Source organism: Mustela putorius, unplaced genomic scaffold (assembly GCF_011764305.1).
Source record: "Mustela putorius furo isolate JIRA1106 unplaced genomic scaffold, ASM1176430v1.1 tig00003858_pilon_pilon_pilon, whole genome shotgun sequence".
Lineage (NCBI taxonomy): Eukaryota > Metazoa > Chordata > Mammalia > Carnivora > Mustelidae > Mustela > Mustela putorius.
Genome location: NW_025422010.1, coordinates 8,041,849 through 8,113,471, shown reverse-complemented (window position 1 = coordinate 8,113,471; position 71,623 = coordinate 8,041,849). Strand labels below are relative to the sequence as shown.

At 45.7% G+C, this 71,623-nt stretch overlaps 1 protein-coding gene and 1 long non-coding RNA gene across 2 annotated transcripts; one reads left to right on the top strand and one right to left on the bottom strand.

The window, feature by feature from the left end:
* Positions 1-33,173: 33,173 nt before the first annotated feature.
* APCDD1 (APC down-regulated 1) lies at positions 33,174-65,799 on the top strand. Its single transcript, XM_004742700.3, has 5 exons — positions 33,174-33,333; positions 46,364-46,547; positions 49,484-50,015; positions 61,907-62,228; positions 63,702-65,799. The coding sequence occupies exons 1-5, from the start codon at positions 33,276-33,278 to the stop codon at positions 64,151-64,153; spliced, it is 1,548 nt and encodes a 515-aa protein (XP_004742757.1). The 5' UTR covers positions 33,174-33,275; the 3' UTR covers positions 64,154-65,799.
* Positions 52,014-71,391, bottom strand: LOC123387615. Its single transcript, XR_006602045.1, has 3 exons — positions 71,291-71,391; positions 68,385-68,428; positions 52,014-52,842 (listed from the first exon to the last, which is right to left on the bottom strand). It is a non-coding gene; the product is annotated as an uncharacterized LOC123387615 (long non-coding RNA).
* Positions 71,392-71,623: the final 232 nt, after the last annotated feature.

The following is a 71,623-nucleotide window of genomic DNA, read 5'->3' as shown; positions in this document are numbered from 1 at the left end:
CCTTTTTTTTTTTTTTTTTTTTTAAGATTTATTTATTTATTTGAGAGCAAGAGAACAAGAGAATGAGCAAATAGGGGGAAGGGCAGGGGGAGAAAGAGAGGGCATCCTCATGCAGACTCCATTCTGAGCATGGAGCCAGACCCTGAGATCATGACCCTGAGATCACGACCTGAGCTGAAGCCAAGAGTCAGACACTTAACCAATTGTGCCACCCAGGGACCCCTCCTTGCTTTTCACACCTCAGCTAATACGTTAAGCCATCAAAGAGGCCCTTCCGGATTGTCTGCACTAACATTGGACCAGCCACTCAGTCCCTAAAAGCCTGTTTCATTCTTCGCTTTGTACTTACTGTTGCTGTTTTCTTTCTTATTGTCTATCTCTCCCACTGGAATGCAAGCTCCATGAGGACAGGCCGCTTGTGTCCTTAGAATCTAGAACAGTCCTGGGGGTTACTGATATACTCAATCCCTCCTTTTTAAAGAAGGAAGGAATGTACAGAATGCTGTGAGAATCCCACCCACCCCCCAAATTTGAGTGCCCATAAGATTCTCAACATGGGCATACTTATTTATTCACAAACTTGTAGGAATGTGATGCTCTTCTGGTCACACATGGGAATAAATTTAGTTGCAAAATATAAATGACCATTTGAACCCAGCAAGGGAAAAATATGTTCCAGGAACACAATCGTAAGAACAATGTTCTTGCCTTCAATGTTTGCTTAACACCACTGTTGTATTCCTTTGGGTCTCCTGCTGGATACCCAGTTCTTCTAACATTTAAAAACAAAACATGCTTCTGGGACAAAAATATATTCCATTCCCTCTGTCACTCATCTTTGGAGATCCAAAAGGTACCTTGGTCATATATATATTGATAACTAAAGGAAAAGTAATTTTGAGGTCTTAACTTATCATTGAACATAGAACCAGAACTCCAAGGAAACTTGGGATTGTCCGTTTAGCTCAGGGGCTTTTTAATCCCTTTTTTCTTACCCAAGACCCACAGTATGAATCACATTTTATATCGGAATCTGGTACTCAGACACAAACATTGTTGAAATGAGCAATTCATGGAACAGGCTGTGCCCTAACTACATAGAATGGTCCCTATACATCTAGTCTAGTCAATTCGATTCGATTTGATTTAATTTGATTTGATTCTATCCCATCTCATCACACCCCATCCTATCCCATTCTTCAAACGGCCAGACGAACTCACTAAATTGATTTCCTAGCCCATTAAGTTTATAACCTAAAGTTTGAATACACTGCTTCTGAGCCTAACACCCTATACCCCCACCTTTTTTTTTTTTTTTTTTTTTTTTTTTTTTGCACGGAAGAAAACACAGCCCAGAAGGTTGTGAATTGTTCAGGGCCCAATAGCTAGTCAGAACTGGATACAACTCAGCATCTGGTTTATGGTTCCTATTTGAACAAGGGCTTCAAGTCACCAGTGTGAACTTCTGATCACCTGGGAAGAAATTTCATTGGTTAGAGCATTGTCTTTTGGAACCTTCGATATTTAAACAGTGTTCAGCAGGTAGCGGGTCATAGACAAGGTCCAGTTGCTGACCCCACATCACCTTAAGATGGACTTTCTGCTCCAGTGTGATCAGTCTATCTGCTGACCCAGTAGACTCCCTGCCCCGAGTTAATGACCCTCCCAAAAGGAAGACCCTCAGCCTAGCAACATACGTATGTACTTACAGAGTATTGCCTACCAGAGGGCTAATGCTATTGCAAAATAATTGATTTTCTCTCATGTTTCTCAAAGAGAAATGCCCTGCTAATCTAAGATCTCCTAGGAGAGGAAAAGCATTTCATGAGATAATTCCAAAGGATTCCAAGCTCAAAGTTAAATGGCTAAATACACATTAGAATTAATACATTCATTAGTTCTTTTAAAATCAAATAGATTTTATTTATTTATTTGACAGAGAAAGAGAGTGTGTGCACAAGCAGGGGGAGTGGCAGGCAGAGGGAGAGGGAGAAACGAGCAGGGAGAATGATGCGGGGCTCAATCCCAGGACCCCGGAATCATGACCTGAGCTGAGGCAGATGCTTAACCGACTGAGCCACCCAGGCACCCATATTCATTAGTTCTTAGTATGAGGTAGGCCCTATAACTCAAAAGAAAATTTTTTAGACATTCCGAGAATGGATTTAAGGGAGAGGAAGAAGAAATACCAGCCTTTACATATACACTCTTTGTTGCTGGTTTGAGAAAGAGGACCCAGGCCCTCAGAGGGACAGAGGTTACCCTTGATTTATCAGTAAGTATGCCCCGAGGATAAAGAAACTGCCCCTACATCTGGGACAATTTTGCACACAGTCTATAAAGAGTAAATTTAAAAGTGCAAGCAGCTAGCAGTTGAAAAACTCCCAAAGGAAGAGTCAACCAGGACAGACAGGAAGCATGAAAATCCTACTTAAATGAATGGAATGACTTTTGCCCAGACGGTGTGCTCAGTTTACCTGGTCATTCCGAGGTGTCTTGTGCCTTTATTTTTGGCTACTGGGCTCTTCCAGGGTCCCAGACAATGAGCCATCATGCTCAGGGTCACAAAGCTGGCTTGCCCTGATTCAGGAAACGTGGGGTAGACTCTCCATTTGTTCAGCCTATAAGTTACGTCCTTCACTGCCTGAGCCTTCCTCCCACACAGCAGAACCTGGGGCGCGGCACCTGAGTTGGGTTGGGTGGGGTCTGGATGCCAAGACTGGGTGTGGCAGTTCAGGTAGAACTTGCCCCTGGGCTCTGATGCTTAGAGACAAGGGAACCGGCAAGAGAAAACACCTCTTGTAGAAACCAAAATCAAGAGCAAGGGAGGATCCTACTAAAGAAGCCAGGCACAAGGGGCATCAGGTTTGGGGCAATAAGACAGAAGTATAGCAATAGATTAAACTTGGAAGAATTCCTCATGTTATTACCAGGCCAGCTCTTTGAAGGCTAGGGTAGGATAAGATAGCGTGGAAGAATGTTTTATGGAGTAGGAGTATGGCTTGTCATGGGAAGTAGCATTTCAGTTAAATGTGTGGGTTATGATGGCAAATACAGCTCTTCCTCGGCATCTTGGTTAAAGAAGTGGATTTTGGGGGCCTGGGTCACTTAGTTGGTTAAGCAATAGCCTTTGGCTCAGGTCATGATCCTGGAGTCCCAGGATCGAACTCACATCCGGCTCCCTGCTCCATGGGAAGTCTGTTTCTCCCTCTGACCTCTCCCCTCTCATGCTCTCTCTCTCTCATTTTCTTTCTTTCTCAAATAAATAAATAAAATCTTAAAAAAAAAAAAAAAAAGGTGGACTTTGCTTCCCTACTATTGCATGCTTAGAAAGTTGCTAGGCGACACAGTTCCATGTCCACAATAGCATGTCCCCAAGAGGTGACCCGAGTTTGGCCAACACAACACTCCACACAGCCCCAGGGACCCTTGCTTGGTGTCAGCTATATAGCCTCCTGTGCCTCAAAGGACACTTTTCTAGGTTGGCCTGGACTGAACAAAACGTGCTCAACCCCCTAAACCTTGCCTTGTGCCTACCACTCCACCCCAACTCCACATGGCTACTTTTTCTCAAAATAGGAGCTATGACATTAACCAGGAATGGTGACTTGACAATAAAGAACAGGAGAGATGGTGCCTGGAATCCTCAAAGCTAGTGCACTAATGGACAATAAACCAGCAAATAAATATGTCTCTCTCTCCATTATTCTCAATCTTTGTCGATATAAATCAATATACCTCTCATTGATCCATGAAAATTCATTACAAAATTGTAATACGTATTTAAGTTAAGTTGTACAGTTAGGGACTTCATATAAAATATTGGCCCAGAGCCCTTCAAACCCCAAAGCCTGCCTTAGTGAAGAGAATGGACACCTGATCTTGGCCTTAACCTTATATTTAACCTTCTTCCTTGCTGGTCTCCACAGTACTTACATGGTGGTCAACAGAGGGCAGTCCCCAATAAATATGTTCTGGAAAAAAGACAGAGTTGGTAACCCTGGCAACGCCCCTAATGTTTCATTTTTTACCTTCTTAAAAGCAGTATGTAATAAGGGAATTACCCTAAACAGTGAAATAACAAAAGTACTTCCAGAAGGTGAAGGTGAAGGTCAGATTTTAGAAACACTCCAAACCGAAGTTTAGTTTCAGAGAAAAGGAATGTTCTCAGCATAGAGCCCAGCATAGAGCCACTCAGAGACGACCCTATGAGGCAGAGGACGTGGGAGCCGGATGTGGGCAGTGGGACATGGCACATTCTCTGTGACCTCTGCTGGGTGGCTACAGATTAGCAAACACGCAGAAAACCACAGGGACAGCCACTTTGGCTAAGGAGGGACACGCTCTCAAATGGTAAACCCACAAATGAACATACAAGTTCAGAATTCATAAATGTTCCAGAAAAGACAGCACAGCTTAAAAGTGGTATGCATTTCATTATGAAGCAAATTTACTGATTTGTTTCAGTTTTATGTCCCGGGAAGGACAGATCTTGGCAGCGTTTCCATGTTCAGATCACTCCCTGCTGCTGCTGCTTTTGATTTTTTCCTTCCTTGGTTGTGACTTCTACCAGGACTCTTGACACTGAGCTGTAATGTTCTCGAATGTGCGGCAATGCCAAGCGGAGGCACTTAATCAAACAATTGCAGTTAAAATCACTGATCTTTTGTTTTTGAAATTTGGGTTGAGAATGAGGTTTTGGGGCAAAGAACTCTTTATAAGCAGAAGCCTAACCAACACCAGCTTAAATTGCTGAAATGGCTGTTTTCCTTAAAAATCTACATTTATAAACACGTGCGGTAACAAAGACACGACTAGAGCTACTGTCACATTCCTCCTTAAAGCCCAACTGTATTTCTGATGATCCTGTCTCCCTTTGTCTCCTCCTATCTCAAAGCCTGGGAAACACTAACTTCTTAGAATTAAAGGATTGAATATCTCTGATTAGACACAATTTCCTCCCAACTTAGGGAAATGGTGATGCAGACTTGCCTTGGCCAGATTGGGAAATGACAGCAAAAGTATCCCCAGTGTGTGCCAGCCCCAACACACACACCTGCCACAGAGCCCTGCTCCTTGAAGCCACAAATATCTGGTGTGCCTGGCCCCTGAGGGTTTTCCTTTGCGGTGACCAAGGAGGTGAGCACATGCCTTTTGTTGGATGAATTAATACATGCATGAAATTGCAGTGGCAACTCTCTGGGCTCTGGGGGACAGACCTTATGAACTGTTGCATGACCGAGTAGGTACACTCAGAACAGAGGTGGAATGGGTGAGGGAGCCCCATGAATAAGGAAGAGCAAACTACGGCAGCCTTGACTTCCAGAGATTCTTGGGATTGTTTTCCCCCAAAGAGTGTAACCCACTGGTGTAGCAGAGTCACAGTGACAACTAGGCAAGAGGCAGGCCCAGCAACACAAGTATCCCAAATAAGTGAGAAGAAGGGAGCCATTCTGGGGCCCAATATCATTTCGGTTCATCCTGGGAGCTATGGTTTTGCACAAGCCCAAGAGTCATGGAATCTTAGAGGTTAAGATCATCTACTCCGACATTCAGTCAGTCCAGGAATTTTCTCCAAAGTAAGCCCAGCAAGATGTACAAGACCTTTACAAGGATGAATGACTTTCCAGCTGAAGAGGTATCCAGGGCATAACCATAATGAGCCTTTCCAAAACTAGTAGCTTCTAGAGCACTTGAGTGGCTCAGTCAGTTAGGCATCTGTCTGTGGTTTAAGGCCATGATCCCGGGGTCCTGGGATCAAGCCCCACATCCTGCTCCCTATTCAGTGGGCAGTCTGCTTCTCCTCCTCCCCCTAACCCTCTCCCTTGCTCAGGGTCTCCCTCTGTCTCTCCCAAATGAATAAATTATTATTATTTTTTTTTAAGACTAGTAGCTTTCACTCCTTGAGAGGAGCACACAGGTATCACACATCAGGCTAAACATCTCACTTGCATATTTTCAATCTCCATAACAACCTGATTAGATAGGAACTGCCAGTGTCCCTATTTTGTAGATAAAGAAACTAGGGATTAGACACACTCATTAATTTGCCCTTGGTCACACCACTGATAACTGGCACAGTCAGGATTCAAAAACAGGTCTGGCTGATATCAGAGCTAAACAGGTAACATACACTAGTCCTTTCTCTGTGGCTTCTTATGTCATATAACAAAGTGCCAACTTCCTCTTGAGGTCAAGAAGCCTCTCCTTTGAAGAAATGGAGAGGAAGGATATATATTTCTTTCCCAAAGATGCTTCAAGATGCCAAGAAACTTGCCAGAATGGGCTACTCAGAACTGTCTGCCGTTCTACCTGGATGGTATCCCGTGGAACTCTTCCTTCCTTTGTTTAAGAAATACTCATGCATAACTCTTGAATAACTTGCTGTTGGGTTTTGCCATCAACCTTTCTCCCTTCTTTTGAAAGTTGGGGCTGTTTTCACATCTCTAAACTTCTGGCACTTCTCATATGTTTTTGTAGGACATTGTCAGTAATGTTACCAATATGATGTCAAAATCTTATCTTCAATGCTTCTATTTATTTTATGAAGAGTGTTACTAGAATCATGAGGGAAAACAAGCTCCAAAGATGGCTATCCTTCCCTGTCAGACATTGAAGACATTTCTAGTAGATTTTAACGAACTTCCCATCGTGCCAATAAATAAGGGCAGGTAAATTGCACTCATGAGCAAACCGGTTCTTTTCAGTTATGTATTTTAAAACCTATTTTACTGAAAATTTTATTCAGGAAATGTGTTGTAAACCAACTTCATTTCTGTCAGCTTGGTTTTACCAGGACTTAAGTGGGACATTCACATTTAAGAGGGGACCATGGTCATGGAACCCACAATTTCTGTCCCAAGGCAATCCCCTCATCTGGACCAATTGGCTGCCTTCTTATCTACAGCCTAGAGCAGAATGGGTGATATTTTGGAGATTACTATTCATCCTCAGGAATCCGAACTTCTTCCCTATTTGCAGTACAGATAGAATGTTGGCGAATATCAGATTTAATCAATGGGGCCACCAAAATGAACTCAGGTGACGAAAGCCTCCTCTGGTGAATAGGGGGAGCGCCAGGGAATTTTAGGGCAGTGAAACTATTCTGTGTGATACTGTAATGCTGGATACATCTGTCAAAACCCACAGAATATACAACACAAAGACAGAACCCTAATGTAAACCAGGGACTTTAGTTACTAATAAGGGATCAATATTTGGCTCATCACTTATAACAAATGTACCCCATACCAGTGCAAGATGCTAATAATAGGAGACTGGCGCACAGAGGGAAGGGGTATGTGGGATCTCTGTACTTTCCCTTAATTTTCTGTAAACGTAAAAATGATTTTTTAAAAAGTGTTTTAATTAAGGAAAAAAAGCTCCTCTTAGCATACAAGTCTGCTGCAACAGAATAATAAGAGAAGAGAGAAAGGAGACAGAGAAAGAGGTGTGGCAAGGAAGGGAAGGAAAGAAGCATTGTATGACAAAGGACCCAATTAGGAACAACACAACACTTAAGAAATGGAAGAAATTTGGGATGCCTGGGTGGCTCAGTTGGTTAAGCGGCTGCCTTCGGCTCGGGTCATGATCCCAACGTTCTGGGATCCAGTCCCACCTCGAGGCTCCTTGCTCAGAGAAGCAGGGAGGCTGCTTCTCCCTCTGCCTCTGCCTGCCACTCTGTCTGCCTGCGTGCACGCTCTCTCTCTCGCTCTCTCTCTCTGACAAGTAAAAAAAATAAAATCTTTATAAAAAAGAAAGAAGAAGATAAAAAGAAATGGAAGAAATTTAAACACAACTTAAAGGAGAAAAAGAAATGCCTCAAGTGCTTTACACCACGGGAATTTGGAAAACACATGTTGACAAATGACTGTAGAATGGCAATGATCTAGCCTCAATAAAAAAATAAATAATGCTGAATCCGGCAGGGCAGTAGAGAGGCTCACCAAATCTACCATGCCACAAAATAAATTGTCAGGGACGTGAGTACGGCGCAGAATTCCACTTATCCAAGTCAGGGATGAACACTGAACAGAAGAGCAGAATGGCACGTGTGAACGGTGAGCCCAGGAGGGGCTGGTTGTAAAACCAAGATCCCACCTAAAAGTGAGGGTTTGGGGTTCCCTGCTGACCTAAAAGCCATCAGACAAAACTTATCCATCTGTGGTCTGGGGCCACCCCTCACCCTTGACCACGTGAGGTGCCTTTGTACAAATTAGAAGAAGGCATGAGCAGTAGGAGACCAAGTTGTTCAGTAAAAGAGGGCCCTTCCGGCTAGACTAGGCAGAAGAAGGCAAGAGGCTCCTGGCTGGTTAGTGGGTAGAGTACATGACTCTTGATCTTGGGATTTGTGGGTTCAAGCCCCATGTTGAAGATAGAGATTGCTTAAAATTAAAACTAACAAACAAAAACAGCAACAAAAAAGGCCAGCCCCCTGGGCAGAACAATGCTGGGACCATGGCTTTGCAGAGTGCAGGCTGGATTGCAACTCCTAGAATGCCCCATTGAAGATAGCCTGGTGCAGGGCACCACCTGCACAACCATGCCTGACTTCTTTACTTGGGTAAACTCATCCTGCAAGTGTAGTCTTAGCCTCTGCATCCTCACTGGGATTCCTGGTTGCTAAGCAACAGCACCAATGTCTAGAGTTTTGGGTTCTGGAAATACCACTCCACCTGTGGAGGCAAAACTCTTCCTTTTTGTTGAATATGGAAATGCATCAATCATGGGGCTTGGGGAAATAAGTATAGAGAGAAAGTAATTCAAGCTTAAATTTTTGTGCAAAGTTTGTATTTCTGAATAGAACAGCTAGATTTGTGGATTCAGCTTGAAGCCGAAATTGTATTTTAACATTTGCAATTTTCATCAGTCAAATATTCATTTTAAGCCAAATAACTCATAAATAATCTTTTCTGTACATAAAGTCACTGATTTACCATTAAAAAGAACTCCGGAGAATAGGCAAAGTAGAATTTAGAAAAAATGCAGATTGAGGTTCATAGAATTGCAGAACTGAAGAAATAAATTGAGCATGGAAAAACCAAGAACTAGATTTGAAATAGCAAGAAACAAAATAGTTAAAGTCAGAAGTCAATTACTAACATAAAATAACAGATTCAAATAATCAAGGTAAATGGAGACAAAATAAACCATTCACAATAGAAATAATGCAATAGATAGAAGTTATACCCTTAAAGGAAAAAAGTCAGCAAATGAAAACTAAAAGTATTCAAAAATATGTCAAGAAATGCATTTTCCTGAAATGTAGAAACAAGGAAACCTCCTAACCATGGGCACATGTTTTCTGGAAAACTGATACAAAAATTGTGACCATTGAAACTTATCCTGGTTGTTACTAACCTTCCAAATAAAAATCAAAAATTTTTCAGTCATCCAAATAGAGAAGTTTCTAGAGACAATCTGAAGTGTCAGACTTGTCCACAACAACATTCATAGCCAAAATACATTGGAGCAAAGTTATAAGGGAAAGAAAATATAATCCAGGAATGTTACAACCAACCAAGATGTCATTCAAGTACACAAAGTCCCAAACATGAAAGAACTCAAGAAATACAGCACCCTAGAGTCCTTTTTTGAAGAACTATGTATTGATGTAACCAAGGGCTAAATGGACAAACCAAGGACTAATATTTAATGCCAGAAAATAGTGAAGCAATGTTTATAAGATGCTAAAGGAAAGTGATCCAGGAATATGATATCTAGCCAAGTTTTCCTTTCAAGCATTTAAGGATGAAATCCAGCCAATTAAGTGAGAAATCAAAATGAAGAAACAAGGAATGGAATACCCAGCGTTAAAAGAACTGATGGTGAGCAAGGAACCATTTACAAAGAAAACTATGGTTACAAAATGAACTATCAATGTTACAAAACTTAAACTCACATAGGACCTAAGAGAGGAGGCAGGAAGAAGAATAAAAGTACACAAATATCCACTTTTCACAAGAGTGAATCTACCCTGTCTAAAAGTGAAATGGACTTTTTTTTTTTTTAAGATTTTATTTATAGGCAGAGAAGCAGGCAGAGAGAGAAGAAGGGAAGCAGGCTCCCTGCTGAGCAGAGAGCCCCATGTGGGGCTCAACCCCAGGACACTGAGATCATGACCTGAGCCGAAGGCAGAGGCTTTAACCCACTGAGCCACCCAGACACCCCTGAAACGGACTTTAAAACTTTAAAACTGATGCCTCTTGTCCTTTTTCATCAATCATAGAAGAATCTCTTCAGGAAAGACTCTTTCACAGAGGGGGAAAAATGATCCGAATTCCTGAAATCCCTTGATTTTACATGTTTCTGCTTAATTTAAGAAAGATGATTTTTAACTCTTTTTTAAAAAATAGAATGGACAGCGTGATGTCATGTTCATAAAATGATGTTGTGAGTCTATGTTTTTATTTGTATATGTTCCTGGAAAGATCGTTGGAAATTTGTTCCATAATGTTAATAATACTTAATTCCTGGTGATGAGGTTTAGGATATTTTTTTCCTTTCTTTATATTTTTTTCTGCATTGCTTAGATTTTTATATTAATTATGAACCATTTTTAAAGAGGTATACAACAGTCAATCGTAGAGAAAATAAATTGGCCTCAGGGGGTGAAAAATTAGTGGATCTGGAGGGAGAGGGTTATGTACATCAATAATCAATTTAAAAGAAGCTCCCACCAGCAGAGAATTAACCTTAAAGAGAAGCAGAGAAGACATTGCCTATGTTGTATGATTTGAAGGACACAGAAAGACACCAGCCCCCTGAAAATGATCAACCCTTTGAATTATCAACTATGGTTACAATCACATGAATTCATTTATCAAATCTCCTACCAATCTGCTGAGCGGTGAAAGACAAAGACCCAAAGGGTGAGAGATGGATGCTGGAATCCTGGACAGAGCAAGTAAAAGCAATACCCAAGGGCAGCAGCAGGTGCCTCGGGGAAGGAGGATGGAAGACAGCAGAGCTGGTGGGCAGAAAGCAAACCCGCCAAGGAACAGGTGTCTATAAAGCAGAGACTCTGAAGACTGGGTGTATCTGCAAAGGAGGTCAGTTTGAGAACCAAAGTCAAATGAGGAACTAAGGGACAGATGGGATGCAAGAATATATTTGAGATGGGGACACTATGAGTAATTTCCTTTGGGCAAGGTTGTTTGCCAGAACCTTCTTTGAGAGAGGCCCCTGGCTCACATTCCAGGCTCAAGTTGCCGATGAGGGGCCCCCAGGAGTATAATCAGAAGACTCAAATATTAGGCATGGTCTGAATTGGGCTGACTTGGGCAGGGTCCCACGTCAGTGTGGGACTGGCACGAGATGCTGGAGTCTCCACTGAGAGGGGAGCAGGGAGTTGGCAAGGCTGCTGGGGGCAGTTGCCTTGCTACTGTTTGTAGAGAAGGGCGATTTGTAATCAAGCCCCAAAGATCAATCTCACAGTCTCCAGACATTCCCCTTTCTGCAGCTAGCCTTGCCCCTGTTGAAACCATAGGACACACCCCTTAAAATAAACCAAGGCATAGATGCCTAAGAGCTACTAGAAAAAGCCTGTTTAGGTAGCAAGTGCTGGTCTCCTTTTGATCGGGGGAGGGGATAGATCCGAGCTGGTCACTGTACACACAGCCGTTCCCAAGACCCTCACCTTTTTCTGGATTGTAAACTGGTTCACCCTAGCCAAAGGCAAAAAGCCCGCTTGGCCCCTGTTTGCACAGCAGTGGTAGAGAAATGGCCCTGAGCTCCTATTAAGCTAGCTGACTCACACTGAAACTCGGGATTTATTTCCAATTAGCAGTGATGTTAAGTAGAAGGTGCTCCTCAGACAGGCTTGAAACACTCCCGCTGTGTCAACATGGTTCACAAAGCTTGTGTTTGGAAGCATTATCATCCAGCAGGCCAAAATGGAGGAGGGATTAATTCGGAGCAATAGAAATTCATTTAAAAACCAATATTAGTCACTTTAGTGTACACCCAAAAGCTGACAAAGCCAGAGTGGGCACGCCTCCTCACCGATGTGAAACTTGGAACAAAGATTAGAACAAACCAGCACGCACAGGGTCAGAGTGGGAGTAAAAAAAAAAAAAGCCACAAATGAACTATAAAGTAAATGGTGTTCCCAAAGGGGCAAGATGCCTCCTTTACAGGAAGTGGCGGAGTAGAGAATGTTCTGGGCACAGGTGCTGAAAGAGCTTCTCACTTCCTCCCCCGTCCTCGGGCTCCATGAAGAATGAAGGCTCTAGCCACCGTACAGCTGGGAGGATGTCAAATTCACGGGGTAAACACTCGTAGTGAGCAAAGAGGCAAGGCAGTGCGATAGCAAATGCGTGCTGTTGGGAAGTACTCGGTTCTAGCTCCCCGCCCCCGCCCCCACAGGACATGTTGGCCTGGGCCACTGGGTCAAACATTCACAGTCTCCTATCTCCGCCTCTGAAAGGATGCTGTGTTTATCAGCAACTTCCACTCAGCTACCCTCCAGTCCTCGATGCCTGGAACCCAGGGCAGCGGGTCCAGCAATCGGTTGGCTAGACTATTTCCTATCTTTCCCCCTTACCCATCACAACTCAAACGCCTTGCGTCAGGTCACACGCCCTCTTGCTGGGTCCTTGAGTTCATTCACCCCAGCGTCTTCTTCCCTGCTCGCCTTCCATGGCTCCCTCTTTTAATCGAGACCATCCACCAGACTTTTGAAGTGATCTTCCTAAAACATAAACCTTACTAAGATTCTCTACTGAGGGTCCTTTCATGGCTAACATGGCTTCCCTGTTGGAGGTAAAGCCCTGTGACTTGGCTCCGGGGAAGGTTGGGGTGTGACTCATGCCCACCTGCCTGGCTTCATCCCCTGTTGTTCCTCAGTGAACAATCATCCAGGTTTGTCCTGGTTTTAGTCTTGTATCCTGGGAACCTCCCAGTCATTGAACAACCAGAAGGACTGGTATCCCCACCTTGGCCCTTCTCTACAGCCCTAAGGGCTATTTATAGCTTCCCAGAGGCTCCCTAACGAGGCCCTCACACTCACACTTTCTAAACCTAGAATGATCCTGTCTTTCTCCTTTGACAAAACTCAGCCGAGCACCTCATCATCTGGGACAGCGGTTCCCAGGCAGGGGGTCCCCGGTAGCAGGTTTAGCATACCCCTGTGAACATGTCAGAAGAGCATATAGCCTTGGGCCCTCCCCCAGCTTCACTGAATCAGGAACTCTGGGTCGGAGCCTTCTAATCTGTGTTATAACAAGCCCTTCAGGGGAATCTGATTGCTCCTTGAAGTAGGAGAACCATGACTCCAGAAATCTTCCCCAAGTAAGTGTCCCTCCCCGCACAGCAGCCTTGCCAACTGCCCGCTCTCTGCTAACAGGAGGCCGGTTCAAATTTGTATCGTTGTGCTTATACACCAAACTGCAATTATGTGAGGACATAGCGATCTCCCCAGTCTGGCTACAAAGTTCTTTGAAGGTAGTCTTGCCACTTTCTATTGCAGGTAATATCAGTCTGTTTATATATTTGGGGAAGTTTTATTAACTCTTTTATGAAGGGAACAGACTTACTAAATTATATTTAGTTCCCTAAGTCAAACCATGTTGTCCAAAAGTGTGTAATCCTAGGAGAAAGAATGTCCGAGAACGACGAAGAAGCAGGTGTTCGCGTGCTGCCTGGAAGAATCGGTAGATTTTGCCCTAATTCTCATTAAAAGCCACGATTCTTGTAATGATAGACATTCTTTTCCTGCTCAAAGGATTATCACTACTTTTCAAAATATCTTATTCCTTGAGCTCTAAGTCTCCACACTACATTTTTAAGCATTAAAAAAAAAAAAAAAAAAAAAACCCGAGGGACTAAAAATTGATTTTGAAAATTTCACAGCCTCTGAGTTTGCACCGTCTTTGTGCTATGAAGAACCCACACTTTTGGTCTCAATTAAAAACATTGCCACATGTCTGCTATTAATAATGACAGCAATTTACTTCTGTTGAAATTAAAAGCCTTCAATTCTCTTTGAAAAACCTAAATGCAATTCACATGGTTTACAGACATGTTTCAAAGCTTTCTTCCCCTCTATAGTTTTTTGTGTGTGTGTGTGTGGGGAGGGGTGTTGTTTTTTAAAATAGACTTAAATCTTCAAAGTTTATGATTACCATTTGGTGTCTGAAGGTACAGATCTGAGCACACACATAAGCATATGTGTGTGCACGTTCACATTGATATTGATATTTGTATGTTGCGGCCAAACAAATAGTCCGCCTTCTGAGGCAACTTGTTATTGGTTCATGCGAATGTAATTTAACTGATATTTTTTTCTTAGCATTTTTACTTGACATTTAAGAATCAGTGAAACTATGAAGAGAAGAAAGAAAGAAAAGAAGAAAGAAGAAAACCTTTCAATGAAAAAACATAATTGTTTTCAGTAAACCACATGTGCCATTTCAGATGTATGTTTTATATGGTATTGTCTTGAAAGAGTATACATTAGGGGAAATTTTTTTTAAAGTAAATCATTAGACAAAACCTTAAACAACTAATTAACATTCATCAAATACACAAGAAGAAGAGATGCAATTTGGACCACATCAAATGTCCAAGTCTTAATGGTCCAGTTTCAGACACTGAACATTGGAAAAACAGATTCTGATTCAAAAGGATCATTCCCTCCCCCCAAACAAGTGCATATGTTCCAGAGTTGCTGGTGTGGGTTAAGGAGAGCCATCTGGAAGCAATTGGGAAAAGACTTCCCCAATACTCACTAGGAAGCAAATCCTATGCCAGGGTCCTGAATTTCTAAAGGACTAGGAAAATGTAGAGTCAAAATTAAGTGGAAAGTTTTTAAGGCAATAATGCAAAAAATTCATTTAAACATTTTCTTAAAGCCATTCATTAATAACAATGCTTGAGATTTTGTTTGAAATTTGTTCAGTTGGACCCATGTCCATTGATATTTGTTGAAAGGGCTTGTCTGCCCCATTTTGCTGAATAGACACAAAATAAACTCATATGCAATCATGTAATCACATACAATACAGTTCATACAGAAAATGTTCTATATTTGTGATAGCCCAAATGGGCATTTTGGTTTTTTTGTTGTCCCCCATCCCCACCCCAGTTAGTTTTATTTATTTATTTGTTTTTCTTTCAAGATTTTATTTAAATTCAAGTTAGTAAACATATAGTAAAGTATGAGTTTCTGGTTAAAAGAGCATTTCCCTTATGTGCTTATTTGCTCCCTGCCGAAACAATGATTGGTTCATTATAGATGCTTGATTGGCTGGATGTTTTAGTAATTGTTCAATCACTATGGTAAATTCCTACCAGACATTATCTTGCACTAGATTGTCTTTTTTTTTTTTTAAGATTTTATTTATTTATTTGACAGAGAGAGATCACAAGTAGGCATAGAGGCAGGCAGAGAGAGAGAGGAGGAAGCAGGCTCCCTGCTGAGCAGAGAGCCCGATGCGGGGCTCGATCCCAGGACCCTGAGATCATGACCTGAGCCGAAGGCAGCGGCTTAACCCACTGAGCCACCCAGGTGCCCCTAGATTGTCTTTTAAACTTAACTTTGTGTGTAGGAGCTGAACAGACCGGATATTTCAGGGTTATTCAGTTTGGCTATATTTGGAGACATGATATGAAAAGAGTATATAGATACATAGACATCGGTGGTGATGAAGGAGAAACTAGTTGGAAGCGACCATGTTTGGTTGGATCAAAAGTAACCAGGTAAATAGACCCAAAACCCAAACGCTGCTGTCACTAGCTCCATAGGATTCTGTAATTAAAATCAAGTAAAATGCTAATTATGAAGAGCTAAGTTAACATAACTAGACTTCGCTGAATCTGTAGAACATATAAATCTTTTGGATGAAGTTAATGTGGTATAAACATTCCCCAAACCTCTGCTTAAGAGTATATTATTTATGTTCTAAAAATCCTTTAAAAAAAAAAGTTCTGATATTTATTAAACCATTATCTAAAATGTCTCAAAATTAGAAGCTGAAAATAAGTATTTTAAGATAAATAGAAATTAAACAGCCTAAAATTCTTCTGACTATATTCAAAAGGTCAATTTCGTCTGTCCTATTATAATTTTTAATCTACTGCAACCAACTGTTTTTAACCTTCACTTATTCAGGCAATGTTTAAAAAAATTTAATAATCAACATATTTATAAATAGCTCAGCAAAATCATACACATTTTCTCAAGTTAATACTTTAAACTTTGTCCTTAACTTTTTGAGACACAAAATTGGCAAAGTTCAATAAACCCCTTGAGGTTTTAAATTTAGCTTTACATGGTACACGCCTCTAATAAATGAGAAGACCATCTTCCATTTTCCTTTCCTATAGGATGGGGTCCAATTTTTTCCAGTTTTATAAAACATCTAAAGCTGAGATCTCTTAAGATCTGGTTTTATAGCCCTATCAGTTTAAAAAAAAAAAGGCAGTACTTTACAACATCCTTGATAAAACATACATAAAGATGATTTTTAAAAGGATGAAATAAAGTTAAACTAAACGGTATCTTAAAAATTATTAATGGTGTTAAACAATATCTTTTTGTCTTATGCTTTTTTTTTTAGACTGTACTTTTTAAAAAAAAAAACTTTGAAAATCTTGCTTTAATACTTTGTGATAAGGAGAGTTAAATGGTTATCTTCATTCTTGGCTGTAAGATCTCTGGCAGCTGAAGCAGGCAATACTCACTTACATCCCTCCAGATGGAAGGAACTTTGTATTAGTTGGGTGCCCTAAATCATGACATTCATTTTTCAATCCTATCTACCAATTTGATCAAGGTTTCCATTGAAATTGGCTTAAAAATTTTCCATTTTCTTATGTCAATCAAAACTTCTAACTGTTCTGTTTCATTGCAAACTAGTCAGAAACTTTGACACTTTAGTATCTGGGCATTTCATTAGAAAGTTTTCTTTCCAAGTGTTTTAGGGGAAGAAATATGAGGGTGTTTATACTCTGCATGTGTTTATACTGTACAGTGATTACAACAACTGCAAGGATATATTTGCAATATTTGAGGGTAGAATAGTCTCTTTTGAAAACCAGTTTCTTCCTCATTTATTATTTTTAAAGTCACCTTTGCTTGGAGGGTAATAAGTTACTCCTGATTACTTATTTTTGAGCCTCACTTTTTCAAAAGATTACTTCCCTCATCTGCCCCTTCCCCACCTGTCCCCCCAAAACACCTTACTAGGTAGCTTTCCATTGACGGACTTATGGTTAAAGAAAAGGTCAGAGTTCCTTGGGTTCCTGGTTCAGTCGGTTAAGCATCTGCCTATGGTTCAGGTCATGATCCCAGGGTCCGTGGATTGAGTCCCGCATCAGGCTCAAGACTCCTAGGATGTGCACAGCCATGCCTCCACAGGCTGTAACCAGCACCTGTGAGGGTCCTGCCAGGGCCAGGTGTTTGATCCTTGAGACTACCTCCGGCCCCACCCTCCCCCGACATTGCACAGACCAAATGAGGGTGACAGGTCAGTCTCTGTGTGAAAAGTTAAGAAACCTTCATTCTTTTTTCTTATCTTTGACACCAGAATAAAAGTGCTGCTATCTTCTTCCATCCTCTCTTGAGCCAGGAAGTGCACAAGCCCACTTTAGAAGTCACTGTCTTGTGGCTTTCCCAAACATGTCTGTGTATCCATCCTCCTGTCTCCAATATAAGGTCTGGGATAAGGCAAAAGTATAACCACATGCTATGATGTTAAATCAGCACCTGACAGTTATATTCAGAGAAAGCTGATGCTGGCAACTCTTTCCTCTCCATGTCATGGACCCGGGAATAGGGAAAGCATTGGTGAGCTTTCAAGGATTTTCCTGCCTTAAGTAGGAGTAGAAGTTCCATGAGCTCCCAGTAGGGGCTCCAGGAGCTTCTTCAACCCTCATCATACACAGGGTTGGACAAGCCATGCTGGAGCCAGGCGACAAGGCATAAGCTACTCTGAGCTGACTTCCCGGCAACCCGGGGGCTCTCCCTGAGCTTGGGAGGAGAGACAGTGATACGTTGGGGATTTTGAGCCTGTGCCTTTGGCTGACTTCCCTTCTGAAAACCCAGTGATGTCCTCTTTCATACTCATATTTCCATATATTGCTTTCTATTCCCGCTGTGTGTTCTGTCATTTAACCCCCTGGATGTCTTCTGCATGGAGACCCACCAGTTCCCACTTTCTAAGCTTCAGGGAAGACAGAGACTGTTACAGATGGGTGGGCCAAAGCACCCAGAGCCCAGCCACCAACCAGTTCTCAAATATCCCTTCTTGAGCCACAGCTGGCAGGTGCTGAAATGAACTTGGTCCCCACTCTGGAATCAGGCAGCCCCTAGGGGGCAGTAGTGCAGTCAGCCAGAATGAGGGCACCCCTCGTTCCCCAAAGAGTAACTTCAAGGGATTCCAAGGGTGCCAATCCAACTCACCCACCCCAGGTTTGTAGCTGGAGTTCATGGTGACAAGAAGGGTCCCCTAGGAATCCATGCTGGTATGGGTGTAGCCAGCAGGTAAAGTCAGTCATCACCTTTGAGGGGAAGGGACAGTAGTTCTAATGGTCATTCCCAGGGTTCAGTGTCAGTGGGGCCCACTGGGCAATCTTCACGGTCTGGCCCAGGAACAGCCATGGCTGTGTCTTTACCAGACCAGCTATGTGCTTTCAGTTTAAACCAACTGAAGTTGGTCTCTGTTGCTTTATAGGCAAGAATCCTAGCTTGTACAATTGATTCAAACAGATTTCAGGGAGAACGTGAAGAGTTGCCACAGGCTCTCATACTGGCTGCTGGCACCATCTAGCACCATTAAGAACTCATCTGCCCAGCTTATCTCAAAGGCAGCTCAGCTCTTCCCACTAAACACTCTTTTATTGGCATCTGCTAGGCGCCAGGCACGGTGCACAGAGCTTTTGGTGTCATCTCAGCTAATCCTCACACGATGCCATGAGATCCGCACAGCTGTCATTACCATTTTACGAAAAAAAAAAAAAAAGGGTTTCGAGAGATTGACTAATGCACCAAAGCCCCATCGCTATAGTAAAGATTCAAAACTGGCCCCATCATACACCCAAGTCCACGTACTGACCTCCAGTCCTGTCTTCTCTTTCCCCCAGATGCATAGTTATCTACCACCGCGCAGACCAACAACACGTTCCTGACCCTGACCGGACCTCACAATTTGATCCGGCATGAACTAATTTTAAAACCGGGAGCAGTCTGCAACCTAGACATCAAACCTTTGGTGCCAAAATGTAAGTTTGAGAGACAGCTGTGAACTTGGCCAGTTCGCGTCACTGTAGCCATGGCCATGACTTTCAGGGTCACTGAAAAAGAAATCGCCGAAAACCATGGTTGATGCCATAGCCTTAAGTAGCAGAAGAGAAACCTGTCTCCCACCGTGCAGCTGTCTGTGGGTCTCTGCTGGGACAGATTACTCCCTTGAATCAAGTGGTTGAGTGACCTTATCTGACTGAACGCTTACCAGGAGACATTATCAGAATTTTTCCTAAACATCTCATCAGCAGCCTTCCTGCTTTATATCTAAGCCAGTGCCCACCACATAGGTGCTACCTAATTGAACATCTCTTTTGTCATCTGTCTTGAGGCTGAGCAATGTGAGCGCTGATGCTGGGACAATAGAAAATCAGCGCACTGAATACTCTCATTCATTGCAGATCCTAGCCCCCGTCACGCCTTCCCTGCGCACCAGTCTTTGCCCAGCAGATGGTTTAGTTTACTTTTACAAAGCTGTGTTGTCTAATCTAGTGACACCATCTACACTTCATAAAAGGAGTTGGTTCTCTTCGCTATGGTTTTAATATTTTCCCTCTTCGTAGGAATGTTAGTGCTCAAATGCTCACAGGACATTGTTAACTGGCTGACATGTGAACTTCGCCCAGTCCTGTTGTGTTTTTCTCTGGTTTATTCATATTACCATGTGTGTTCCGTGAATATGAAGCAGGCACCCCCCCCCTCACACCCACACAAAGCTTGATTGTTTAACAGCTGCCTGAAGATGGCTTCATTGTATAGTAAGATACAATGTTTTTTAATATGATTACTATTTTTCTTTGTGTGTGTGATTTCAAGCTAGCTTTTAGCCATGCTGTATATTTTATGGATTATAAGAAAAACTGAGCCCCCAAAAGCAAATGAGTTAAAACTAAACTATTCCATTCTTCCTTTGTAATAACTTCCGTTTCCACTGGAAATTACCTGAATATGTTAAAGATTCTACATCTTTGAATTACTAGAAGAAGTTTTTCTACTTTGAAAAAAGAAAATAAGCCAAAGAGAAATTTTAAATAAACAGGGACAGCCCACCTCTCAGTGGGACAAGAACAACAAAAAAATATACACCACTTTCTTTGCATTTCCTATCTCATAAAGAATCACAAGGCTTACTGCAATCCAGAGAAATGTTTTTCATTTTACTGTTTATTTTCTGCCTTCTTATTTCTATTTATTTTAGCTTCAAAGAACTTTGCATCCGAAAGAAATCGATATTGTAAAAAGTTATTTTGGAACTCTGATATGAAAATGTCTCTGCTTTCATCCTCAAAAGGGGAAACCTCTTTCCAAATGAAAGAAGTGATAGTAAGTTGTTTGCTAGAGTGTGTCCTGTTTATTTATTTATTTAAGCCAGCTACTCTGATTTTCATAATGAGTTAAAAAATAAGTTTGTTATAGCTGAAATTTATCACACCAAGTCCCACATGTAAAAATAGACTTAAATTTTCCCTTAGTTAATACTGAAATAGCAGATTGACTTTTTCAGCTCTCAGGCCAGGCAAACCTCAACCCCAGGCCACCATGACTATTTTCAGGGTCTTTGACCCATCTTTAGATTCATCTAGAGCCTGCAAAGTCCATCCTGACACAAAGGGCTTCTTCCAGCCTCCATCCACATTTCCCCATTTCAGAAGGTGCTCTTAGACAGCAGGGGAGACCATCAGCGTGTTCAATGATGGGACCATCGACCACCTCTTGAAATGCACCAACTGCCCATCTATTACAGAGAACTCATCTATTACTAAGAACTCATCGGGATGCCACTGGCCAGTAGCAGGAATCTCTATCCCTGCTGACTGATGATGGAGAATTCGCCACCGGGAAAGCTAAGATACAGCAATCTGAGCACAACAGGGAATGAAAACCAGGCAGAGCTTCCGGTTACGCCATGTACGTCAAGTCTTTCTCCAGTGATACTTTAGAGAAGATACTGACTAGCCAAGCGATAGTAAAAGGAGAAGAGATGAGAGAACCTCTCTACATGTGAGAAGCAAATGATGCTATAAATCTAACTAAATATGGGGGCACCTGGATGACTCAGTTAAGTGTCTGCCTTCAGCTCATGTCATGATCCCAGCATCCTGAGATCGAGCCCCTCATCAGGTTCCCTACTCTTCAGGGAGCCTGCTTCTCCGTCTCCCATTCCCCCTGCTTGTGTTCCCTCTCTCTCTCTCTCTCTCTCTCTCTTTATCTCTATCTCTCAAATAAATAAATAAAATCTAAACAACAACAACAACAACAAATCTAACTAAATACGTACACGACTATTTGTAGTCATGTCTCATATTCCTCTTGGCTTTCACATGGGAAAAGGAAGGGTTTTGCAACCCAATTAATGGTTCAGGTTGAAGTTATATTACATAAAGTGGAAAACAGAATAGAACGAGATAACATTTACAAGTTAGAACAGAACGAGCAGACAACACTCCAGTGGTGTCACCAAATTCTCCACCCCCAGCTAGAGAGAAAACATAAAACAACCAGAGCCATAATGTAAACGAAAGAGAAATCTGGCTTCTCCGGAGTTCAAAACAAACACAGCAAAGCCAAGTCTCCACCACTCCCTCCCTCACACCCCCACAGGGGAGTGAGCAGCCTCTTACAAAGGAGCACAGAGGTTCACAGGCAACGTGAGTGCTGCGAGAAGGTGAGATGCTCTGGGATCTGGCGGTTACTCAAAATGGTGCTTGGATATCCTTCTGCTTTCAACTGAGATGCTCTGGGGTTGGGGTTGTTACTCAAGACAGTGCTTGGAGAGCCCTCTGCTTCCAACTGATCCCTAAAATTCCTCTCCGGTTTCATTCTGGGTCAGGGTTTCATCTGCAGTTTAAATGCTGACACTTCAGACTTATTAATTCTTTGCATTTTAGCATGAATGGTTTTATGAGATCAACTCTTGTTTTGTTAGGGAATAACGGCAGAGGACATAAGAGCCTTCTGGTATCTTTGGGGAGGATGGGCGAAGGAAGGAAGAAGGTCAAGTCAGATGAGTGCTGAACATGACCCAGGGCAGCACCAGGGAGAAGGGGATCTTTCGGAGACTCATTTCTCTAATCCTGATGCTCTTCTGTGTTTTTCTGGTAAAAATAGTGGTGCACTTATGTAAACAGAGTCTGAAATACAGTGGATGCTAAGTAAATGTTTATTGAATGAATGTATGATTTAAGGTAGATGCGGAAGGCTCTTGGGAGTTCGAGCAATGTTATAAAGGAGGCCCAGAAGGCAGGAGGACCTCATGGCAAGAGTCATATCCCCTGGAGAACATATTTCTTAAGATCAAGTTCACAAGCTACACTTTCAGTGGGTTCTGAAAAGCACATAGCATCATGCGGGAAATCAACAAAAAGATAATTTAGAGTTTCCGCCAGCTGCCTTTTCTCCCTCCAGCAAAGCCCAGTTGATATAAAAATTCTCCCACTCCTCCTTCAAGACAGGACTTAGGGCTGGGAGGGGTCTAAGAAAGCCCTGATCTTGCAAATGGAGAAACGGAGACCTTTAGCTGTCAGGAGCAGAGCTGAAAATAAATGTCCCCACCCTCTTCCACATGGTCTCCCAGATTCTCTATGGTCTCATGTTGCCCTGACTAAGATTATCAATAGAATGTGTCCAGAAGAAGATAGGATTCTCAATACACTCTTCACGCTGACTCTGAGCTCCCAGGGGAAGAATTCTACTGGATTCTCATTTATATTTCTAGCACCTAGCTAGATGTCTAGAACATGGTATTCACTCTCTTAACCATTCAGCAAAAACGTAGTTGATGCACAGTTGTGCCGTGACTGTCTTCGAGGCTGGCCTGAGGCCCTGCCTTCCCACAGTCATTGAGTCAAGTGGACTGGCATCACTCCTCAAGGTCTAGGCTGGTGTGTGGGATGGCCTGAGGCCCAGGAAGTCTTCCAGGAGGAAGCGGCATCTGAATTCTGACCTGCGGATGTGTAAGAGGAGAAATAAGATTCGATGAATATTTGTTAAACTAAGGAAAAAATGTATTGAATATTTTCCTTTCTTTGCATTTGGCTCTCTGTATACATCAGCTTTATTCTAAGATTGTTCAGTTATGTTTTGTCCCTTATTCTTCATTCTTAGCTAGTTCCTGTTCTTTGGCTCATTGGAGAGAGCTGCTATTTGTTTTCAAATTATTTTGTTATCATAGGATTTCTGTGATTGCTTGTGCAGAAGTCTCTGATTAAAGACATGCTTAACCACCGACTTATCTCTTTGAGCTGACCCGGTCAGCCATGGAACTTACTTATCCAAGATGGGAGTTTGGTTTTGTTTTGTTTTTACTTAAGTTTTTTGTTTTAATTCCCATATAGTCAAAATACAGTTTGATATTAGTTTCAGGCGTGCAATAAAGTGATTCAACACTTCCATATATCACCCAATGCTCATCATCACAAGTGCCTTCCTTAATCCCATCACCTACTTCACCCATCCCCCACTCACCTCCCCTCCGGTGACCTTCAGCGTGTTCTCTAAGTTAAAAGTCTTTTTTTTGGTCTGTCTCTCCCCCCCCCCCCGCCCTCTGTTCATTTGCTTTGTTACTTAAGTTCCATATACAAGGGCAATCATATGGTACTTGTCATTCTATGACTGACTTCACTTAGTACTGTACTGTCTGGCTCCATCCATGTGGTTGCAAATGGCAAGATTTCATTCTTTTTGATGACTGTGTAATATTCCAGTATATATATATATATATATATATATATATATATATAGAGAGAGAGAGAGAGAGAGAGAGAGAGAATATGGAATTCCATAATATATTCCATATATAATGGACATATATACTAGATCTATTATGGAATATATTATACATAATGGAATAGATTTTATATGTAAGGGTATGTTGGACACTTTATATGTAAGGGTATATTGATGGACACTTGAAGGTGAAGATTTTAAAAGTGTTGGAGTCAGACAACTGCCCATGTGGCCTTGTCCCCTGGCAGACATTGTAATAACCACTGCTGACTGTCCAGTGCTTTGTGGCTCTTCTGCTCCAGTGCCCACCTCCTGCGGCCAGACTCAGCTCTGTGCAAATGCTTGGGCTCCACAGGAAAGTCACATCTTTAGGGTAGAGCCGTAGAGGTATGTGTGGAAGTGGGGAATGGAGGGTCTTTTGTGAAAAATTGTGTCCAGGAGATTGGATTAAGATGTTAAATCTGAGTCACTGAATTCAAGTATCATATGTGGGGTCAGCCATCTTCAAATGGCCTTCCAGAAAGCTGTCCCACCTCAAAAAAGTGGCACGTCTCAGGAAGTCTATCTGTCACTGTGGCTTCCATGGAACTGATGGCAACAGGGCACTGTGTTAAATTCAGTGTGGGTCAGGCAGGCCTCAGCCTCTCCTCCATGAAGCATGGAATCCACCACTGCTCCTCTCCCTGTCTACCACGTTCCTGGAGAGCCACCAAGCCTTGGCATACTTGTCAGTTATGCAATGGCAAGGAAGACGTCTCTGCATTTCATTCCGCATTAAAATATTAGAAAGATGAATTGGAGGGTCTAGGAAGGTATGACAGAGTCTCTATCAACACATAACCTCCAATTTCTTTCCTTGTCCGTCTCTCCCCAGACCTGCTCCACAACATGAATGAATTTTCAAGAGTAGTTTTCCCCAGCAAGTCATCTCACAGAATCACAGTGGCCCTTCTGCACAGAAAGGCACAAAGTCAACAGCTACCATGATGGAGACCTAAAGAAAAAGAATTATAAGCACCACAGATAAAGTTGAATCACTTAGTTTACCAAGTTAAAAACTTACAATATTATAAATTAGGAGCTTTTTGTAAAGTAGAAAATATTTTGATCCAGGACAGAAGGACCTCATGTACCTCCAGAAGCAGCAAAGGCAGAAGAGATGCAGTGAAGGAAAGAATTAATGATGCAGAATATACAGTGATGAGGAAATCCAAAGTGTAAGTAATTCAACAAACCTAATGCCTCATGAGGTCCTGCTTTCCAGGATTTTTCCAGGTTTTTGATCATTATGACAAAGAAAATACAGATCTGAAGCAACCGGTGGAAGGGAGAGATGCTCTGGAATGAGATGGGACACCTGGAGCCTGGCCCCGGCTCTGGACCCAGACTCTGGTTTGTGTGACCTCGGGAAGGTTTGACATCAAGAGGCCTCCATCTCCTTGTGGCTGTGGAGTCTCTGGTTAACCTCAAGGTGCGCATGACTCAGATTGTTCCCTCCTTGTCTGTTTTTCTAGCACAATTTGCCAACATATTTGCTGCTTTTCATTTCACTCGATGGAGCCATTGCAGTACAACCTTAGGTTAGGTCCCATCTCACCACCTGAGGGTCTGCAAATAACTTCTAATTTAGGTACCAGGCTACAGCATATGAAAAACCTAGAGATAAAATGTGAGGAAAAAAAACTATATACCCTTATAGCTTACCTAGATTAATATGATTAATTTATTTTTTTAAGATCTTATTTATTTATTTGACAGAGAGAGAGAGCACAAGCAGGGGGAGAGGCAGAGGGAAAAGCAGGCTCTCTGCTGAGCAGGGAGCCCAGTGTGGGGCTCAGTCCCAGGACCCTAGGATCATGACTTGAGCCAAAGGCAGACACTTCACCGACTGAGCCACCCAGGTGCCCCTGATTAATTTATTTTCAACTGAACTCTGGTGCTTTTTGAGTGCTCTGTCTAATCAAAAAAGATTCCCTCTGCTGCCTGCATAAGGGTAGAGGCAGCAAGGACACCAAGTTCTGTATAAAAAACAAAACAGTTACGGGGGCCTGGGTGGCTCAGTCATTAAGTGCCTGCCTTCAGCTCAGGTCAGGATCCCAAGGTCTTGGGATGGAGTCACGCATGAGGCTCCCTGCTCTGCGGGAAGTCTGCTTCTCCCTCTCCCATTCCCCCTGCTTGTGTTCCCCCTCTCTCTGTGTCTCTCTCTGTCAAATAAACAAATATTTTATTTTAAAACATAAAAAATAAAATAAACCAGTTAGGGCCTAAGCTAGGGCGTCCTGTGCCCCAACAGAGCTGGAGTAATATTGTCAGTGTGTGGAGATGCAAAATGGTCTAATGTTCTGTGTCATGAGATCTTAGCACGAACATCGTAATCCTCTCTGAAACTCGAGTTGGCATCCCGACATCAGCACAGCCCAAGCGGTCCTCTGGCCTTCACTAGATTACGTGAAGGTCAAAAGAAAACATGTCCTTGGACATCTTTTGAGAATTACAAAGTGTGACACCATCCCGGAGGTTAGACTTTGCTACGGACTCCGTGAGGTTGCTGTTGGTAGCCCAGAGGACTGCTTTGTTTAAGTGCGTTAGAGACCTGCACTTCCGGAAGACGAAACACGAGCGCATCTAGTTATGCCTGCACAGCTCATCACCCTGCATATACGCTGCAGAAAGTGCATATAAACCTACGAAAGCATGAAAGCACGGTGACACAGACTTCTGATGGGGCTGGGCCCGCCCTTCTGCGGAGAAGGTGAGAGACTCGGGGCAGCGCAGCTCCCTTTATGACCTCCTGCTCAACCACCCTATCTTACAGACCTCAATAATCTATTAGAAATTAGACTCTTTGGATATTTTACATGTGGAACTGCAGCACCAACCATCCAGATGACCGTTGCAAGAAATGTCCAAAGAGCCTCAATGGCATTGTCTTTTTTAGTTTGTTTGTCTCAAAACCCAACTCAGGTTGTTTGTTTTTACTTCTGAGAGGTAAAAGGCATTATTTATTCTTGGTGGTATGGCCTTAGAGCTGAAGGTAACACCTCCTTTGGAAGTTAGGAACCCTACCAACTCCGCCCTTGGAAAGCTGTAAGACTTTTATGCAAACCATTTAATTTCTTTGGGCTTGACTTTAGCGTTCCCATCTGTGAAGAGAGCTAGTAATTGTTGAAGTATCTAAATCAAAGATAAACAACATTTGAATGTGATATCATGATGATGTAATCAGATGGTAGAATGCCACACCAGATGGTCAGTTGAAGTAAAACATTTGGTTTCATATAATCAAAATGTATCAAGTGAATTAAAGAATTGAAGTTATTATAAACGTTTCCTGTATGATTAATTACAATAGGACTCGCTTAAATTTCATTCCTCTAGTACTGTTACTCGGACTTTTCTCATTATTGGCCCCCAAGGAGCCTTTTATTTTATTATTTTTTAAGATTTTATCTATTTATTTGACATGGAGAGACACAGTGAGAGAGGGAACACAAGCAGGGGGAGAGGGAGAAGCAGGCTTCCCGTGGAGCCGGGAGCTCGATGCGGGGCTCCATCCCAGGACTCCAATATCATGATCTGAGCTGAAGGCAGACGCTTCACGACTGAGCCACCCAGGCGCCCTGTCCCCAAGGAGCCTTTTAGACATTTATTCCTAACTGCTTCCTGCCCCCATTAAATGGTAAGTAATGTGGATATACAGTACACATTAAGCCCTGTGTCCCTTGGGAAAGTCACAAACCATCAGAAGAGCTTTGTTTTTGTTTTTGTTTTTGTTTTCCACACCCTCTTCCCACTCAAACTCAATTTTCACCCTCTTGTGGGTGATTTCACCGTCACTGAGAACGTATGTGCTCGTCTGACATCATCATTATCAATAAGTGATTTATTTCAAGGTGCGCTGGCATTGCTCTTGACCCTGTGCAGTTATCTGCTACTCTTATTCCCACTTCACAGCCATGTTAAGTAACTTGCCCAAAGTCCTGGAGCTATGAGACCTGAGCCTGGTGGATCTGGCTCCTTACCAAGCGTGCCACACTGCCTTCCATTTGACAAACATGTTTGAGCGTTGCTATGTGTGCCATAACAACACAGGGCGTGCTCGGATTGAAACCCAGGGTTTTTGTGTCTTCCTGTTTCTGTAGTTGTGTGCTGCAGTGGCTTAGGGAGGTGTCGGCCTCAGAAAGACCCTTTCTTGATGGTCTGATCTTATCCTTCCTCATCTACCAGCCCAACAAATGCCCATTATGGAAAGACTTGTGAAGGGAGGGGATGGAGGGAGAGGCAAACATAATACCCAATTTTCTTCCTGCCCTCTAAGAGCCAAGTAATTTCGTTAAGCAGATAAAGCAGTTAGACCTACAGGACAACCAGGCAGACAAGAAAGGATGTTATAAGGGATGCATGAAAGTATAGACAAAAAATGTTACTGAGGGGGTGCCTGGGTGGCTCAGTGGGTTAGGCTGCTGCCTTCGGCTCGGGTCGTGATCTCAGGGTCCTGGGATGGAGTCCCGCATCGGGCTCTCTGTTCAGCAGGGAGCCCGCTTCCTTCTCTCTCTGCCTGCTTCTCTGCCTACTTGTAAAATATTTAAAAAAAAAAAATGTTACTGAGGTCCATTATTGCCTCCTGTCCCCATTGATCTCATATTTTCCTTCAGTGTTAAGGGTCCCAAGTCTTGTCATTGGCCCTGCAAAGGCTTGTGACATGGGATAAATGGATGGGTAAGCTGGGCCATCCTCATATACCTCTCTTCCTATTTGGGGATGATTGTACATATATATCTATATTCAGCAGTGGTCACGTGTTGGATGATTGACTGGATGAATGAATGAATGAATGCTAAGTTCACAGACATTTTAGTGGTTTCCTCTGATAACAGCCAAGAGGATGCAATGGAACGTAACCTTTAATTTCTGAAGCTCAGAAGACCATGTCGCTCAGAAACACAGCTCAGAAACCACACTTTATTTTCAAAATAGAGCTTGTTCTAGCAAATGTATTTTTCAAATGTAAGTCAGACATATGTCCCTTTCTAAGGACTCCTCAGGATAATGTTATTAGCTCTGCCTCTGAGGAAGCTGTACAAGATTTTCTAAATGCAAGTCTTTATCAACTACAGAAGTCCTGCTGGGAGGAAAAGACTGAGAACACTGACACAGGTGCTCAAAGGGGGGCTGAGTCATGACTAGACACCATTCCTGTCCTCCAGCCTCCCACACTCAAAGGCATTTCCACGGTGTCGTAGGCTGGTCACTGATGTCCAGCGGGTTTCGAAAAAAGTCTATTCCCAGTGATCCTTCCCATCTTCTGAGGATGCAAGTGCAGTAAAATGCTTTCAACTTTATTCATAGCTGAATATGCTACAGAATTCATGTTTTTATTCCTCCAACTCTTCTTGACACTATCACTTTCTCCAAGAAAGACATGGAATCTTCAACCTTATAAATGACTTGCCTGATGGTACGCCTTCAGTCAGTTTTCTCAAGGACTGATTGGGAAACCAAATTTTGGCACAGGTTTTAAAGGACATTGGTTCTTGTGCCTTCCGGGATATCAACGCAGTTGAGCTTTCTGCTACTCTGCTCGGTCATGCTTGAGACAACTTCCTAAGAAAACCAAGCCAGGGTGATCCACTCAAGCTATGTGGTCAATACAGTCCATTCCAGAAAATGTGCTCATGGTTCAGAGTGACTGGGAAAGAGCAAGAGGGTGGTTTTGACTCAGAGACGGAGTCGAATGTAGAGGCTCAGTGTTAGGATCAGCAGTGATGGTAGGAAAAGGCTACTCTCTGAACATGTTAGAGGCCCCGTGAGCTGGTGATCGAACCATCACGGAGTTCCAAGTGCACCCCTGACTTGCCGCGTGCCTGAGAACTTAGCCCCTTTGATTTTCCTCTTCCCCATCAACTCACCCAAAGTTAGTTGAGTAGCTCTAACTATTGCAATGTACTGGTTGATACTGGTGAGGGTATCTTGTCCAGCTGTCCCGGCTAGGGACTCACTCATTATCACCAGGACCTGGCCACACACACTCCTGCTCAAGGAGTCGTTGAATGTGGACTTGGTCCTTGCATGTGGCCCCGGGAAAATTCCTTGCAGGTGGCCAGCTTCTGAGCTGGAACTCATTGCCACTTTGTTACCTCCCAGAAAAGGCCCTTCCAATTCTATTACTCTAGCCACATACTATACAATCACTCTAATACAATTCCTACTGTTGTTTTCATTAGTCCCTTCCAGAAGCGAGCACCCTCAGAGCAAAAGCAAAACAACAACAACAACAACAACAAAAACGAATACAGTGTGTGAACCCTACAGCTAGGACAAGGCAGGAGGTGATGAGGGAATTTCTGGGAGCAGCGATTTGGGCTGAATATTATGTGGAGGGTTGAGGGTCAAGCCTTTAAGTCTATGACACTACATGTAGAAAATAAACTGGCAAAACACATTTTAAACTGATGACACCATTCTGGCTATGTTTATTCCACACCAGTAAAACCAGTTGGAAAAACAAAAATTGAATGAACTTGACTGTCAAGATGACACCCAATTACTGGCTGGCCTGCTGGTTTTCTTCTTCTTTTTCTTAAATAACAGAACCAAATAATTATTTAACTAAATACATGACCTAATTTTTCTGCTAACATGTGATGAATGACCTTAACCTTTTTCAGTTACTATCAACTCAGTCTCTTATTCATCCCTAATGTTCTCCCCTCTTGTTTGCTTCTTTCAAATATTCGCTGATAGACTTAAAAAGCATCAAATGACTAGAAGGCATAGAAAAGTTAAACACTGCCTAGTATGTGTTCTTGGTGACAAGGCGAATGTTCTGCTGGAAGCAGCCAAGTTGTCTGTTGACATCATTTCCAACTGCCCAGCACTCGTGAGGAAACCAAGTTCCTGCTCTAAACACGACTGACCTTTGGGCAACATTCAAATCCAGCAAGTCATAATCTGCTACCCAAACCTCCTAATGGGGACAAGCCAGAGGCAGGGAACAAAATGGGCCCAGAAAGATGCTGCAAAACAAACCCAGCCCAAAACAATACTCCAGCTCAACCTTGCCTTCTCTCCCACAGTGAGAGAGTCTTTCATCTCTGAGATTTGCAAACATTGGCTTGGAATCCTCACAACAACCTTGTGAGCCAGGCAGGTGGTACATGTTATGATCCCCTCATATTAAAGATGGAAAAGATGAAAATGATGGTGATAAAAACTGAAGCACATCAAACAGTATCAGCACCATCCCATGAAAAGTGCCATGGCTTTCTCAGGAAGAAAGAGGAAGGAGGAAGGAAGGAAGGAAGGAAGGAGAAAGAAAGAAAGAAAGAAAGAAAGAAAGAAAGAAAGAAAGAAAAGAGAGGGAGGAAGGAAGGAAGGAAGGAAGGGAAAAGTAGAAACTCTCAAATCTATTCTTATCTATTTTATGAAGTTTTACACCCATGCTAAGGTCCCACTAGTTTTGAAAGTCTAGAGCATAAAGAGTTGAATTGTTACATTGTTCAAAGGGGCAGAGAACTCTCTTGGGAAATTAGGCATTCTTTTTAAGTGTTTTATTTATGAAAAACACTGGCAGAGTCAAGAAATGTTCTCTTGATTCCATCTGGTCCCATGGCTGCTCCTTATCCCAGTGTGAGGAGGGGGTGACATTTAGCCCAAGAGCCTGCAGAAACCTCCAGGGAGCTGGTGAATGGCCCATGGAGGAGCTCTGCAGAGGCTAGGACTCCAGAGAATTGAGAGAGCCCTGGCACATCAGCCCAGCGGGGTAGCTGCCTTGGACGGAAACAGCTTGTACCTGAGCCCTGGGGGAATCAAGGGAGTGGAAGCCATTCCCGCCTTTGGATCTTAAAAGCCACTGTAAAATTGACCATACCCCCCCCCCGCCCCCCACTCCCAAAGGCCGACAGAACATAGATAAAATCAAGTTTTGGGCCGGGCGAGAGGAGGAACCAGAGAAGGAGCCTCGGTGCCCTTTCCTGGAGACTGACAGCGAGTGTTTCTCGGAGATTTCTCCCGTGTTTCAACAAGTCCTTTGCCTCCTGCTAGGGGAAGGGGAACAAGAGCTCCTGTTGCCTCCACCATTCCCTTCACAGGTTGGGGCCTGCGACAGGGCTCCTTGCTCCCGAGGGTAAGATTGTCGGCGAAGCCGCACATGGCACCCCTGAGGCAGCAGACACTGCAGCGTCCCCACCCTGAGCAATTTTCCAGAACTCAACTCCTCTTTGCACTAATCTCCAGTCTCTCCTAGTCTCTTTTTCCCTCCTGCGCCCGGACACGCGCGCGTGCGAACACACACATACACGCACCCCAATCCTTCCAAGCGGACTTTTCTCAGACGCCCTCCACGAGTCCTCCAGCCCTGCAGGACCCCCCACCCCTCTTCGGAACACCTTTCACAAGCGGGTGCGCCCACCCCTGCGGAGGGGAGGGAAAGGGTCCAGAGTGCCCGGGGTGGAGGCCAGGATGGCGTAGGGCACCTCTCTCCGGGCCGGCGCGGGGAGGAGGGAGAGGGGCGCGGAGCCCGGGGCTGGGCAGGGGGGGATGCTGGCGGGAGGGAGGAGGTTAAGAACTGGGAGGGAAAGGGAAGGTGGAGGGGAGCGGCGGCGGGGAGAGAGAGGGAGGAGGAGGCGGGAGGAGGCGAGGGGGCTGGAGAGGAGGAGGGCTGGAGAGGAGGCTGGAGAAGGAGGCCGGAGAGGCGGTGCCCCATGCGCCCTTTCAAGTCTCCGCGCCCCCGGCCCCCGGGCCCCAGTTTGCCGCCCGGGAGGCGGTGGCCCGGCGGCACCGCCCTGACTCCTCCCCCGACCCCTCCCCCGGCCCCTCCCCCGGCCCGTGGCCCGGCTGCCCCGCCGGCGGCGCTCGGGAAATATGAAGAGACGCTGCAGCTGCGGCGGTGGTGGCGGCCAGTGCAGCTCGGAGCGGCGCGCGCTGCGGTGGTGGTGGTGGCGGCGGCGGCGGCGGCGGCGGCCGGGGAGGGACTCAGAGGGCCCGGGTACCGGGAAGCCGGGAGCGGGGACTGGACCGGGCCGGGCGCGCGGGGCCCCGACGGCGCCCAGAGAGCGCGCGCCCCGCAGCCCCCGCGCCGCGCCGCGCCCTCCGGGCATGGGGCGCGCCGCTGCCGCCTGACGCGCGGGGCCTGGGCCGGCCGCCCGTGTCCCCGCGCCGCCGCGCTCGCCTTGCTGGGCGCCGCCGCCTCGTCGCGTCCTCCGGGCTGGAGGCGGGGGCACAGAGCGCGCGCGGCGCCGCGGCCGTTCCGGGGGAGCGGCGTCCCTGGACGGCGGGCGGCTCGGGCGGTCCCGGAGGAGGACTGGAGATGTCCGGTCTGTGCCGCCTCCTGCTCGCGTACCTGTTCCCGGCCCTCCTGCTTCACGGTGAGTCCCTGCGCGGGCGACCGCTCTCCCTGCCCGGCTCCCGGGAGAGGGGGCTCGCGGGTTCCCCGGCGGCGCCTGGAGCTGGTTTGCCGCTGGAGCTTGCTTTCTGGAAGGGTGCGGAGCTCACACACAGACCCCTTTTAGCTCCTGAATGGATTGCATCAAGTTCCAGGGAAAACTTTGATGCGCTCTTGGGGTTTCAGAGTGCGGACTGTCATGAAATCGTGGGCTTGGCCATCCCGTCTCCAAAGTGTCAAGAGTGCCTGCCAGAGGGGCTCTTGATGTGGTGCAAGCTTTTGTGGGGCTGGAAAGCGAAACCGTGGTCATTTAAGGGGGAAAACAGCCCTCGCGCGGTTCTCTGTGCCCTCGGAGAGGACTAGTGTTTGCTGACGGTGTGGTGGTGGGGCTCTCCCCCAAGTGGACTGGGTGCAGTCTCCAGGGGCAGGGGACTCAGAACAGTGAAGGTGTAATTATGAAAACCGGTCTCCGAAGGTTCTCCGGCCCCGGACACCTTGTTTGCCTTCAGACTCTTGCTTGATGGTTTTGTTTCTGCGCCTCGTGGGCCCCATTTCCTCTGGGGCTCCAGTAAACCCTTAGCCCGACAACATCAACTCTTTCAAAGAGTTCCAGGAATTGCACTGAGAAAAATAAGGCCGATTTTGTGGGAGAGTGGTGTTGATCCTCGCTGCAGGCGGTTGCAGAACACGCTGTGCTGATTGAGAAGTCCTGAGTGAACTTTCCCTAATGGTGGCCACCTGACATTTAAGGGAGCGTCTCCACCCAGAGCGTGGCTCTCCTTCCTCCACACCACCAAGCCTCTCCAACCTCTGCAGGTCAGATGAGCACCCTCAAGGACAGTCAGTTTCTCTCCCTAGAGCTTCAGAATGCATGGATGCACTTGTAGCTAGCACCCAGACCAGACTGTGACCCCCATCCCACCCCCCTGGAGTCCCCCACCCTGCGTGATCTAGAAAGGCAGGAGCCAGTGAATCCTGGAGCTATGGAAGTGGCTCTTTGCTTTGTAGTCCTGCTTCAGGGCAGACAGCTCCAGGCCCTGCTGAGGTGTCCAGTGGGGCCAGACCTGCCTGATTGCCAAGGTGTGTCTGCCGAGCCCCAGTGATCCCAGACTTTAAAAGTCAGGATGGAAGGCTTGCAGTTCCAGGGCCAGAGAGAGAAGGTATAATTATAGGGTTGCGCTCCTAGGCCCATCTGCTTAGAATTACAGAGCAGTTTTAATCTTTGGCTGAAACATGAAACAAATCAGAGCCAATGAACAGATCAAACAGCAGCTGCCACACACACCAGAAGAAAGAGAGTGAGAGAGATGAAACAGAGAAAATTGTCCCCCTTAAAAAAAAAAAAAATCTGTTGTAATATCTACAAACAAAAATGACAGGATGGTCAAATGACTTTTACATGAGAAATTACTTGAAAATTGGGCATAAATGGATTTTTTTTTTTTTTTTGGCATATTGAACTACAGAAGCGGTCCTCATATGCATCGTGGACTGGCTAATTCTGAACGCTTTCTCCCTCCTTTCAGAGAGGGGTGTTGTAATTATACTTCCTACCCTGCCTGCTAGTCTAAGCTGGAATGGTAACTAATAGTAATAAAAGCCCCAGTATATCCTTGTGAGTGTAGCCCCAAATCTCCCAATTTGAGTCTGTGTTGGCCTGAACTTCTTGGGATTAGAGATTGACCCGGTTGTGGTAGAAGGAGAACCTTGTGATGAGGAAGGAAGGGGTCAGTTTGCACTCTAACCCAAGTGGGGGGGGGGGCTCAGACCCGGTGCACGGTGATGAAGAGGATAGAAGAGAAAAAAGGCATTTGCAAATTCTAACTGGATGTCATGGATACCCTGAAAAAAATGACCCAATTTCAAAGTGAATCTGCAATGGCAAAATTATTCATGCTGTAGTTGCTCACAGATCCCCTTGGATCTGGCAGGGAGTATTGGACTCTAGCACAAAAAATAAACAGATGGAATGGTGGTTCAACGTATAAATCCTTGGGATTTAAGAAAGGCTTGTCATAATTCGTTAGGATAATGTAAAGCACCAGGAAACAATTGAGTATTCTCCTTTTCCTCCTGATTTTTCCCGATTCATGTAATTTTAACTGAAAATGGGTATTGATCCTCTTAACCCTAGTGAATGGCTTGATGAATGTGTCCTACTCTATAGGAGGTTTTACAAGCATTTAAAAATTCTGTAGCGACAGATGAGCTTAATCGTATATTTCAATAGTTATGAGTTGAAGGAAATTACCTGAAATCTTCTTAGAATGGCTTAATGGTTTTTTTCCTGATACCTAGGCATCTTATTTTACTAACCCTAGGACATTATTTGTCTGTTTATGGTAGCAGTTGTTAGGTAACAACAGATTTTCTGGGGTCAGGAGTGTATTTGTGACAAACTTTAAGTATAGTTTCAGACATCATTTATAGATAGTTACACTAGCAAGTCACATTAATAAGATTAAAAAGTACACGAGGCCTTCAGAAAGATTCTGTGTAAGGATGACATAGAAAAACTATGATGTTTGGCTTCCAGTCTTTGCTCAGTTTGTTAGTTACTTTTATTTTAACTCATTGCAAGTCATAAATCACCCCTATGTCCTACTGGTGAGTAAATTAGGCTCTGGCCAGACTTGGAGCCTGTTGTTTGTTTTTGCTGTTTTTTTAAACTGTAAATGTAGAGCAGGACTCAAGTTCAAAATCTAATGGCATAAAAGTATACACGTCAGTTTTACTTTCCTCTCCTTCCACTTCTGAAAACAATTGAATTTCTTAATCCAAATAAAACCTATTGAATGTCATGGAGGTATGCAGCTGGAAGACGTCCGTTATCACTGTTTTCTTTGCTTAGATGAAAAGCCACAAAAATCATCCGGCTCCAGAAACACAGATTAGCTTGAGGTATTCCAGAATAAGTGGTGCTTTAATGCACAGCAAAGTGCAGACTCCCCTTGCTAATGGAAATATTTGATTTTAAGTTTTGGAACTGATGTTGGGGGAGATGTTCTACCCCCCATGCCATTTAGTTGTGTAGCATTCGTTGACTTTTCTGAAAGGTGAAGGCATTTTTGAGCTATTCTCTTTCATCCAAGGAATTCTAGCAAAATGGAAAAAAAAAAAAAGAAAAAAAGAAAGAAAGAAAAACTAAATTTTCAAATATGAGCTTACCCAACAAAACTGGCCAAAACACTTAAATAGGGTAAAATAAGAATCTTTGAAATACCATTTTACTAAAGAAGACAGTTTTTGTAACCAAGAAAACACTGTGTTTCCTGCACCCTCTCTCCCTTGGTCATAAAATGAAATCTTAAGAAGAAATCTGACTCAGTGGTACATAACGAGGGGCAAGGGTCTTAGATGTTAAATATTCTCTTGCAAAATCAATTGACTTGCTTCAAATACGCAGCTAGGCAGATCTATAATAACAATGTTCATTCTTTTTCTCCCCAAACAAGAAGAGAACTAAACCTTAAGTGGATGATATGACTGTGTAATTACATAGTGTTTAGGGACAGACTGATGACAACTTGATATAATCAATTAAAGTGAAGCATAAAACATTTAAGACTCGAAACATGAAAAGCTAGGTTAGTGATTGTATACATCTGCTGAACGCTCACACAGCAGGATGTGTCTTCGATAGACCCCCACGTGTAGCTTTGAAATGAAGACCCTGCCATCATTGTCCACGCACGCCTTCTTACTGTGTCAAGATTATATGTGTTTGGGTTGTTGTGTAGCTCTGATTTGGGGATAGAATTGTTCTGGGATGTTATGGGATGGGTATCAAGGTCAGAGAAATGATAGGGGAACACCCTAAAATTATTAAGGGTGTTCTGTAAGGGTTTTCCAGTTTCATTCATTCAGCAAGTACATTTATGAGGCCCTACTCTGTGCCAAGTACTGTGTGCCAGGGACAGGAGCTGTGAGGAGGCCCATACTCCCTTTCCTGCAGAGCCCCAAAGAATATTGAGGGGTGAGGAAGGAAAGCTTGTTGCAAGGCTCCAGAGCTGGGAGGATGGCATGCTCTGTAGTACTTTCCTTGCTGAGAATCCCACCAAACTGCCCCAAACCTATATATACCCCACGCACACCATGCATGTGTGTTTGCGCATGCGTACACACACACACACACACACACACACACACCACGCACACCTGCACATGTGCACGACTGTGCTGAAGAGCACTGTGTGGCAGCAGCAGTCAGTTACAAATGCAGCATGCAAATTGTGCAATTGACACAGGATGTCAACCCCAGTGTCTAACCTGGAGACTGTGGCATTAGGAGAAAATGACATAGACAATTACCTCATTTGCAGCTACGGTTGAATGGAGCCAGGAATTTGAAATCTTGACTTTATTATATTTCTTGTAAAGGGAAAAATAGTTTTAGATAAAAAGGTTTAAAGATTGGTAAGAGCAGCTCTTTCAGCTTTTATCTCAAAAAACAATTTGGAAATAAAAATAAGAGCTTGGTAGGCATAGCTACTCTCATGGTAGTAAAATCCAGTTTGTCTGCAACACATACAGGCTTTTATTCCAAAGCATGAAAAGCTGTGCTGGAGTTTATCTAGCAGAATCCATGGTAAAGCATACATTTACAGTAATGACTGCTTATTTAATTGGGCAGGGCAATTTCATGGCTAAGTAATTACCTGCATTTAATCTAATCAGTCACATTTTATCTGCTTTGGGTTTTTACATATCCCACCAGTTCTAACTTGAGAATACTTTCTCACTCTGATTATCCAAGTGATACATGTCACATTATTTAAAACAAAGGCATGCAAAGTGAACGAGAAAAGAATCACTCAGAACCCCCTCCTCAGAGACAACCATTGTTAATATTTTTCCATATGCTTATTTAGCCTTTAAAAAGTTTCTTTAAAGGATTGCTCTACATGTTATAGAGACTGTCCTGATCAAAGATTAGTTTAAGTCCCAAGTATGCTTGAAAATCATTTCCTTCCCCACTAATTTTACATTTTATTACATAAAATAGTGTGGAGCTTTTGCTTCTCCATCTCGATTGGCAGGTGAGAAACTCTGGAATGTATCTAAATAATTCAAATTTTTTAAAATGTTATTGAAAAATTGGGGATTTGGATATGGGGTATATTTTTCTTCTATTTCACATTTCCTTTCATTTAAAAACAATGGCCCACACGTGAGGGAGAACCTCACAGATATTCAGCTATTTGGTAAATGAATGACTGTTGACTTTCAAACATTCAGGTAGTCATTGCTCACCGGTTCCCTGTTCCCCCATCTTTCATTCTTCTGTTTAGTCCCTCCCTGTCCCTGGACTGGCTACTTTCTGAAAACACCCTGGATTTAGGAACAAGCTTTGCTGGGGATGGCCACAGCAAAACTAATATGTTCATTCCCTTTGAGAGCTATACTAAGGACTGCTTTCTGAATGCAAACCGGTGACTTCAGTGGTGTCAGTGGTCACCGGTCACACGGGCTTTGTATTTGGGGTATCAGTCTCTGCCTAAATGGTCAACCCTATGCTTCCTTTCATTTTGGGAAATCTGGGGCTTTTTATCGATGTCCCTGAGAGTTTTCAGTCTCTGAACAGTAGACTATGACAATTATGATAGTGCTTGAGGTCTTTCTGCAGTCATTTTGGATTACTGTTACAGAGTGATTTATTCCCTGGGAGTAAATCACTCGTGCACACACACGCACACACATGCAGGCATGTGAGTCAGCCTTCCAGAGCTCCGGGATCTCATTTAGTTCTCTATAAGTGGTAACCTGTAAAATAATACCCTAAAGCCTTCAGGAATTTTTTTTTCTCAGTAGGTGAATAATTTTCTTCCAGAGTCTACTATTCTCTCCCACACTTACTTGAAAGAAATACTCACTTGTCGTCATAATTTTATCTGAGCCCAGGCCCTAAGACCCCCAGTCTTGGAGACCATTTTATGGGGAAGTCTTTTTCCTGATTGAGAGCTCTGCTGGACAGGGTACAGGGCTATGGAGAGCTTCCCGCTTAGTCGGTATCATGGACTGGCAATTTATAGAATACTGCACATTTAAAAGTGGTTCCCTGCTTCTAACTTTCTAAACCTAGGTAGTAACTGGCATTCGAGAATAAGATAGCCTGTGCATAAAGTAAATTGTTCATTGTCACACGAACTTTACGTATTATTATCGTTGTTATAATTTTTACTTTTATCCAAGTAGTAGGCACATATGGTATTATCTGCCCAAAGCCACCTTGAAGACCAAATTCACAGTCACTTTCTAACTGGATGGTGGTTGTTTTTTAATCCTTTGAGTTATTTTTTCCCCTTATTAAGCAAAATCTTAATTAAAGAACCCAATTAATTTATCTTCTCAGTTAACCAAAATATCTAGAATCCTCAGTTGACCCGTATGTTGACATGATTTGTGCCTGCACTCCCCCACACAGACTTCATCACTCTGGTCTTCTAAGAAAAAAAAAAAAAAGAAGAACACTTCATGGCTTAAACAGGGCTGTTACCTGTTTGGTCCCGCATTTCTGTATCCGGCACCGATGTTCCTCATAGTGAGTCACTTTGAGAATCTGAATCATCAAAGATCGACCATAAATGTCAACTACATTCAACATAAAATGGCAGAATTTTCAGCAACCAGCTCTTGTGATTAGCCACACTTTCAGTTACATACGTAGTCCAATTAAATGGGGGGGGTTTAAAAAGTTATTATCTATAACAAGCAGATTTATTATAAATAATAGACAGCAGCTATTCTAATAGTTGCCACCCCTGAGTACTGCATTGCTAAGTACCGGGATGACGGATTTACACAATTTAAGATTAGGACGTACGGGACATATAAATTAGGACACGTAGGACATAAAAGTATTTTGCACAAGTCTTTTTAGATGCAGTGCTAAATTAGTATTCATTCCTACTTTTCTCTCTCCCTCTCTTCCCTCCTCTTTCCTTTCTTTGTCTATAACTTCTTATCTACCTTCCCCACAACATGCAAAAAGATGGTCAGGACAAAAAACTCAAGAGACTACAAAAGAGATGTACTGCTGTTTGTCTAGAGTGCTTCCCATCTCTTATCTTTCTCATTTAGTCAGGCAAAAATGATATGCTGAGCCATCGTCACAGAAGCTTCAGAATGGATCTTCCTGTTTCCCATCTGTTTCCATACCTCCGAAATTGGGAAAAGTGATCTTCCCAAAATGGAATTCCTGTTGTGCTAGTACCCTGGTGACATCTTTCGTGGTTTCTCTTCACCTTTCCAGTGAAGGGCGCGCTCTGTCTGCTATGTGGCACTCTTGATCATGGGCCTGCCTCTCTTCTTCTGCACCTCTGTTGTGGGCTACCCCGTGGGGCCCGCTCCCTGAGCCCAGCCCCAGTTCCTCCTACGTGAACCCCTCCTCTCCACTACTTTATATCTGGATATGCTGTATACTCTGCCCAGACCACTTCCATTCAGCATTCAAGGTACAGTCGCCCCTCTATGAACCTTCCAAGGATGAATTCAGAGCCTGTTCTCTCTGTCCTACGAGTCCCTCTACAAGCCCACTTGGGGTCTGGTTTCTGGTCCAACTGAGACTCCCTCAGTCCATAATGTTTACAGCTTCCATGTCTAGAACAGAGCCTGGCTCTTCAGAACCTTTCTGATGGTTAGAATGAATGAGTTGCTAGTTTCAGTGCCAAATAGGAATTGACTTATTCTGAGCGACACAGTGAACACCGGGGTCCTTGGGTTGACCAGAAGTCCTTGGAGGGCACTCCATGGGCGATCTTAAGATGGAAGTCTGGGGGATAAGGAAAGCTGTTAACCTTGACCTCTCCTACAGCTAGACTTGGCGCTTCAAATGGCCTTTTAATTCTAAAAGGCATTTCATAGAAGTAGCACTCATGAGAAGGCCAACCAGAATTTCCATGCCAGAAAAACTAAATAAATATTGGAGACCACTCTTGGCAGTTGACTGTAGACCTAAGAGACAAGTTTCTCTGACTGTACAGCAGCCCCGGCTTTCACATGACCCATTTAATTTTGTTCCCACCAAGGTGATGGGTACTGGAAGGGCAAAGATAGAAAGGGAACCAATCCCATTTTTTTTTCTACCTTAAAAATACAATATCAGGGGGGTGCCTGGGTGGTCAGTGGGTTAAAGCCTCTGCCTTCAGCTAGGGTCATGATCTCAGGGTCCTGGGATCGAGCCCCGCATCAGGCTCTCTGCTCAGTGGGGAGCCTGCTTCCCTTCCTCTCTCTTTCTCTGCCTGCTGTGATCTCTGTCAGATAAATAAAGTCTTAAAAAAAATAATACAGTATCAGCCTCAAGTATGAACCCTAACTCACTGTATGCTGAAGAGCTATGCTAACTGTAGAATTCTACCTGACTATTTATGCTGCCGCTTTTCTGCAGTGACAGTCTTGCTGTGTCTGTGACCTTTGGTCTGTGACCATAAGAGCAATAGCCAAGTGCAGAGTTGTCCCTAGAAACCCGAGTGACGTATGATCTTGTGCCTGCTTTCGAATGATCGGCATATTGGTGGTTCTGGGATTTTATTTCTTCCACCCCTGGTTAAAAAGCATCCCTGTAGTTCCCTTCCTTTGTGACTGGCCTTAGGAACAGCCCATGCATATTCTGACCACCACTCCCTCTTCCTCTGACTTTGAACTCCCAGCTTCCTTCCCAGAAACCCCCTTCATCATCCCCACCCTTGTTCTTTGACATTCAGGCCAATGAGCCCTTAAGAGCCTCAAGGTCGGAAAAAACTTATCTTCATTCTTCTTCATGCTTCCGGCTCCTAAAATATACAAAGAGTGAATAGGTATTTGTTAAACTGAGCCACAGAGCCCAGTGCTTTGGGTCCCGCCTCTTCTGCACAGGGGTCACCAGTTAACTTGGTCGCGGAGCCCTGTGTCTTTTTTTTACTCTGAGCTCTCTGGCCTTCCCAGGGCTCAGAGGGAGCTTGGCTGTGGCTGACTTTTACCGTTATTTTAACTCTACTGTTAGTTAGGAAGGACTTTTTGAGGGTGGTCTAAAAGCCTAATCATTATGGAAAATAATAACACATTTCATGAGAACTATGTCTGCGCTTGGGAAGACAGTCTCCACAAATCCTGAAACCAATCCTGAGAGACGGGTAATGTTATCCCCTCTTCACAGATGAGTAGACGGAAGCTTGGAGGTTAAGTTGTTTGTTTCAGGTAACCAAGTTAATGGTGTGTTTCATTGATTGGAAGACCCACCTTTTTTTTTTTTTCTTCCCCTATTTTAAGATCTCTGCAGTGGAAGTGCATCTGAGGGTTGAGGGGGGTCCCAGTCCACGTTAGCTTGCAGGCAGCAGTCATGGGGGGGGGTGCTGCAGGCTGGGCGTGTGTGAATCTGGACACAGCAGCTCACACTGTCATCACATCACTTCCTTTATGTGGCCCCTAGTTACTCCCCATCTATGGACTAGTTGCAAATAGGTCAGTTTTGAAAATAGAGTCGATGTCTGAATCATGCGTGCTTGGCTATTTTCTCCATAAGTCACTTAATAAATTTCACCCTTCAAAACCAGCATGGCCTTGGAGCAGAGCAGTGGGGGGCAAGTTTGACCTCAGTGAGGCAGATACTTACATTGCAACCGTCAATTACGTAGAAAGGAAGATACCCACCAAAAGATGAGGCCCTGTTCCTGTTTTGCTGTTGAGATATGTGCAAAGCAAACCCATTACCTGTCACACAAGAAGCGTTGCAATGGAAGGCAAAAAATGTTGTCAGATGTCTCTGAACAGAGCAATGTCAGAGAAGTAGGGTGCTGCTGTGCAGGATTCAGGGGGATTTCGGGACCCTCGTGCAGACATCATTGAACGGCAAGTGTTTTTGTCACTGGTTGTAAAATAATAATGCATCTTAATAATCCTTGAAGTCTTGGATTCGGGGAAATTCTTTAAGTGGCTGGTCTAGTTTCAGACTCAGGCAGCCGAGCTCCAGAATCTTCGCCCATATCCACTCTCCTTCCTGCTTTTATCATCTTTACGGGAAAGCAGTTGCAGGGTGTAAAGGGGTTTACAAATCAATTTTTAGAACATAGCATGGTCGATAGGGAGATGATGATGGTTCTTTGCCGCACGCTCGGTGTCCCATTTAAAGCAGCATCTTCCCCAGCTCCCAGTGCTTCACAACTTGAATTCAAATCTGTTTTAAGTTAGCCACATCGTAATTGAGCACACAGACGGTTGAGCCACCATACAGCGAGCTGTCCTATCCTTCATTTCTTGATTGCCTAAAGGGGAATTCGGGAACTGCTTCCCATCTTCAAGATAATTACAACTCTTGGGATCCGTAGAGGTCCCTAGTAACCCCCTCTTCCTCCTCTAGTTCAAAGCCAACAGAGAGATCAGCAGAGGTCTCAGACAAATGGGGGTGAAAACATGAGAACTGTGATAATACTCAGTCAGAAATCACAGTATCGGGGCACCTGGGTGGCTCAGTGGATTAAGCCTCTGCCTTCGGCTCTCATGATCTCCGGGTCCTGGGATGGAGCTCTGTATCAGGCTCCCTACTCAGCGGGGAGCCTGCTTCCCCCACCCCTACCCCCGCCTGCCTCTCTGCCTACTTGTGATCTCTATCAAATAAATAAAATCTTTAAAAAAATGAAAGAAATCGCAGTATCGACAGATGTCCATGGTGGGATTGCTAACAGTTCACCCCGGAATTTCTCAGCCATTCTTCCTTGTGCCACAGCCAGACAGCCAAAGGGTCCGGCTGCCTACTCCATGGCCCGGCAGACACTAATAAAATGCATGTGCAGTTGGCCCTTGAACAACACAGCTTTGACCTGCGTGGGTCCATTTACATGTGGCTTTTTTTTCCGATGAAGACAGTACAGTACTGTATGTGTATTTTCTGTTCTTGATAACATTTTCTTTTCTCTAGCTTACTTTACTATAAGAATACAGTATATAACACATAGAACATGGTGTTCAAGAATGAACTGTATTTTGAAAAGAGGCCGTGCGGCAGACGGAAAAAGACGAATGGTGTAGTTACGCACACCTGTTCCCGTCGTGCACACAGCTTCAGAGGGTTGGGGAGAGAACTCCCAGAAATGTCGTTCTGCTGTCCTCCGTGCAAGCAGGGGCCACTGGTAGGAAGGGCCTCGTTGAACCTCCAGGAGCCCATGAGCACCGACAACGCCAGACGTGGATTTCAGGGTTTTAATGTTTCTCACATATTCTTGCTGGGGTCCGAATCTCTGGGTTGGGCTCAGCAGGGTTGGTGATGAAGTTGCATTTCATTGGTACGCAGCACCGTTCACTCCTTTCGAATCTCTTTTCACTCTTTTTAAATTAGTTGAATCATACTTATGGGTGTCTCTCCCTCATTCGTTGCCTTTTGCTTCACTTAAGATCCATGGGAACAATTCAAAGTCTCTGCTCTAGTCCAAGGTCAGCATTCTGCTCAGAGGAAGAGCCCAGAGTTCCCACATGTCTTCTCAGTACCAAAGACTTCCAACAGAAGATTAGTTCAGCCCTCTCAGTTACGGCCAATATCTGAATATTTTCTAAATATCTGAATGTTATCAGCATGTGGTCTGTGTTTCTCCTGTAGATTTTCACCCTGTTGCTCTGAGTCACCATGTTCTGGGTCTAACTTTTCATTTTTCAACGACCCCTCTCAAGCCCTGGTTTCTCTATGAAGTTATTTAGATGTTCATTACAAAGTATATAATTGCCTCTTCCTAGTACAATTCTGAGGGGTGCCTTTTATTTATTTTGTGTACATTTTTATTTTGCTTTTGTCTATTTGTCAGGGGCTTTTTGTTTTGGGTCTTTTTTTCTTTTTTTCTTAACAAGGTGCTCTATACTTAGTAGGTAGTAAAGACCTATTAATGTGTTAGTTACTTCAGGAGTAATTAACAGCAGAAGTCAGTGAATCTCCTTTGAGAAGGAAAGGAAAGGGAGAGTAGGCTTTCAGATTGTAACTCAGCTGGCCATGCCTTCCTCCGAACAGGGGCTGATGGCTATTTTGCATTCCTTTAAGTGTCTGCCAACCTAAACTGCTTATACTGAAGATGAACTGATTCAGAATATTCCTTTACCTGTGGAAAATAAAAATATGTAGTCTTCTTGAAGTTATTCTTAATTTAGAACCCTGTATTAGCACTGCCTTTCTGGGTGTGAGGGGCTGGAGTGGGAAGGTAATTGGGGAAAAATGTCCCCCACTGAAGGGGGGTATATGACTTATGCCCCACTGATGGGCAGCCCTGTAGAAGGTGTCTATCCAGAGACAGAGAGAACCAGAAGATGCCCGGCTTGTGGGGAGCCGCTGGGAGCCGAGCCAGGGAACAGATGTCAGTTAGGAGCCCTCTGAGTTATTCCTGGGCCTTTTTCCGCTCCATCAGAATTCCCCCTCCACTGAGTCTGGTCTCCATGCTCTTGCCGCTCCTCACCTTAATGTGTCACCACACAAGACCACCCTTCCTGCCAACCCCTTTCTTACGCCTCCGTTGAGTGGCTTTGGAACATATTCATTTCTCTCTTCAGCCCCTGTTACATTCATTTGTCTGCACTGTAAGCTGCTCCCTTAGATGCACCGTTTTATGTGCCTTTGCAGAGAGGCACAGGTTTGAGCTCAGCCTTTGCCAGGAACTGGCCAAGAGATCTCCCAGGAGTCCGCGTTGTCTTCCCTGGGCCTCGGTTTTCCTGGCTCTCCCACCTGGGAAATACATCCCCCCTTTGAGATGTGAACTCCAGGAGAGCAGAGGCAGTGATCAACCTGGTGGGGTAGGAGTGCATTTCCTACTTGCAGTGATTTCTTTTTTAATCATTTTTTAAAAGATTTTATTTATTTATTTGAGAGAGAGATACAGAGAAAGAGCAGGAGCAGCGAGTAGCCGGAGATCATGACCTGAGCGGAAGGCAGACATTGGCCCACTGAGCCACCCAGGCGCCCCCGCCATTTGCGGCGATGACTTGTCAAGGAGGCCGTTTCTCAGCCTGGCTCCTGTGTGCTGCGAGATCTCCCTTCAGCAAACTTCCACTTTTTTTTTTTTCAGGGCTGGGAGAGGGCTCTGCTCTCCTTCATCCAGACAGCAGATCCTATCCCCGGTCCGTAGAGAAAAGTGCCTGGAGGGCTTTCAAGGAATCGCAGTGCCATCACATGCTCAAACATCTCCACAATGGCGCCAGGATCACCGTGCAGATGCCGCCAGCGATCGAGGGCCACTGGGTGTCCACTGGGTAAGAGGGTCGGGGCTGGACCAAGGCGGGGAAGGTGGAGGGTCGGGGCGGACCAGAGAGCACACGTCTGTGGAAGGCCTTCCTCGGGGCTTCTCAGATGCCCAGAGACGGTATCCTATCTGTAATGGTGCATGTGTTATCTAAGTTCTAATTAAAAACCAAGCAACACTTTGAGATTCCAGTGGGTAAAGCATGGAGCTCAGGACTTTAGAAAGGTTAGCCAAAGCAGAGATGATGCTTACCCCTGTTAACCACAGGCTGTGAGTGAATGGGTCCTTGTTTACCGAAAGCTCCTGTATGAAAAGAAACCATTAGCAAGTGAAATTAGGAGTCTGTGTTTCACCAACGCTGAAACATGACTTGCAAGCTTCTGAGGGTCTAAATATTCCAGCCATATTCTGGTAATTTAATATATGGCTTCAGGGTTCTAAGAGTACGTGGAGAGGTACTCAGGCTACCTCTACCATACAGGGCGTAGTTCTTGGACTCTCCCAGGCTACAGAGCTGAGATTTCTCCCAGTTTGAGCTCTGGCTTATCTTCCATTAGAGCTTTTAAAAATAGCCTAGAGGCAGACCTGCAGTTTTTCCCCTACCCATTAAATTGTTGAGAATTAACAAGGCTCACTCTGGGATCTGATCACTTCTCCCTCGAAGCCTCCCGGGTACCCTGGGGAGGGATCAAATGCACACAGAGAAGAGAAAAAAAGGAATTTTTATAAGATGATGAAGACCCAGAGGTGTTACCCCCCCCCCAAAGAGGGGGTTTCTTAAAATAACCGCATGATAAATATTTGCACAATCTTAATGTGATGTACGTTTAAAGAATTTATCATCTTATTCAAACACCTATTTATTGAGTGTACAAATATTTACGGTGTGCCCAGCACCATTCTAGATTTTGTGCTTCTAGCAGTGAACAAAACAAGACACGATCCCTGTCTTCAGGAATTTTACAAATAAACATACAAAGAAGTACTATGAAGAGGGAAAAAAACAACAGGTGCTAAAGGAGGATACCAGGGGCCTTATTTTAGGACGGGGGTGGGGTCAGGAAAGGCTACCAGAGGAAAGGACACTTGAGCTGGGATGTCCTTAGCTGTGCAAAGACCCAGGGAAGAGGTTTCCATCTGGAAGTACTAGCAAAGACTGGGTTGGAGAAGCAACTGACCAGGAGTCCTTGTAGCAGGGGGGGAGTAAATCCCGGTGGAGGGACTGGGGCGGGAACGGTGAGGCAGGGACAACTCCAGAGCAGATCTGGCCTGATTGGGGTTAGAACTGGACGGTCATTGAGGAGTTCGCCGCATGGACCATGCTTAAGACACGATCCAGCTTTCACATGAGGCACTCTGGCTGCAGTGTGGCAAATGGATAGTAGAAAAAGTGAGAGGAGGATGACCAATTAAAAGATGGTTGTACCAGGTGCATCTAGAGATGACAGCATGTAGGTGAGGGCGTGGCAGGCCGGTGCGGTGCCTGAGGACTTGAGATACGTTGAGCCCTGAGGCCAGGCAGCACACCTTCAGGGCCCTTACGAACAGACCGCAATTACGGCTCTCGCTGGACAGGGCCTCCTTCACAGTGGGGAGGACCTTTGCAGCCCCTCTCGTGCCTTCTCTGCAGAATGCTGGGCTCACAGTTCCACCGAGTGCCTTCTGAGCATGCGCCCTCCCAGACTTATGACGACAGCCTTTCCCAGAAGCAGGTGTCTGCTTGGAGTGATGTTTACCTTTCAGCAGTGTGTTAACTGAAAAATGGAAGTGTTTAGCAGTTTTGAGAATAACAGGTCTTTGGGATTTCAGCTCAAACCATGCTGAGTCTGCTCAAACCATAATTTCTATAAATAATGCATAGTAAATATATATGTAATATACTATATGTATATTACTGAGTTCTGATATTATATCATTATATTTTATATATGTGTAAAATATATATATATATATATATATATCACAGACTCGAGCAGAATTATAAGGCCAAACCTGATGGATGTAAGTCATGATGTAACTGAGATTCTGATCTACTGGAGAGTTCCAGAGGTTGGATTCTGTGGTGGGTATGTTGGAAGAAGCCCGCCAGCGCTTCCCTGGTATGGGCTGGGCTGCAGCCGTAGGAACGGGCCTCATGTAGGGCAGTGATCAGTTTCTGCTGGCCATATGTGCCCTGTAGACCTAGTCCATGTATTTCTGGCCAGCGAACCTAGCATTGATCTAAGGCCACAGCAGAAAACCACTTTGTCATTGCCATTTTGTCAATCAGCACAAACAAAGGGAACCCTTAGTTCTGTTCCGTTAGCTTTGCTTTCACTAATGGACCCTTTTCCCCAGTAGAGGGAAAATTCATTTTCATGAGATGAGAGGGTGAATTTCCACTTGCCCCTAAGAGACTTCTCCCCAGACTAGACTCCATGGCAGAACAACAGACATTCGGCACCCGCCCGCTCTAGACAAGGACCATAAAACGGAAGTGTTCAGAGTATCAACTCTTTTTGAGCTGGCATAAGGAGCCTTCCTTCATAGGCCAGCACCATTCTCTTCCCGCTTTCCACAGGAAAGACCCTTCTCTGAAGTCAGGCCCCCAGGGAGGAGTGAGAATGGCCGGTTTGGGCTCTGGTGGCTTGTTCCTACAATGAATAAAGACTGTGGTGTAGAGAGATTAGGAACACTGCTTGGAGCCAGACTGCCTGAATTCATGGTCTGGTTTTTCTCCTGGTTACATGGCCTGGGGGCACTTTCCCTAATCTCAGGCCTTGGTTTCTGCACTGTGCAATGGAAACGATACCTCCTTTAGCCCTAGGTCGTTGTGAGGAGTCAATACATGGGTGTCTGTGAAGGCACAGAACAGTGCCTGTGACCCTGGTTTCTTGACACCATAGCGAATCTGCCCCTCAGTGCCTTTGGGCTTGAACACGTCTTTCCTCCCTTTTCCTCCTGCAGCTGTGAAGTGAGGTCGGGCCCGGAGTTCATCACAAGGTCCTACAGATTCTACCACAATAACACCTTCAAGGCCTACCAGTTCTACTATGGCGGCAACCGGTGCACCAGCCCCACCTACACCCTGGTCATCCGGGGCAAGGTCCGCCTGCGCCAGGCCTCCTGGATCATCCGCGGGGGCACCGAGGCCGACTACCAGCTGCACAACGTGCAGGTTGTCTGCCACACGGAGGCTGTCGCCGAGAGGCTTAGCCAGCTGGTGAACCGCACATGCCCGGGTTTCGTGCCCGCCGGGAGCCCCTGGGTGCGGGACGTGCCCTACGACCTGTGGCGGGAAGAGAACGGCTGCGAGTGCACCAAGGCCGTGAACTTCGCCATGCACGAGCTGCAGCTGATCCGGGTGGAGAAGCAATATCTGCAGCACAACCTGGACCGCCTGGTGGAGGAGCTCTTCCTCGGAGACATCCACACGGACGCCTCGCAGAGGACGTTCTACCGGCCGTCCAGCTACCAGCCCCCCCTGCAGAACGCCAAGGTACCCCACAGCTGACCGCACTTGGGACCCGCGGGCAGGTCTTGATGAAGTAGGATGAGGGAGCCATGGGGAGGCATGGCGGTGGGGTCCGTAGGGACCTCTGCGAGGTGACCAGCGTCACGGGGGATATTGCAGAGGGCCGCCCAGGGAGGGACCCGCAGCAGAGTCCGGACACCCGGCTGGGCCACCCTCTTGCTCTGCCATGGGGGTGCTGTGCTTTTCTGCATGATGTGGGTAATGGCAGTGGGCTTGTTGGTGTGCTAGGGGCCCTGGTGGTGGTTCTAGCATATTCCGAAGGCTCTCCTCAGCTCTAACACTCCACAAACATCTTTGGTTCTGAAAGGAAAGCACAAAGGCAACATGGAGATGTTAGAACCATGCTTGGGAGAGATGCCACTGGCAGGAGTGATCCCGGCCCTGGGGGAGAGGGCGAGGCAGCTGAGGGGAATAGGGAGGGTGCTCTTGTAGGCTGCAGAGCTGATAGTCTCCGACCCCCACTACTGCTTCTGGTCTTCCCAGCGAACCCCTGAGGCAGATATGGCTGCCCCCTTAGGCAGAAGGGAGAGGTAGCGGAGATTCAGGGGTTTGTCTCTTTTGCCTGACGTCACCCAGGCGGTGAGGTTCTGCACTGGAACTAGATCCCAGACCGCCTTCTCCAGACCCCCCGTTCTTTCCATTCAGCAAAGTGAAATGTAAAGTCACTGTGATCCCCGGGGGAGGACGGAGTGGGGCAGGAAACAATTAAAACCTTACAATGTTCTTTTCGTGAATGATAGTCCAGTAATTATATTTGGAATTCACAAAACATTTCCTTTCCATGGGCCCGGGATCCAATGTCAGCCTGTAGCACCATCTTCCACCACAGAAGTCAGGGACGCTCTAGGCAGGGAGGGGCATGCGGGGAGGGGGTCAAGGGAGATTTCTCCTGTGGCCGCCCGCACCCCCGCCACCATCCGACTGGCTTCCGTGGAATCCTCTCTCCAACAAGGACTCTCTAAATGAGGGGCCCTGTTTGACTTTTGTTTGATGGTTTATTCATTATTTTAATCTTTTCTTTTTTTTTTTTTTCTTAGTCCTTTGAGCTTATTTATGACTGGTAGAGATATCCCAGAGTACTTCTCCTGCCAGAGACCACTCGGTGTTATCTTCTGTTTATCTGTGTTATTGTGAGCTCCTGTAATGAAAGTCGCCTTTATTCTAATTGTGGGAAATCTGCTGAGGAAGCCCACTTGGCCAAGACTCCTTCCTCTGGATGCGCCTCACCAGGGACGGTCCCCGTGTGTGAGGTGAAGCCAGACCGGGGGCCCTGGGCCCCAGACCCAGCCCTCCCTGGGCTCACAGCATGACTGTGGGCGCCAAACGGGAGTCAGGGCTCCTCCATTCTGCCTCGAGATTCCAGATGCACTGAGGAGGAAGAGGGGAACAGGGCAATGAGGGAGAGCATGGCCTTTCTTGTCTGTCTCCATCCCAGTATCGCCCTGGGATGCCCCAGGCCTCCTCAGGAGGGGTAGGGAGCAGAGGAGCTGAAGCTGCACCCATTCCACGGGTCACACAAAGGCATCCAGAGGACAGTGGCCATAGGTGGCCCCTAGGCAAGGGCATGGTCTGTTGGGGGAGGGGCAGACAGGACTCATGGTCTCCCTGTCCATCCTGAGATGCTTCCACATGGAAGCTGGTCCAGAGTTGGTGCTGAGCACTGCAGCTGAACAGCACTTCTCTTGATCAAAATCTCTGGTGCGAGAGAGCAGCAAGGTAAAGGAGCTCTTCGTCTGAACATTTGGCTTCCTCTGAGTCTGGTCTAGCCAACTTTTAAATTATCTCTGGTAATAGGAGGTAAGAATGTCATGAATCAAAATGGCCCACAGATAATCCAGAAACTTTCTGTCAGCCAGCAGCTCCAGCCCAGTCCTTTCTGCGTCTGCTCGCCCTCCAGCAGAGACACTAACAGGCAGCGAAGGGCCAAGAGGCAGGAGCAGTGAGGCAGGGAACTGAGTAAGGAGGAGGCAGTCTGAGGGAGGAGGCAGGTGCCGTCCCGGAGCTGTCTGGGCTGGAGTCTGGCTGCTCTCCCGGCCACACCTGACCTTGGATTAATCCTTTGCACACACTCAGGTTCACTTTCCTTTTCCTCAACTGCAGACACACATGGAAGCTCTTTTTAGGACTGAAAAGAAAAAAGGACAAACCCTAATACCTTTCTTTTCTTACGTCCGTTCCCTCACTCTGATCTTCCGGTGGCTGCTCGGGCAGTAGGTTTGATACGTAAAATCAGTATTCCTAAGACTTGCAGCTCTGCAAGATTCTCTCCTACTCCCTCCCCAGGCCCGTAGGAGGCATTTCTCCTGCTGTCAGTCGACTCCCTGAACAGAGCCTGTCTGTTGGGAGAGCAAAGACACACACTTGTGGTTCCTGGAGGAAAAATGTCTTGACCATGAGTTATTACCATTGGCATAAGGACTAAGGATGATAGTTGTAAGACTGACCTTAGAATTTTTATAAACACAAAAGTGGGAGACATGCTTTTTTTAAAAAAAAAACAAAAACAAAACAAAACAAAAAAACACTGTCTGGATAAACTGGCGAGAATGCAGACTTTGGAGATGGTAGCCAATCCTGGAGTCCACTTCTCCTGTGGCCATCAGCTGCGAGGTGCTGAGGTGGCATTGTCTGACCTTTGGGAGCCTGGATTTTTTTTCCCATAAAGTGGTAAGAATAGAAGAGTCAACTGGATTAGTGTGCTGAATGCTATCTGCCATCTGGATAAAACCCTTCACCGAAGTTCCTGTCTTGCCCACTCCTGGAGTAGGTAGCTCTTCTGGGCAGGTGTCTCCTGGAGGGATGACAATAACAGTGACATTGATCAGGGGTCTCCAGGTGTTTGATGATGCTTCACCATGAAGCATCTCCTCCCATTTTCTCCTCCCCTCCCTACTAAGGCAACTGTGAAGACATTGACCCAGATACTTAAGAGGGAGACTCTCTAAACCCTAGGCCCGAGGCCATGATTTAAGAAATTTTAAGGATAGAAAGAACCTTGGGCACACTGTTAAATACAAAACAAAAGAAGAAGATCATCTAGAATAGCATGAACAGTATGATACCATCGTGTGAAACTAATCATGGAAGAAGAACAAGGTAAATTTACAAAGGAGGCAGTATTTTTGAGAAACATGACAGTTGCCTCTGAGAAAGGGAACAGTTGGGGGACAGTTGGACTGCAACTCATCACTGTATGCCTTTTTTGTACCTTTTGCGTTTTGTGCCATGATCTTGTATTGTCCAAACAGAGTCACCATGCAAGAAGGAAATAGATTTTGGAAGCTAGGGCTCTGAGGCTCAGAGGGGAGCTGCGGCCACTGCCAGAGCTTGTGGCAAGGCTAGGAGGAGGACCCAGGCGGCCGTCCAGGGCCAGTGTGTGCTGCCGTCTGCTTCCGTAGCCAGCCTGCACGGCCACGGGCGTCCTTCGAAGGCCAGTGAGGTCTGCATGGCTCTGGGAGCTGAAAGGGCCCCTTCTTCTCTTGTTGTCCCTGGCATTGAACATCTTGGCCCACAGCATGCCGCAGAGTCCTCAGGAAGTTTTTAGATCCCTCCACAGGACAGCTCTGAGAAGGAAGAAGCGGACTTCGCCATTGGTGCCTTTCCGGACTCAGCGCAGGCAGAGCCCCAGGTGCTCCCCACCCACTGGCCAGTGGCAGGTCGCCTCACCCGCTGGGAACTGGGAACGGGAAGGAGGAGGGCTGGGAATGCATCCGGAGAGACCACATTCCCCCCCCCTGCCACCCGCCTCTTTGAACTTTTTGCCTCCTCTAATTGCTGGTCCATAGAGACCTGGCTGAAAATTAGTTTAAATGCTAAATTGAGTTTGAAACCACTCGTCTCAGCCCCTTTGGAAACGGGACACCATGTAAAAATAGAAACTTTAAATCAACTTGTTTTTCTAAGCTTTATACAGCTTTGCTGTGAGGTTCAGAGTCCTTTGGCAAAGGCATCCTGTTTGAAGAGAATCAGGTGTGCTAGGAGGATTCTTCCAGGATGAAATTGGCCGCTCTTCACTAGGAAAATCAAGACCACATAAAATAACCCTCCAAGAAGATGGTTTCCCTCAACCGAGTTTCCCATCAGGGCAGCCGTCGCCCTCTGCTTTTCGTGCAGTTGAAGGGTGAGCAAGCCGAATTCTTTCAGTGGTAGAATCAAATAGTAATTAAAAGCAAATGATCACCGGGGTTGTTGAGGATGCCAAGAGCCTCGGGATCAGACTTGTAAGCAAATGGAATTGGTCTCTCTCCAAAACCCTGCACTGATTTAGCCACAGCATCATAAATCAGAGAGGTTGTCTGAAACCAGACAACCTTCCCCAAGCCATGCATCTTCAATATTCTGCCCCAGCGCGTTCCACAGCCCCTCTGGGGAAGACAGGCACCGAAGTATTTTCAAGAGTCGCTGAGCACTAAAAATGAAGAAGGTGATACTCCCGTGCTTTCGCTCTTGAATTCTGTAGAAACCTCTAGACTGCGAACGAGCGTTCGTTTTTGAGGGAGCTGGCCTTTCCAAGCCTTTTCAGAGTCTGTGAGAAATACAGATGGCCTGTGAGACTTTCTGTATCAGGGACATCTGAGGCACCATGGGTCAGGTGGCCACGGGCAGTGCACTTTTCTGCCCATGCCCAGGAGCCGGCTCTGCCACAGGACGGGGTTGGGGAGGGGCTCCTCAGGTGAGTGTTTGGTGGGCTCCTGGGGTGGGGGCCTGGGTGAGTGAGCATCACAGGACTAATGGCAGGAGGAACCGGGGAAGGTGGTTGTGGAAGAATTTGCCTGCCTTCTCTTTCTGCTCTGGAGGGAGAGGAAAGGGGTTCGTGGAGATGACAGGGACCAGAAGAGGTGATAGAGGACCAGTGAATTCAAGGAGTCATGACCTAATCCAAAGCCCGTCTCACATCAAAGAGGAATCCTAAAGAAAAGTGTGGCCCTGCTCCCCGGGGCTGGGTGTTTACTACAGAGCAGCCAATATTGCACATGGTTGGAGAAGTCAGAGTTGACGATGGGGGTTGGGATCATGGGGTCTTGACTTGGAAAGACTTGCCTGTGTGGACCTTTGATTTGGGCCAAAGTATGAAGTAGCTCTGTTCCCCACAGCTGCTGGCATCTACTTTCTTTGCAGAAACAGTTCGTTACATTTCTTGACTCCAGAGCATTTCAGCAGATAAACAGACATGCGAGGTTGCTTTATTTAAGGAGTTAGCCGACCAGGAAATACTTGTTGTCAGGGACAGGATAAGTGGTAAACAGTTCATCCCTTAAAAGGCAAGAGAACCCAGAGGATGGAGTGAGAGCCCCGGGCGTGCCGGAAGTCAGCCGTTCAGTCTGGAGGAGGCCTGTAGCGTGCAGGGGGGCCGGCTGGGCACTGGGGAGAGCGTGCAGGAGAGGAAGAGGGCCTGACCTGGGCGGGGGGGCGGGGGGGGGCAATCTGGATTTACAGTAGATTTAATGTCATTATTACAGGGAACCTACTTTAACTATTGAAATGAATTTAAATTGACAGTGGAAGACACAATCAAGTAAAAACATCAATCAGAAATTTTTTTCCGAAACCGTTCTTGAGGAACTTTGTTTTAAAGAATTGGCTTCTCATGGCCCTTTCTGGCTGTTGAGTCTGTACACGATGTATGTATATATATATATATAGGCAAAGGTGGAAGCAAACTTCTCTTTGGATGATTTCCTCATGTTCTGTAAACTGGAAGGGCCTTTGTGAGCTAACTTCTTAGCTTCTGAACTTCTTAGAAAACCTCTTTTTAGAAAATGATGTGTTGCTTCCAGTGAGCCCCCTCCCCTGCCCCCATGCCCCTTAACTCCAGGACAGCGTTGGGTTAACTTTTGTCTCACTGAGCGGTCAGGAGACAAATGTGAAGCCGGAGGCATTGGCAGCTCACACTTCTTATGTCCTTCCGTTCTCCTTTCACTCCCCCATCCCTTCGTGGCTACTAACAGCCCCGTCCAGCTCCTAAAACCGCTGTTGGAGAGACCCAACATGCGTGACCATGGCGATTCCACATCCTCCTGAAAGTGGAATCATCGTGACCCATCGAGGTGGTCAAAATGAGCCCAGGTTCATGAATTCCTGCGACCCAAGATCTGAAATGCACCCCAGGAGGCCCCTTCCACAAGGCTGTCAGCTTTCATCATTTGCGATGACTGCTGCCTACTCTGTTCATACTGTTAAAGAGTCCGTGACAACATTCTAGCAATCAGTCTGCCACGCTCCCCCAAACGTCATGAGAGAGTACTCTGGTCTTGACCTCCAAGAGCTTGGAGAGATTCTTCTCCAGTGAAATAGAGAGGCTCCAGGAAGGCTATGTGTGTAGAAATAACTACAGTAGAAATGCAATCAAATGCAGAGAGAATTGCTGTTGTAAAAAAAAAAAAAAGCTTTTAGCTTCAGTCATTGGCAGGTCTCTTCCTGAGAAACATGAATGTGTTTTTGATCCCATGGAAGGAAACTCTGTGAAAGGAAGTTTCCATCATCTGTTCCCATTTCTCCTCCTCCTTGGGCAAAACTTTTAGCCCAAGAAATGTTTTATTCATCCTGCTTCTCTAGTTGATCAGTTCACGGCAAGATGATATCAAGTAATTTCTTCCGTTCTGGGAAGAGGCTGGAAACAAGTGGATACTGTCAGCAAATGTTGTTGGTGAACCATCTCTCCAGAAATAAATGTTGGCAGGGAACAGGAGGGAGCCTGGAGAATCTCTATCAGTCATCGGCCAGAGAAGACCTTTTCTAGGGACCAGTGTCCTTGATAGACATCTGTTCTCAGCCTGAAGGGCGGCCTGGGGCCCGGGGATAGCACTCAGCAAGCCCAAGACCAGAGTATGTTCCAGACTCTACTTTTGGCTTGTAAACTTATCTGGGCCATGTTATTCTATCTCTTTGTGCCTTGGTGGCCTCATCTGTAAAAGTGTACTCATGGTCTCTTCAAGAGGTCGTAAAGCTAAGGGGATGGTGTACCCGAACTTGCTCAGTCTCATTGTGCTGGACAGGAATTGGAATGCAGAGTGGGCAAAAACCCACTCTTTGCTAGAACATTGCACACTTAATGAAGTTGAAGGTTGATTGTCATTTTTTGAATAAGTTTGATTATCTTCTTTTAGGAAAGTAATTCCATGGGGACTTGTTTTTCTCCCCTCCTCCTTCAAAATTAAAGCTTTTTATAGTTGGTGTGAAGAGTAGCAGCAAAGAAACACATTCTGGTCCTGCTGCTTTAACCTTCGGATCTTCTGTGTCCAGAAACCCTAACTTTAAAGTAGCTCATTCTAAGATCCCAGAGAAGGGAGGGAGGTAGAAGCCCAGTGGGAGAGCCTACAAAAGTATAGCTTCTCAGAGGAGAATCAGTATGAGAGCATGGACCTTAAAAGAGGAATTTCATAAAGCAAATGATATTTCAAAGTACACATCACTCTTCATGTCAGGAAACTCTTCCCATTTATTCTTTTTGAAAAGCTACTGTTTATTTATTTATTTAAGATTTTTTATTTGAGAGGGGCACCTGGGCGGCTCAGTGGGTTAAAGCCTCTGCCTTCGACTCAGGTCATGATCCCAGGATCCTGGGAACGAACCCCACATCGGGCTCTCTGCTCAGCAGGGAGCCTGCTTCCCCCTCTCTCCGCCTGCCTCTCTGCCTACTTGTGATCTGTCTGTCAAATAAATAAACAAAACCTTAAAAAAAAAATTGTATTTGAGAGAACACAAGCACAGGAAGCGGCAGGCAGAGGGAGAAGCAGACTCCTCCCAATGTGGGGCTCCTCCCAGGACTCCAGGCTCATGACCCCAACCAAAGACAAAAGCTTAACCAACTGAGCCACCCAGGTGCCCCAGAAAGCTGCTATTTTAAGAAAAGCATCTGCAAGAAGAGAAAATTTAGAGCCAGAATATAGGCCTTAATTTCTGCTTCCACGTAATTGTTCCTATAGGTCTTTCAAGTTTTATTCAAGCCAAGGATGGTGGAAATGAAGAGCATAAATTAGATTTTTTTTTTAAAAATCTGTCCATACAACAGAAAGGTTTCCCCCTTATCTAACCATGGCTAAAACTGTCTGCTTGGTGACAGTATGCACAGAGAGGCCAAAAATCCCACCCATGTTTATGACCTCTTGGTTTCTTAATGGCTACTCAAGAGTTGTTACGACAGGTTACTAGTCAGTACAACAGTAACAAGAAAAACAACCCTATTACAAAATGGGCAAAGGACTTGAATGAACACGTCTCTAAAGAAGATCTACAGGTAGGCCGTTAAGCACATGAAAAGATGCTCAAGATCACTAATCATTAGGGAAATGCAAATAAAAACTACAGTGTGATCACACCATACCCATTTGATTGGCTATTATCAGAAAGAGGAAAAAAATAGTTTGTGTGCAAGAATGTGGAGAAATGGGAACCCTTGTGCACTGGGAGTGGGAATGTAAAATGGTGCAGCTGCTTTGGAAAAACAATGTGGTGGTTCTTCCAGAAGTTACACGTGGGATTATGGTATGATCCAGAAACTTCACTTCTCAAAGGATGCCCTACAGAACCCAAAGTGGGGTCTTTAAATAGATTGTGTACCTGTGCTCATCGCATCATTACTCACAGTAGACAAAAAATGGAATGGTCATCAGTGGATGAATGGATAAATAAAATGTGGTACATACATACATCGAACTCTTCTTATTCAGCCTTAAAACGAAAGGAGATTCTAACATGTGCTACAATATGGGCATACCTTGAGGACATTATGCTAAGTGAACTAAGCCAGTCACAAAAAGGACAGATCCTGTGTGCTTTCACGTTTGTGAGGTACCTAGGGTAGACAGATCTATACAGACAGAAAGTAGAATGGTGGTTGCCAAGGACTGGTATCGAAAGAATGGGGAATTGGAGTCTACTGGGTACAGAGTTTCAATTTGGGAAGATGAGAAAGTTCTAGAAATGGACCGTGGCAATGGTTGCATAATATGTGATTATGCTTAGCGCCACTTAACTATGCCCTTAAAATGGTTAAAATGTTAAGTTTTACGTCATGTATATTTTACCATAATAAAAAAAAGTAGGAATTTAGCAAGACCAGTAGCTAAGAGCCAGATTCGTCCCACTCCATACCACTCCATCCCTAAATTCTCACAGACCCAGCTGATGGATGGCAAGCTTCCCTTGCCTGTGGCTTTTCTCTGCTGACAAGCAGAAATGCTTCAGCCGGGTCCCCATCTCCGAGGTCAGACCTCTGTGCCATTGTTCTTAAGAGCACCACGTGAATGCCACATGCTACCATGGCACCTTTCCGAGAGAGCCTGGGCCCGAGGGCTGTGCCCACCTCCTGTCACCTAGCCTGTTCTGGTTCTGACGGAAGAGCGCTTGATCCCTGGTGTTACGCTGGGGGCAGAAGCGCTTGTGAGAAGACCCCTATTCCCCCACCCCCTCTACCCTATCCAAGAAGCTTTCTGGGAGGTTCCCAAACTGATACTGGTATTTGAGGAGCCAAATTCTGCCAGGAAATGAGACTCCTATCTCAGAATGGCCAGAAATGAAGTGGTCACAAGTGATGTTTTTAAATCCCCAAACTACTGGGGCGCCTGGGTGTGGCAGTCATTAGCGTCTGCCTTCTCTCAGGTCACAATCCCAGGGTCCTGGGATCGAGCCCTGCATTAGGCTCCCTGACCAGCAGGAAGCCTACTTCTCCCTCTTCCACTCCGCCTGCTTGTGTTCCCTTTCTTGTTATCTCTGTCTCTTTCAAATAAATAAATTGTTTGAAAGAACTAGTCAATCAGGCAATCCCCAAACTACAGATAGCAAAACCATTTGTGGGGAATGACACGAAAGAGCATTGTTAGTGAGCACTGAGATCTCCGCAGAGATCTGTGGAGGCATGACGGCCAAGAGTCCTCTCCCACTGTCCCACTCTCCCGCTCTCTGAGATCTCCAGCCTCCTAACCAGACAACTGCAGCATCACCCTGAGTCACGGCTGGACAAGAAAAGGCCTTTGAAATCTGGATTTTTTACTCTGGGAAGCATGGGCATGCCCTCCTGTGCATTCCTGTCAGTGTCTGTTGTTAGGCCTGAGACCACACCTGTGAGCTCCATGGCTGGGGGAGCCCAAGGCCAGTGTCCACGAGCTGTTTCCCCCGACAGTTGGCTGCAATGGTGACCCTCCCGCCACTGCACAGATCAGATTGGCCTCGTGCTTCTGTAAGCCCTGTCAGCTTTAGCACCGCTGGTGTGGGAGGGAGGGTACCAGAGACATGGCCCCCCACGTCCAGGGGCAGGCAGCCCACAGCCCACAGCTGTCCCGTGGCTCCAATCAAACAGGCCATGGAAGGTTGGGCCCAGAACCCAGCTGTCCTACCCTCTGGACTCTGGCATTCGGAGGGGAGCCCCGAGCCCGCTGGACAAACAGCGTTTACGTGGCTGGCAGTCTCCGGCCACCTCTGCTGCTTGGGACGGTTTCTCAGCCACAGCTGTGGACAGACAGCCATCGTCGGGAGGCTAGGGGACTGTTCTGAAGCAGACGCTCAGGGAGGCAGCCCCTGGAAGGCAGAGCTGCAGTTATCTTGATCTAGTGAAACGGCTTAAAGCTATATATAGAGCAGGGAGCAAGTGAAGAGACCATAAACCACCAGGCCTCGAGGCCAGTCTCGACGTGTGCAGGCTGCCTTCACGGAGTGCTCCGCTCCTGCCCACTTGCCGGCCGCCTCCTTAAGGGCCTCCTTTGAAAGGACCCCTGCTTTACTACACAGCTCCCTTTGTCATCCCGGCAAAAAAAAAAAAAAAGCGTGGCCTTTTTTTTTTTTTTTCTTAGTTTCATGTGTCTCCTAATTGTTTAAAAGTGGAAAAAAAAATCTGATTGTAAAAGACGCATAACATTTCCATCTTAGCTATTAGACGGGTCCAGTCCCACGGCATTAAGAACATTCACACCGTTGTGCGACTGTCTCCCCCATCCGCCCGCAGACCTTTGTCATCTTCCTGACCTAAAGCTGTGTTCCCATTAAACACGAGCTCCCCATCTCCCCTCCCCCAGCCCCTGGCCACCATGATTCTACTCTCTCTCTCTCTGAATTTGATCACTCTGGGCGGCTCATAGAAGAGGGACTGGGATCGTACGGTATTTGTCCTTTGGTATCTGGCTTATTTCACTTTGCATCCTGTCATCGGGGTTCATCTGTGTTACGGCCTGGGTCAGAATTTCTTCCCTTCTTCCAGGTTGAATAATCTTTCATTGTAGGTGTGGACCACATCTATGTCTCCATTCACCCGTTGACATATACTGGGTGGTTTTGAAGCATTTGGCCTTGTGATTGCACTGCTAGGAACATGGATGCGTGGCTGTCTCTTCAAGACTCCCGTGTCCTTTGGACATAAACCAGAGGAGGAACTGCTGCATCGTATTGGAATTCCTTCCCTCAGCCACTGTCCCATTTTAGCTTCCCAACAGCGGCGCACGTGGGTTCCAGCTCCCCCCCATCCTCCTTGTCCACACTGTTCTTTTCAGATTTTGTCCCTAGTAGCCATCCCAGTGGTAACCCTATAGCCTTGGTGTAGTCAAGCATCTGGGACATGTGGTAGGATTCTAAAGAGAGTACAATTCACAGCTGACATATTTAGGTAAGTTTGGCTGATGTCAGCCAAACACACATGTGCACTTGTGAGCCTACACTTAGACACACACACACACACATACACACCCCACCGCCCTCCCTTCCGTGCGTGAGGGCCTACTTCCAGGTGCCTCCTGGCTTCCCAGGTAACAAATGACGGGACCCCCCCTCCCCCAGTCCCACCGTGGGCCTCATTTGAAGTCAGCACGTGTGCACTGCCCAGTCACGATGACCCAAGATCTCTGCGCATGTGTGTTTCTCGTCCCCAGAACCACGACCACGCCTGTATCGCCTGCCGCATCATCCACAGGTCGGATGAACACCGCCCGCCCCTCCTGCCCCCCAAGGCCGACCTGACCGTCGGCCTGCACGGCGAGTGGGTGAGCCAGCGCTGCGAGGTGCGGCCTGAGGTCCTGTTCCTCACGCGCCATTTCATCTTTCACGATAACAACAACACCTGGGAAGGGCATTACTACCACTACTCTGACCCCGTCTGCAAGCACCCCACCTTCACCATCTACGCCAAGGGCCGCTACAGCCGGGGGGTGCACTCCTCCAGGGTCATGGGAGGAACGGAGTTCGTGTTCAAAGGTAGGGCTCCTGCCGAGACTCGCGAAGTCACAGCCCAGCCGGTGAGGAACTGAGCGGTTTGGGGACCTTTGCATTCAGGCAGAGCCTGAGAAAGGGCCTTTTCTTTTTTTTTTTTTTTTTTTCTGGGACAGATGTGGGGGGAGAAATCAGGGCGTCCTTTCTGCTTCAAGGTCATCATTCACATCAGGTTCCCCTCTGTTCATAATGGGGCCGGCAGGGGCGGCTCAGCCCGTGGGCCACAGTGCAGAAGGGCCCACACGGCTCTGCACGGTGTCAGAGCTGGCCAGGGAGGACGTGACTAGGAATGAAGCCTCACGTCTGCACATTGCTTTTTTTTAAAGAGAGAACACAAGTTGCAGGGGTGGGGAGAGGGAGAAGCAGGCTTCCTGCTGAGCAGGGAGCTCAACTCGGGGCTTGATCCCCCATGTCAGGTCCTGGGGATCAGGACCTGAGCCAAAGGTAGATGCTTAACTGACTGAGCCTCCCAGGCGCCCCTACCCATTTCCATTTTTGTAAACCACGCAGGCTGATTTTGAGCTGCCTCTGTGATAGCATCATACTTAGCTGCGTCTGTCATGCACCTGAAAGTTGTCCTGTGCCTGGAGGTGGGAGGTTTGGGGTTTGTAATGATTACTTAAGCGAGGAACATAAGGGGTGAAATTCACCAGGCTGTTATCAGCAAGGGAGGTCTTGCAGCCTCTCTTTCTAGAATTTCTTTCTGCTCTTACACATCTTTTCAAGCTGGTGTCAGTCGTATCACAAGTAACAGAGACATAGCCCATGTACTGCGTGTGACCCCTCCTAGGGTAGCATTCCATGGTTCAGTCTATTTAATAGGAAGTATTTCTGCCAACCTGATAAGACTTAGGCCTTCTTAATCCCCCACCTAGGAAGGAAGGTTTTCTCCAGGAAGGGTGGACCTTTGCTAAATGCAGCCAAGAAAACAGCCACCTTGGCCAGGTTCCACCCCGAAGCTGCTGTGGTGCACATAAGATACAGTCCCCTGGGTTTTTTCAGAAACAGCCCTCTCTAAGTGCTGGGATTTCTGTTTCATACATTCACGCATATTTTTCTTGCTTGCAGCCTCATTCATTTTAGATGCCTGATCTGTGGGCCAGTATGAATTTGCAAGGCTCCCAGCTAGGATAGGCATTCAACACCAAAAGTATTTAAAAACCTCAAAGCCCTTTTCACGAAAACAGAATTCCAGTTTGCGTTGAATATTGTGTCCGTCCCAAAGACGCAGTGACACCAAAGGCAAGTCCTGGGAGACGCTCTGCGTGACAGTTTGAGTTCACGTGAAGAGCGGCAGTCACATTCACATGTGGAACTTTCCCTACTGGGGTGGGAGCTGCTCTTCAAGACTGCGACCGGTGGGTGGCCATGAGGGACTGGGTTTAGAGCTAGAGTGCTTTCTGTTACCACATGCCGCATCCGGCTTGGTGTCACCGACCTGTCCTCTCTCCTTCACAGTGAACCACATGAAGGTCACCCCCATGGACGCGGCCACTGCCTCGCTTCTCAACGTTTTCAACGGGAATGAGTGCGGGGCCGAGGGCTCCTGGCAGGTGGGCGTCCAGCAGGACGTGACACACACCAACGGCTGCGTGGCACTGGGGATCAAACTACCTCACACCGAATATGAGATCTTCAAAATGGAGCAGGACGCCCGTGGCCACTATCTGCTGTTCAATGGCCAGAGGCCCAGCGATGGGTCCAGTCCGGACAGGCCCGAGAAGAGAGCCACCTCCTACCAGATGCCCTTAGTCCAATGTGCGTCCTCTGCGCCCAGAGCTGACGACTTCTCCGAGGACCCCCAGGGTCACCAGTACGGGAGCTGGGCGCCCGAGAGGAGCGCTTGTCCCCTGCTTCTTGCTGGGCTCGCTGGTCTTTTGACTCTCCCGCACTGGAACGTCCTCAGATAGATGTTTCTTAAAAAGCGATATTTTTCCAAGCCAGGATTCCTTACAATGGACAAATTTCTTTACAAAAAAAAAAAGAAGAAGAAAAGAAAGGACACTCCTTCTCATGATGCACTTGAGTGCCCCAGAACTGTGGCTCCTTTTCTGCTGCCAGACCCCCCTCCCTCCCAGCCTGAGTCCCGAGCAACCCTTTTTGAAGTTTCTGCTTTGAACTCTGGCCAGTGGGATCCCAGGCCGCCGGGACACCTTCTCAAGAGTAATTGCACTTTAAGACCGCAGAGAGCGTGGAGCTCATGTGTTTGGAAGATGGAGCAGGGTGACAGCGAAGTCCTCTTCTTCTCTTCCTCATGATTATTAATCTATTTCTGAGTTACACGTAGACGGATATCAAGCTCCAGCTTTTCCTGCCACTGTCCTCCCCCGAAACTGTGTTACGACCTGGAATCCAGTGCAGATTTGGGTTAGGAACACCAGCAAAACACCTTCGATTAATAAAGAAGAGACTCAAGTGTAGATATGTATATAGGGAAAGACACATGGTTTCGCTTTACCATCCTGACAGCCTTAATGAAAAAAAAAAAAAAAAAAAGGAGGGAACCCTAGCTTTCCAATGTGGAGGGGAAAAGTATCTGTAATTAAAGGTTCAACGTAATTTAAACTATCCATTGTTTGAACTTGTGGGGAAAGGAGACTCGGCGAGATGCTGGTTTCTGGGTGGTCGTGGAATGCACGCTGCTTGATGACTGCCCAGCTGACGAGGGTGGTCGAGAAAATACCAGAAGCAGTACACACAGGACCAGCAATGTACGGGATGGTGACAGTGCATTAAATGCCAACAGGACGATTAAAAAAAAAAAAAGTGCCTGTTCATTCCAGTTTCCTCTTCGTGGGGCCCTCGTCCTGGCTTATGCTGTATCTGGTCAGGGTGGGCAGATGGAGCCTCGTGTGGCCATCCTGGCTACCTTCAAAGATGACTATGCAGAGACCACACTTTAATGTTCAAAGACAGTGTAGCGGGGATATCCTCCTCACCCGGGCTGTACGAGACCCTCAGTGTGCCTGAAACCCAGGCTTCCAGTAAAGCCCCTTTATCGCCGGATGCGACATCTTGACTCTTTTTCTGTCCTGCTGTTGCCTTTGGTCTGTGGCTGCACAGGGTCTCAGGGTCACCTTCCAGAGAGTCTGTGAGCTTCTTCCTTGCAGACGTTGGGAGGGGCCAAGTCTACTTTGGACTGTTCCAGATGGTGCTCTCTGAACACCAAGTGCTATTGCCGATAGAGACCAACGGAGGGGAGTAGCAAGTCTGCAGAAGCCTGGACAGAATCGGAAGTGAGCATGGAAACCACAGTCGAGAGTTGTACTTGTATTTAAAAAATAACTATATGAAATGCTGTAGCATTCCGTGTGGTGATGAGTTATCAGGATAGCATAGAGTCCCAAAGTGCTTTATCTTTAGAATATATTTTAAGTTGTGGGGCATACTGAGGGGGTTTATTCAAATGAAAATACTAACTTAATGTCTGCCAAGTTTAATAAACAAAGATGTCAAAAAATACTCCCATAGAATACGTTTTACCTGTGGATCTATTTAATTAATGCTAACGCTAATGCTGTCTTTAAAGGATATAATAAAATTACGTGAAAAACTATGTTCACTGCTAAAGAATACCTCAGTGATTTGTCATAGAAGTGATAGACTTATAGCCATTTAATTCACAGGCACTCACCCAGACTTAGCTACTCAAACTTTTAAACAATACACACACATACACACATATGCATACATACGCATGTATATCCAAATATATAGGTATTTACATGTATATGATGTATGCGTATGTATATATGTCTTAGAGACAACATGACTTCATGAGATCGTATTACTTTCTGATACACCAGGAATCATTACAGAGAATGGCTGATGTATTTTACTCACAGATTATCAACACAATTCAATGTATGCCTGTCACTTGCTGTATCACCCACAAGTATCACATCTTGGTTATGTCATATTGATACAAATAAGGGTCAGTACGTTGGTGGCAGGTAGCTCCACTCTAAATCCTGGGCTTGGTAGAAGAAGGAAGTACCTAAAGGATGGCTGTCCTTGACCGCCCTGGCCGGGAACTAGACTTCATTTCTTCCTGGGTAGCAGGCTGATGATGGTCAGGGTCAGAAAGTCATTCCTCAGGTAACCCTTGTCAACTCCAGGTGGACCTGGACTCAGGAGCTTCCTAGAGCCTCCAGTCACCCTGTACGGAACAAAGGTAATATGTGCAGACATGACAAATCTGGTCATCTGCATAGATGCCCAACATCTGTGACTTCCAGGTGGAGTCCATCCTGCCATCCTGAGCAGTCCGTCGTAGCGTCCGATGCTTTGGCTGTCCACTAGGGTAACTCTTAGCAGCGCCCGGCACCGAGGTTCCCTGCGCGAGAGGCTGGGGAGTCCGGGCGTCCTCGACATGGTTTCACACACACTTGTAAAAACGACTGGACTGTAAGACCTGCAGTTCTGGGTTGAAGGGAAAGCTCTCAAAAGAATAGAAGAGATCCTCCAACCCACCCCCTCCTTAAATAGATCTTGAAAACAGAGATGATGTTCAAAGCGATCCACACACATTGCAGTATTTCGTTTAGAGCGGTAACCCCCCCACACCTTCTGTCCCTATGACTTCCCAGGCGCATGATAATGGAGGGCAGCACCCAACAGATAGCATCTAGGTGGGCATTTCTGGACACTGTTCTCAAAGGAAAATGCAGACCATTCCTAGGTGGCGTTAGGGGAGCAGGGATGGTGGGTGGAAACACACAGGAAGTGGACTCACCCTGACACAGAGAATTTATCTATCTGACACAGATTTTTTCTGGCCTTTTTGAGACATTGAAAGCTTTCATGAATCCAAACATCTTTCATAAGGATACACCTGCAGCAAGAGAAAATAAAGGTAGCTTGGATAAATGTTTCTCACTGATTTCTAGACTCTTGAGAATTGCATAAGCATTCTTTTCTTAGAAGTAAGAGAATCCTATGTCCTAAGACACCAATTGAATCCTTTAAGTCCCTTTGAGGACCCAAGAGCTTTCGGCTTGCAGGGTAAATGATCTGTGCATGTCCATGGGGCTCCTATCTTAGCATGACCCCATTTTCCCTGGGGTTTCAGTAGGTAGAAGTAACGCTATCACGAGGAAATACTGGGGAGGTGATGCCCTCCCACTTCTCCATTGAATGAGACCTGATGACACAGACACTTGACACAATCACAACTGCTCCAGGGGAGACCTAACACACTGGCCAAACCCAGACTTCACACTGGACAGCAGGTTGCGGGATCTAACCAGTGGCCTCTCGTGGTGTCCATGAATTCATTTGGGTCTCTTGGTTTCTGACATCGCTGTACAACCACCTCCTACCCCTATGCCCTCTGGAACACCACCCGAGCGATTCCATGCCCCCGTCACTTAATCCATCTCGTAGAGCTATTATGTTAGAATCTGGAAGCCAGAGGCTTTGTGAGTGCAGATAGCAACACTTTGCGAACCCAGACCTCCAAGCTTCTTCAACCACCAGCTGCATCTTTGTCCTCCTGAGCTGGAGGGCCACTGGCAGCTTTGTCCACTACTCGAGGACTGTTCCAGCCTCTTTAATCCGCATGAAGTCTCTCCCTCTCAAGTGATAGGAAAGGCTGAGAGAGATCCTCGGCAGGTTCAGGATTGTACTTCCTGAAGACTTTAAGCTTTTGAGGTCTGAGCTTTTTCTGCAGCAGATGAGGAAGCATATGTAGGACAATCGGGAGGACATGACCTTCAGAAAATCAGGTTATAATAAGCAAGGGAGGAACACTGTGTGTTAAGAAACTCATTTGCAGAATGTCTTCCCATTCCCTAAATAACGCAGTCCATGTTCTCACACACTGGGCCCAGGGTAATGTGTCTGCCCTGGAATCAGGTAGAAACACTGAGTTATCTCACCGAAACTGAGACCTCCCATAGATTGAAAAATCGAAGTACATGTTGCATGTTGCAGTTTTATCCTCCAACTTATTTGGTAAGTGGAGCTATAGTATATCAGAGTCCCAGCATCCCTTACGTGAAAGAGACGAGTGAATCAGCCTCATAGCACCTAAGTGGAGCATTAAAAGAAAAAAGTTCCTAAAAAGAGTGTGTCATCTCGAAGCAGAAGAGAGTATTGTGCGTTGTATTAGAAGCCAGTAGCTTGGCAGGGGAAACTTACATAGGCAAGAAGAGAGCTCCCTTCCACTGGCAGCCTTGCTATCCCTGAAAACAAAAGACACCTTAGTAACATATAAGACCGCTTTGCCTTCAAAGCCCTTTGCATCCATTAAGCTTTCGAAATGAATTGTCTTCCTGGTATCAGATGGAGAGCACAACAGTATGAGTACTATGGCCCATTAGAAAGACAGCATTTGTTATAGGGTTTGTTGCCACTTACATAGGAAGAGAAGCAATCGGTATCCAGTTCCAGTGGACACTTGTGTCCATTTTCAACGCTTCTTCCACCCTTTGTCAATGTGAAGATCTGTTTTTTAATTATATGTATGTTTCGCCAATCTACAACTCAATTCTCCTTTCCCACTAACTACATGTTCCAGATTAAATCTGACCCGTTGTTGAAGTGTTTGTTAAAGTAAGGCTAGCCATTAGAGCATTGGATTCCTTGGAAACCTCAACCGGCTCTAGAGAAGACCAAAAAGGCATCACTAATTTCTGGTTCTAGATGATAAAGGTGACACTCCCTGAGGTCAGGATTAGGGAATCAAAGAGTTGTTGTGGGAGCCATTCTTTTCACGCTCCAGAATTTCAGCCTGACCTTCTCAAGCACAGCAGCCGTTTCTCGAATGCACAGTGTCTGAGGCGTTGTAACCTGTTCTTTACATCCATTATCTTGTTTCATCTTCACTACACCCTAATACTTTACCATTTAAAATTCTTGTGGGGAAATCTGGTTAGAGTTTGCAGAATGCTCGTCCTAACTCCCCACAAACAAGCCAGCTTTTCTTTAGGGACTTTATCACCCACCCTTCCAGAACCCGGGAGACATAGCAAAGTTGGTGAAGCATATGTCATTCCCTGATTTCAGGGGAGAGAGAGTAGAAACTAGGGTAGCGTCAGCCTCTGCTTTTAACTTTGCGAGCTCCTTATATAATTATTACCCCTGATCAGGCTTAGGGAAGCCCAGGGAGCCTCCCTCCTCTCAGAAGCCTTCGGGAACCATCAGGACGGAACAACGCGTGCCCTCTTTGCAACAAGTGGGCATTTTCAACCTCCAAACATCGTCAGGCTTCAGTGACCCTCAGTTCCTCAGCCAGATCTTTCCTGGTCCAAGGTCTCCAGACCAGTGAGTGAAGGTGACTTAGGGATGGGCTTCTGCATCCACGAGCACACACTTGATATTTCAAGCTCAAGGGACAGGTATTTGAGCAGCTTGGGTCAAGCCAGAGAGAGATTTAATGCACTCACTGAAACTCCTGAGAAGAAACCTGGTGTGCAGTGTAAGGGATCCTCCAGGTGGAAGTACATGTACCAGTGTCTGTGCTCTCTGGGGCCAAAGTAGGTTCTAGCGAATTCTTGGAGCAGGCCAGCTTTCATCTTGGCCTTGGCTTAGCACACCATCCTGGTCAAGCCACGTCTGCCTGTGTTTATTAAATAAACACTGCCCAGGCAATCACTCCCTTGAGCTCCTCATACTTTCCTTTAGTCTTTGTACTCAAGTCAAACATTCAGCCATGGCTCCCGTCCATGGTGGGGCGGTGGTATCCTCCAGGCCATAAGCTGGTCATTTCAGACAGACAGGCTTGTCCACATCTTGAGGATGAAGGACTCAAAAGTCACGTTCAGCAAAAGAGGCCCCAAGGAAAATCTAGGAGAAGCACGTATGGTAAGCAGGGCAGGATATTGTCCACTGGGCTCTCCAGGTCCAAATCCTCCACCCTTCCTGACCTGGGTCCCCACACAGATAGCAGCCATGGGCTCCCCTTATCTCTGCCATCTGACTGAAATCAGCCAAGAGGGGCATAGGCGGGCAGTCCCAGCCAAAACAGGAGGAGAGGGGTGGGGGAGTTATCCTCTGGTTATCTACTTGCTGGGTCCCTGTAGGGTCAGCTTCCAGAGCCACAGTTCCTATCTGATGGTCCTCTCCAAAGAGCTGCCCTCTCTGCTCTCTTTGGAAGCCCTTCCGCCCATACCTTTCATGGCTCCTCTTGGAGTACCACACTCGCCCTTGTTGTTTGTCCTTAATTTTTGGTACATTCCTTCATAAATAATAGTCCTTTCCCCTTTCTGGTGACCAGCTCTGTTTTTCTCTCTCTGTGGCTCATCAGATCATTTTAGAGGGAACACAGAAATAATGAGTTTGCCTCATTTTTTTTCGGAGGATGCCTTTTGTAAATGCAATCCTATAGCATTTGTCTTTCAGAGTGGCTGATTGCACTTAGCAGAATGTACTTCTAGCTCATTCACGCTATCATATTTGTAGGATTTCCTTCTTTTTGAACGCCAAGTAATATTTCATGTTGTGCATATACTATCTTTTGCTTACCCATTTGTCTGTCGATGGACATTTAGGTTGTTTCTACTTCTTGGTTATTAGAAATAATGCCACAGTGAACATGGTGTGGGTGGCTTTTTGAGATAATGATTTCATTTCCTTTGAATAAATACCCAGAAGTGGAATTTCTGGAGCAGATGGTAATTCTATTTTTAATTAACTGAGGAACCACCATTTTATTTCCCACAGGGGTCACACCATTTTACCTTCTCATCCACAGTATACAAGGGTTCCAATTTCTCCACCTCTTTTCCAACACTTGTTAGTGGTTTGTGGTGGTGGTAGTGGGCAGGGGGGTGGTTTCATAGTGACCATCTAAGCATGTAGAATGCGATATTTCATTGTGGTTTTGTTTGCATTTCCCTGACAATTTTAGTATGTTTATTGGCTATTTGTATATCTCTTTGGAGAAATGTTTATTTAAGTCCTTTTCCCATTTTTAAAATTCAGACTACGAAGTTTTTGGAGCAGCTTAAAGTTCACAGCAGAATTTTGGGGTAGGTACAGAGATTTCCCATATACCTCCTGCCCCCACACATGCACAGCCCTCCCTCCCATCCCCCATTACTCACATCTGGACACCAGAGCGGTACATTTGTTAGGACTGATGAACCTACATTGATATGTTGTTATCATCCAAAGTCCAGAGTTTACCTTACAGTTCACTCTTGGTGTTGTACATTCTATGGGTTTGGCCAAACATACATAATGATGTACACATCATTATGGTGTCACACAGAGAATTTTCATTGCCCTAAAAATCCTCTATGTTCTGCCTATTCATCCCTCCCCCATTCTATCCCCCCCCAAGCCCCTAGCAACTACTGATCATTTTACTGTCTCCATAGTTTTACATTTTCCAAAATACCATGTAGTTGGAATCATACAGTATGTAGTATTTTCAG

What these genes read in the sequence shown, in the direction of transcription:
- APCDD1 (XM_004742700.3), top strand. Translation starts at nt 33,276, where the DNA reads ATGTCCGGTCTGTGCCGCCTCCTGCTCGCGTACCTGTTCCCGGCCCTC. An exon ending in GGCCACTGGGTGTCCACTGG is followed by an intron (nt 46,548 to 49,483) that starts GTAAGAGGGTCG and finishes TTCCTCCTGCAG; the next exon opens with CTGTGAAGTGAGGTCGGGCC. An exon ending in AACGGAGTTCGTGTTCAAAG is followed by an intron (nt 62,229 to 63,701) that starts GTAGGGCTCCTG and finishes TCTCCTTCACAG; the next exon opens with TGAACCACATGAAGGTCACC.